Source organism: Nicotiana sylvestris, chromosome 6, assembly GCF_000393655.2.
Source record: "Nicotiana sylvestris chromosome 6, ASM39365v2, whole genome shotgun sequence".
Classification (NCBI taxonomy): Eukaryota; Viridiplantae; Streptophyta; class Magnoliopsida; order Solanales; family Solanaceae; genus Nicotiana; species Nicotiana sylvestris.
In genome coordinates, this window is record NC_091062.1 from 188,297,485 (window position 1) to 188,369,573 (window position 72,089).

Genomic DNA, 72,089 nt, shown 5'->3' on the forward strand with positions numbered 1-72,089 from the left:
TCCTAATTACATTCTGGTTACTCCAAATTACTATCTTCTACATATTCTTTTCATTATCAGTAACTCACGTTCTTCTAAATTCTAGTTTTGACTAAAATTTTATTTTTTGGTTAAACAGTATTAAGATGGAAAAACAGAGTCTAAGTCGTGGATTAAGCTTTCATCGAAAGGCAGATTCAGCCAAAGTTTTACCCATAACTGATGCAGTAAATACACAGAAATGTTAAGGAGCAAAGTCCAAGTGCAGAAAAGAAAGAAAAAGCTAAAGGGGATAAAATCAAGACAATTTCAAAGATGAAGGAGCTAATAAGATGGGTTGTTGCTGCTAAGTCTGAAAAGGGAAGAAAATACTTCGGCCGAAAGGTGAGATTTCTTCGTAGAATTTAACTTATATATACTGACAGTAATTTATTTGAGCCATTACTAGAGTTTTACTTATTTGATAATTACTTTTGACCGATTTTTAGGCGATCTAACAATATTCACGTTATTCACATGTATAGAAGTTAAAACTTTGATAGATAGCCCTCGTAACAAAAACCACTAATCATTTTTTTGTTAATTTGAAGCCCTAGGTTGAAATTCTTGAAGAAACTGGGGCTATTAGCTTAAGATTTAGTCTCCATTATTATTTTTATGAAAAATAAAATACTTCGTAGAATTATTTTCTTTTACTCAAATTATAATTGATCATACGAAATTAGTTTCTCAAAAATCTAAACGTCGTAGTACGTTGTCTTATATATTATGTCTAAGAAGAGAACCAACCATATAGTATCACTTTGACTTGTCCCCAATCAGGGAAGACCTTAAGTACTGAATTAATAAAATTACACCTATATTGCGGAAAAGAGTTGCTCTAGCTTTAGCGCACACCCTTTCTCCTATGAGGAAAGCGACTCTTTCTAATTCTTGTCTGGCCCTTCCTGGATCTGGATCACAATATACTGGCGACTTTATCCTTGAATTCATTATATTTCACATCCACCGATCCGTGGAAGAGACCAAAGAAGAGTAAGATAGATTTAGGACCGGCACACGGGTCTAGAATAGATTCCCCAACGGATCGTGACTTTTCAACAATTATTTCAAACATGTTGCCACGACCACATTCGGCTAATATGTAAATGAATTAGATTCCATCAGTTTTTCTTGGCTTAGACAGTAACAGACTTTACTCTACCCAACTACTATATGTTACTAGATTTTTTATGTTGTCACTATTAAATATGCCTTGACCAAGGATATGCCCTATAAAATCGCCCGAAACATCAAACAAAAAATAGGCCGCCTTTGAGGGTGATATATACGACGAAGGTAGGCAGCCCGATGCACAAAGTATTCCGTATTTATGCAGGGTTCGGGGAAGGACCGCCTCTCTAGGGTGTGATGTAGACAGTCTACCCTAATACAAGCATTAATAACTGCTTTTACAGCTCGAACTGATGACCTACAGGTCACACAAAAACAATTTTATCTGTTTTATATTTTCGAGTAACTAATTCCACTTATTATTATTTGTATTTATCTTTTACATAACCTGATAATATGCAGGTTTTGCAATTGTGCGATAGGTCAGTATTAAAGGCAGTACCAGATAATGATCAACTAAGTAATGACTCCCCAAAAATCAGCTTCAGATAGGATGTTGAAAGTTGCTCCACTATTTCCTCTGCAATTCCAGTCTCTTCTTTAACAAAAAATGAACATTATATCAATAAACCTCGTTTAAACTAAACTCTGGTTCATATAGAGGAGTGCCCTGCTGCAGCTAGAAAAGGGAATTGGATCATCACAGATTCTGAATGTAAGCGTCCTTAATCCATTCAGAATTTACATTTTTTAAAACTTTACACTATGAAATCATTCAAAATATAATTACATGTATCATGGGCGAAGCTACATGTTATAAAGAGTGGTCAACTGACCACCCTTCGTCGGAAAATTACACTGCTTATATAGGTAAAATATTAGATTTTAGAGGTATATAACATATATTGAATACTCTTTCTCGGAGAATTTTTTTCACTTCATTCAAGTTTGAACACCCTTGCGTAAATTCCTGACTTCGCCACTGTCATGTACCTATTTATAATTAAGTTGAAATTAGTAACCTGAAAAATAAGACCGTTAATCTTCTATACTAGGTTACATTTAGAAGTATCAAATGTACGTGTTAATCAAATTGAGGGTGGTCAAATCAACAACAGGTATGACTCAACTTGTCCAAAATTTTCTTGGGTCAAATAAAGGTCATAACCCAACCCGTTCAACATGATCTAATATTATCTATTTTTATTTATTTTTTAATTTATTTTTGAATTATCACTTTAAGTTCTTTTCAATTTACATAATTTCCGATCTCCAAATTTAATTTTGTACTTTTGGGTTTATGTTGCATGTTGACCTTTTGATCTAATAGTTTGAGTCATCCTGAGCTCAACCCGTTGAATTGAGCAACAATCATGTCACAACCTAACTCGTTTAAATTTGGACAAATCTACATATATATAAAAGAGGGAATGAAAAAACTGAGGTGACACAGTTCATAGATGAGCATTGCCATTTATCTTTTTTCCTATTTTTTCCAGCATTTTCCCTATTTTTTCCATTTATTGGTTTTATTATGATTGAATTAAAAACATTCATTTAAGATTGCTATTTATGTTTCTGAAAAGTCATGCTTTCGAAATCTGAAAGAGTGAAACTGTTGCACTACTAAATTAAAAAAAACGGTTGCAATTTCAAAAGACACCAACCTAGGTATCAGTAAGGTTACTACACATTATTTCACTATTTATTACACATTAATGCAGAATTTTCTTGAGGTTATTTAATTTGATGTTTATGGAAGACAAGAATTATGCTTTTCATATCCCAGACTCCTAAAATTTCCTTTGTCTTTCCTTACTTGTAAATCCATTTTTACGTAATGCAAATAATATACCTCTGAAAAGATTCAATTCTTCCAAGACTACTATTCTTGCCATAAATTTATCTCTCTAGGTAAAGTGGATGGCTTGATCAGAGGGTTATCTCCATTCTAACATTCTATTATAGTTCTCTTAGTGAAGGAAGAATCTATGGCTATATAAGGGAAGTGATGATAAAGTTGTGGAAAATGAAAAATGATCCAACCTTCTAAAGAATTTCATGCTATTTTTAATCATTAAAGTAAGCATTGTATTTGAAAGTGGTTCTGAAGTCGCTAGCTAGCCCAAGAATAGTTGGGGCATTCTACATGGGTATGTTTCGGTATTCCAAAATGATCATTATGTATTGTCATTTCATCACATGGGACATTGGTATATTTAACTCTACTTTTGGTATCTTTAATAATTTGAAGGGGGGAAAAACATGATTACTTTGATCTTAGTTAAAATAGGTGTTACTAACTTCTAATACTGGTGTCATCAATATATCTCATCGGCTTGACTGTAAAACAAGAACTTACAGATGAACTCACAGATCTAGGTATCCTAATCATTTGTGTTTTCTCTTTATCTTCAAAAACATCGAATTTGTTAATTATGCTTCGTTGTTTTTGTCCCTTTTCAGGTTTAATCAGTTTTTTGTATATAATCAGCATTCCATGTCACAATCTCTGTAAGCAAGGCAAATAACTCTTTCCATGTGGATTCTCAAGAAACTAACCAAAAATAGTTTTTATTCTCTTTTTTCCTACAATGAAGTTCAATCATGAGTATTTCATGGATTCGTTTTCAGCGATTTACCCAATGAGATAGCACAGTTAATTCGTTATTTTAGATGAAAAAGCCATAACAATAGAATATAAAGGGGAAAAGAAAGATATGGGTAGTTACTTTTGTTATCATAGAGACAAAGTTATAGATTTAGGTTGCTGAAATTGGAATAGGGGAAGAAAATAGTATAGAGATATATAAAGAAATATTAGAAACTCGAAAATTTAGTCCTACCAATAACATGATACATTTAATTGATTTTTTTACTTTTTCTATTTCTTTTGTTTTGGTTTCCTTTCCTTTTTAGTTTATTCTTTTATTTTTATTTGAGAGAAATTAAAGAGTTTATTACCTTGCTTCCGAACAAAATTCTAAAATAAAAACCCTTACAAGAAGAAGAAGAAGAAGAAGAACCAGATGTATCTTATGTTTATCTCCCCAAATTTTTACTATTCTTCTCTTTTTTATTATTTTTTTTTGTTTTTATTCTTCATGTTTACATATACTGATTTTAAATGGGCCGGGCTATTTCAACTTTCATATTTAACTTGGATTACAATTTGACGTGTTATTTCTGACAAAGATTTTTAAGTAAATATTTAAAAGAATCCAAAAAGATGATAGTTTCCTTAAATAGTGTTGCGACCAAAAACACTCACGCAAGTGCACGTGATCGTCAAGTAATAGAGTAGTGAGTAGAGTATCGTTCCCACAAAGACTTATGATTAACTGTTGACTAATTCAAACTCAATTAATTTGTCTATTCAAGAGGATTTTTTTTTTCACAAAGTAGAGATGTAATTGTTTTACTACCTAATTACCAAGCAATAATCTAACTAGAGCAATTAACCAAACAAATAACAATTCCAAGTAACAAACAGTAGAAGAGGATATTCCAGGGTCACAGGCTAATTAACAATCGTGTTATGTTCTTAGCTTAAAATGACTGATCGATTTACCTAGATTGTTGATTGACAGGGTTAATGTTACTCATAAGAATATGTCGAGTCCTTACTCGCCTATTCAAGTTAACTCAATGCTTATATGTCTATGGAATTAAGATTAACAAGAATGCATTTACAATTCCTGTATTTCAACCAAGCAAGGCAATTGGGTATATTTCTATCCCAATTGCTAATCCGTTCCCCGAGGCCCGGGTTCAAGAACTTGCTATATTTAATTCTATATGCAATCTAAAGTTCCCACTTTCGAGTTCAACTAAAGATTTGTAGATAGTATTTCACTGTTAGCTACTCAGCAAAATAATTAAAAGCAGAATTAATTAAACAACCCAAGATGATAAACCAACTTTGTCAAATTAAAATTCAAACAACAACATTCATGTTTCACCCATGATCCTAGAACAATGGATTTTAGCTACTCATACTAGTGTTCATCACAAATAGGTTCAATTTCATCCCAAATAGCAAAAACCAAGAGAAGAAAAGAAGAACTTGATGGTCAAATCTCCTCCTTGCCTCTTGCCTCTCTATTTCTTGCACTTGACTCTCCAAAACTTCCTTGGGCGAGCTTGACTTTATATAGGTTAAGTGGGTTTTCCTCCAGATTTCCAATTTTTCCCTTAAATAATCCTTCCCGAAATTTGGACTAGCGTGACCGCGCATCTGGACGCGCTAGTTGGCTGAGGATTCTGTCTTGGACGCGCTAAAAGTAGCACGGGCGTGCACCTGGGCGCGCATGTCCAGTTTCTGTTTTATCGTTTCTTTTCCTCGTCTTCAAGCGTACTCAGCTCCGAGGAGTCTTTCTTGCTCCAAAATGGTTCCAATCACACTTTTAAGGCATCACATAGGCTCCTCAACCTGAACTGTATACAATTCACAATTAGAGCCTATTTTTCATCAATTAACCATATTATGATATTGGAATATAATCAAGTGGAAGCATAAACAATTGCCAAAATTACCTAGATTTAGCCTATTATCAACACCCCACACTTAATTCATTGCTAGTCCTCGAGCAATCAAACTATGCATTCTAAAGGTTTCTCCACTCAACCATGTCCCCTAACGTTTTACACCTAGAAAAATTTACATACATTACGCCTAGCAGTGAACAATCCTAGCCTCAAAGGTCGACTCTCAAGTGCCATGCAATATTTATACTTCCTCAACATACTCTACACAGAAGTCAAGACTTGCTTTTCCGTCACGAATCATATGCCCTCACAATCACATCAACGCAAACTGAAACCAATCCACACATTCGAGTCATATACTCACATATATCAAAGAAATCACTCACCCTCACAAAAGAAGTCACATGCATGCAATTGGTACCATAAGTTTGCCCTTAATGTAAATCTCTACTAATGTAGGCTTGCTCGACCCAAAATCAATTAGGACTTTTTCATGGTTATAATGTGGGCTAAGGGATGGGTAGGATATATTTAGGAATAGTGACTAACCCTCCTAAGCACTTTAACACATCACAAGAGCAATTTTCGCGCAAATTCTTCAACCCACTTCACTTTCACAAACAATATCACCCTACAAATACTCCCTTCTTCTTTAAGAACTATATTAATTCATACCCACTAGCTGGAACAAGACACAATGTATTCATTTTTCTTCTTTTTTTTTTTTTGAGTTTATTCTTCTTTTTCTTTTCACTTTCCGCTAGTGGTGTATTATTCTACAAAACAAGTGCACCTTTCTTCCTTTTATTGGTTCCACTCAAAAGCCACCCCACACTTATTTCCTTCTTACTTCTTTTAGCACTCATCTCACAATTAAAGTGCTTTAAGAGGTAAAAGGATAAAAACAATGTCAATTAAGAACAAAGGGTATAGGCTTGTAATGCGGGTGCCAAACAAAAGTCTATAGGCTCAAAAGGGTTAACTAGGGACAAATTATATTTGTGATAAGAAATTAAGCTCAACAAGGTTAAAGAAAGCCTAAAATCATTTTTCAAACCGAGCATCACCTAAAATTTCGCTTCAACTCACATACTGGGCAAGTTCTAGACGCAAGTACAATACATGGACTACACAAAAACTCACCACACATGGCATATGAATCATTCAGATCAGCTCATCAAGGCGCTCTATTACGAGCATTCAATTCAGTAACAAACATACAGATTAAGGCATTTTTAGTGAGATTCAACAAATAAGACTAAGCGTTACACTCTAGGGTCTATTGTGTTCGGGTGTGTCAACGCTATGGGTTCTCTTTTGATTCTCTAGCTCGTAGCCCATTAACCTAATCTACAAATCAAAAAGAAAACAAAATAAAAAAAACTACCTATACCCGGTTCAAGCTAAACCCTTGGAAAAGAACCGTGGCCTAAAGAAAAACCAAGGGGGAGTTGCTACACTACCTAAGAAAAAAAATAAAAAAAATCTTTTTGGTGTTTTCTCTAAACTAACTTCCCTCAAGAAAATCGTCTAAAAGATCCGTCATCAGGAAGAGTCTACATATTTTCCAATTTTTTTTTCGACTCAGTCCCTCAAGAACCCCGCCGAAAGGGATCCATCATCGGGACGAGCCATTTATCTAAATTAAACAAACGACTCCTACTCAATCATCATCAAAACTATCAAGTCAAAATGAAACAAAACAAAACAAACAGTCAATCGATACAACTACATACAACATACACTGAAGAAATCCCCACCCCACACTTAAAAATGAAGACATGTCCATATGGCTTAAAATTTGAAAGAGCAGTGAGGTAAGGAACTTCCCTGAGGGTTCACTCCTGGTCGGAGACGGTTTCCGGGTTTACGTTGCACGCACGCCCTAGAGCTCGCAGCCAGCCCATGAATTTCTTTTCCGACTTCACTTGTCGGTCAGCTACCGCATCTACTCGAGTGCCCAAATCAGCCATGGAGGTACGCAAACCAGCCATCTCCGCCTCCATCGCAGTAAAACGGGATACCCGGGCAGCTCCTAAAGATGTTGCCATCCCAGATGGTCCTGTTGCTGCCACATTTTGCTCCTGAGTCTGCGGTGTTGTCCCCATGTGCACCTCAGCATCCTCTCCGTCATGAGAATCATCAGAGCTACTACTCGCAGACTAGCCACCTCTCGCCTCCTCCTCTACTACTTCCGGCTTCTTGCCCGTGGTCACTTTATCAGCGCGGAATTGGCCTTCCCTTTTTACCAACCCATCCACAGCTATATTTTCGGGCACTTGAGCATCCCTGCATAGTTGAGTAACTAAAGAAGGGAAAAAGAACCCATACCTTTTGACTTGGCTACGGACGAATATCTCGTCATGCATCACTTTGGCCACGTCGAAGTCGTGACCATTTACAAAGCACCAAATCAATGCAGTGCGGGGCCCATTGACCTCTGTAGTATTGTGAGACGGAATCAAGCGGTTGTTTATGAGGTACAACCAGCACTTCCCTTCAAAGGTGAGTGCTGAGGAGAGAAACTTCTCTCTATAGTCCATCCAGACCACTTCTTTCCTGGGTGCACAAATAGTCTCAAAGAATCGCGCCTATTTTTCGTTCGTTGGGTTGCGGCCGTATTCATAGAAGTCATCATAAATAGTTAGAGGTGGAGGTAGCTGGTAGGCCATCCGTATCGCCTCAACAGAAGCATTCACTGCCCTTCGACGCACCGTGACTACTCCATTATCATGCTCTGGCACATTCGCATAAAATTCCCGCACAACCGTTGCATTGCCCTCACCGGGCTCATTGATGAATGTGTGCAACCCTCGCCTCACCAACTCCTCGTACATGTGAGGACAGTGTCTCTGGAGCTGTCCGACGTTAATACCTCTCTCCGGAATTGGCTTTTTACAAGCCTTTTCCGCAAAGCGGGCCTGAGCATTGGCTGAAACAAATTTGGAACTAGATGAACCAGCCTGGCTACTTGATGAGGCTCCTGTGGCGCGTCGTTTCCTAGATGGAGTCATGATGCCTGCAAAACGGGAACACATTAGCCCAACCCAACAAAAATATTGTGACTTAATGTGGTTACTCAGACTTCACACGCATAAGTGGTCACAATTACATAATCATGCTCATTGGGACCTTTCCACAACCACCTTGTAGGCATTAGGCATTCACAACACCTTTTAAGCTTTTGAGAACAATAACCACCCACATACATTCACTAACAACATAAATCAAGTGGGATTTCACCCCACACTGATCCTCCACCAACACCAAAACACATTGCACCAATTTTTACACAAAATCTAAGTACAACTACTACAACATAAGCATAAGAATACAACAAACAAATCTGAAAAATAAAGAGAGAAAAAGAGAAGAAAGAAACTAGGGCTCATACCTATGGTGAAGGAGAATGGGGAAGATGCTAGTGAACTCGGGGGGAAGGAGTCATGAGATGGGGGAAGGGATTTGAGGCAGGGATTTTTTTGTTGGTGGGGTTTGATTGGAAGAATGGGGGAAGAGGATTTTTGATTTTGTGTGTGTTTGACTGGGGGTAGACGAAGGGGGGGTATTTTGTTTGAAGGGGTAAGAAGAGACGGGGAGGGGGTTAGTAGGGGGCAATTTAGTCTAAAGATTAAACAAATAAAAAAACTAAAAAAAATATTTACACAAAAACGCCGGATTTTTGACGGAACTAGCACGCCTAGGTGCGCGAGCGCGCTCATTTTAGCGCGGCCAACACAGAAACGTTGAGCAACTAGCGCGCCCAGGTGCGCATTCAGTAGCGCGGTCGCACTAGTAGCGCACTCATTTTAGCGCGTCCAAGGCAGAAACTTTGCAATTTAGCCCACCCAGTAGAGCGTCCAGTAGCGCGGGCGCGCATCTGGGTGTTTTTTTTCTTCAACTTTTCACCTGTTCTTACCTCGTTCATTTGCCTTAGCACCTACCCTTTGTCACCTGCATTGGTTAGCTCGTCCTAAAACACAAAATTAACACTACTACTATCGTTGGGTTGCCTCCCAACCAGCGCCTTATTTAACATCGTGGCACGACGGTTACAACAATTCAATAGGTTGCCTCCCATCTAGCGCCTGATTTAACGTCACGGCACGACTCAACACGTTCTCAAGCATCTGTCAAGTCCACCGAGGTCTTGTGACGTGCAAAGTCACCACCCCAGTAATGTTTTATCCTTTGACCATTCACCAAGAAAGTACCAGTTGAACTCATATCCCGCAATTCCACAGCTCCATGAGGCTTCACACTTACCACAACGAAAGGGCCTGACCAACGAGATTTAAGCTTTCCGGGAAAAAGCTTCAACCTCGAATTGAACAAAAGAACTTCTTGCCCTGGCTCGAACTCTCGATGTTGAATGTGCTTGTCATGCCACCTCTTAGTCTTCACTTTATACAATTTGGCATTCTCATATGCGTGCAAACGAAACTCATCAAGCTCGTTGAGTTGCAGCAACCTCTTCTCGCCAGCCAAGTCCCCATCCATATTCAGCTTTTTAATTGCCCAATAGGCCTTATGTTGAAGTTCGACAGGCAAGTGACATGCCTTCCCATAAACTAACTTATACGGAGAAGCACCTATGGGAGTTCTGTATGCAGTTCGATATGCCCACAATGCGTCATCTAACTTCCCTGCCCAGTCTTTTCTATTTGCACTCGCTATTTTCTCAAGAATCTGCTTCACCTCTCTGTTTGATACTTCCACTTGACCACTCGTCTGGGGGTGATAGGAAGTGGAAACATTGTGTTTGACTTCGTACTTTGCAAGAACATTATTCAGCAGTTTGTTGTAGAAATGCATTCCTCCATCACTGATCAACACTCTGGGAGTTCCAAAGCGTATGAAGATGTGCTTCTTAACAAAGCTTACCACCACCTTTGCATCATTAGTGGGAAGAGCAATGGCCTCCACCCACTTAGACACATAATCGACTGCCACCAAGATGTACCTATGACCATTGGAGTATAACGGTCCCATAAAGTCAATTTCCCACACATCAAAAAGCTCCACTACCAGAATGTTTTGCAGCGGCATCTCGTGCTTCTTTGTGATCGTTCCGGTTCTTTGGCACCTGTCACACATTTTAACAAAGGCGTGTGCATCCCTAAACAATTTTGGCCAATAGAAACCTGATTGTAGCACTTTCTGGGCGGTCCTGTCTCCATCATGATGACCTCCGTATGGCGAGGCATGACAGCTATGAAGTATGGCATTCATCTCCTCCTCAAGAACACATCTCCGCACCAACTGATCTGCACAGAGCCTATATAAGAATGGATCATCCCACATGTAAAGCCTCACATCATGTAAGAACCTTCTTCTATTATCGGGTGTCAATTCTGGTGGTGTCACCCCGCTTGCAATAAAGTTCACATAATCTGCATACCACGGGGCTGTGCTTGAGGTGATTGCCAATAATTGCTCATCAGGGAATGTTTCTTTAATTGCACCCCCTTCAGCTACATGATTTCGATTTTCTAATCTGGACAAGTGATCAGCCACTTGATTCTCTGTTCCTTTGCGATCTCGAATCTCTAAATCAAACTCCTGCAAGAGTAGGACCCACCAAATCAGTCTCGGCTTGGTGTCCTTCTTCTCAAACAGGTATCTGATAGCTGAATGATCTGTGTAGACGATGACTTTAGTCCCCGCAAGATATGACCTTAACTTGTCAAACGCCCACACCACTGCAAGCAACTCTTTTTCAGTGACTGTGTAGTTTATCTGAGCTGGATTCAGAGTTTTGCTCACATAGTAGATGGAGTGGAAGATTTTATTTCTCCTTTGCCCCAAGACAGAACCAACAGCCAAGTCGCTCGCATCGCACATCAACTCAAATGGCTGCTCCCAATTCGGAGCAATTATGATTGGTGCAGTCACCAAGCTTCCCTTCATCTCCTCGAATGCCATCAGAAAGGCATCATCAAATTGAAGGCGACATCTTTCTCAAGCAACCTGCACAAGGGAGAGGAAATTTTCGAGAAATCTTTAATGAAATGACGATAAAAACCTACATGGCCCAAGAAACTGCGAATGCCTTTGACAGATATCGGCGGAGGCAATTTTTCAATCACTTCCACCTTTGCCTTGTCCACCTGCAAACCATCTTTGGACACCTTGTTCCCCAAAACTATACCTTCACGTACCATGAAATGACACTTTTCCCAGTTTAGCACCAAGTTAGTTTCTTCACACCTAGCAAGTACTTTATCAAGGTTCATCAAGCAGTTATCAAAAGAACATCCAAACACAGAAAAATCGTCAATGAACACTTCCACAAACCTCTCAACCATGCCAGTAAAAATGGCCATCATACACCTTTGAAAAGTCGCAGGTGCATTACAAAGACCAAAGGGCATTCTCTTGAACGCATACGTGCCACAAGGACACGTAAAAGTGGTCTTCTATTGGTCCTCTAGGGCTATAGCAATCTGATTATACCCCGAGTAACCATCTAAGAAGCAATAGTACTCCTGACCAGCTAATCTATCAAGCATTTGGTCAATAAAGGGGAGGGAAAAGTGGTCCTTCCGGGTGGCACTGTTCAATTTTCTATAGTCAATGCAAATTCTCCACCCGGTGACAGTTCTTGTAGGGATTAAATCATTATTCTCATTAACTACTACAGTCATCCCCCCTTTCTTGGGTACACATTGGACGGGGCTTACCCATTTGCTGTCTGAGATAGGAAATACAATACATGCATCAAGCCACTTAATCACTTCTTTTCTTACCACCTCTTTCATGATTGGATTGAGTCAGCGTTGTTGCTCTACACTGGGCTTGTGTCCGTCCTCCATGAGGATTTTGTGCATGCAAAAGGCTGGGCTAATGCCCTTAATGTCAGACATCGTCCACCCAAGTGCTTGCTTGTGCTCACATAGCACTCTCAACAGCTTTTCTTCCTGCAATTTAGACAAGTCAGAAGAAACAATAATGGGTAAAGTGTCAGAGTCACCCAAATAAGCATATTGCAGGTGAGGTGGGAGAGGTTTAAGCTCCAATTTTGGGGCTTTCTCAATTGACGGCTTTGGAGGAGGTCCCTTTGGCCTATTCAAAGGCTCAAAGGGGTGTATCCCTTTCATGTACACACAAGATATATCAAGGATGTGCATCATCTCCTCAACCTCCTCATCAGCCCCCAGGCTATCAAGCAACATAAGTGCTTTCTCCAGAGAATCGTCTAGATATACACTCGGAGATTGAATTTGCTCATCAGCCTCAACAACAGATATCATTGAGAGCTCCTCATAGTGGCGGGGAAGTTGGATTGCTTTGTAGACATTAAAAACTACTTCCTCATCATCTACCCTCAAAATCATCTTTCCCTCTCTCACTTTGATAATTGCATCACCAGTATCTAAGAGAGGTCGCCCTAATATGATTGGAACCAGTTCATCAACCTCATAATCGAGGATAATGAAATCAGCAGGGAATATGAACTTCCCAATCTGCAGCAACACATCTTCAATCACCCCTTCAGGGTGTGCTATCGATCTATCAGCCAGCTGCAACATCACAGTAGTGGGCCTTGGAGCTCCCAGGCCCAATTGCTTGAACAAAGACAGGGGCATCAGATTTATGCTCGCCCCTAAATCGCAAAGAGCATGGCCCACATCAATATTACCAATGTGCACAGGAATCATGAAACTGCCAGGATCCTTAAGCTTTTGAGGGAGCTTATTTTGGACCCTTGAAGTGCACTCCTCAGTAAGTGCCACTGTCTCAAATTCAGTTAATATTATCTTGTGAGCCACTATATCTTTTATGTACTTAGCATACATTGGAATTTCACGAAGCACATCAACAAGTGGGATATTCAATTGAACCTGGCTCAACATAGAGAGAAATTTTGTGAACATGCGATCATCATTCTTTTTCTGCAATCTCTGGGAGAAAGGTGGTGGTGGCCTTGGGGACTCCACTGGCTCTGGAATTTCAACATCATTCTTTGGCTCGTGAGTCACTTTAGGGATCAACTCTCCCTCAGGTATGGGTTTGTCTCTCTTTTTCTTTGGCACTTCCTCTAGCTCCCTCCCATTTCTAAGTGTAACTGCATTCACTTGAGGGTTCTTTTCTGTATCACTAGGGAGAGCGCCTGCAGGTCTAGTGTTTTGATTTGTTGCTAACTGCCCCATTTGCCTTTCAAGATTTCTGAAATCGGTCCTGAGTTGCTGATTGTCAATCAACAACTTCTTTAGCAAATCATTGGTACTTTCTTCCATTTGTTGGGGTGGTCTCTGAGGTTGATTGAAACTCCCTTGGGGTCTATGTTGATTCTGATTCTACTGATTTCCACCCCATGAGAAGTTGGGATGATTCCTCCAATTTGGATTGTAAGAATTCCCATATTGTGCATGCTGATTCGGTGGACCTCTATTCTGTTGCCCCACATAATAGATGGATTCCGGATTCGTGGGGCACATATCACTCATATGACTGTCGCCACAGAATTCGCAGCAAATAGTCATTTGTTGTACATGTTGCATTGTCTGTGGCTGCTGCATTGTTATCCTAGTCATCTGATTGGCCAGCTTTGCAATATCGGCTCTTATGGTTGACACGTCGTCGAGCTCAAGTAACCCAGCTGATTTTTGCTTAACTGCCTTTCGTGAATCACCCTCACCTTGCCAGTTATTATCATTAGCAGTGAAGTTATTCAGCAAGATTTGGATTTCACTGTACGGTCTGGCCATGCAACTACCCCCAAACTGAATCAAGATTCATCTTTGAAGCATTATCAACCCATCTACAAAAGTGTGACCCAATACCTCATCCGTCTGGCAATGATGAGGACAGTCTCTAAGCATCTTCTTGTACCTTTCCCATGCTTGACGAAGTGTCTCGCCAGCTCGTTGTTCGAACCCAAGAATTTGACTCCTCAATACCTTTGTTTTCTTAGTGGGGAAAAACTTGATTAAGAATTTCCTTGCCAGATCATCCTAGGTGCGGATTGAATTAGTTGGCTCCTTATTCAACCACTCCTTAGCTTCCCCAATCAGTGAAAAGGGGAAAAGTGTCAGCCTGACATAGTCCTTAGAAACATTCGGATAATTGTAAGTATCTGTAATTTCCAAGAAATTCTGAATGTGCCTCTGCGGGTCTTCATGAGGTAAGCCCAAGAATAGCCCTGTGGACTATATCAGCTGCACCATGTATTGTTTTAGCTCAAAGTGCCCAGTGATATCAGGCTTCACAATAGCCTGAGTCATATTAGCCAGACTGGGCCTTGCGGCTTCGATCACCGCGCGTTCCTCATTACCTGCCATCTCAATTGGCTGTAGTTGAACTATGATGTCCAACTCTCTTTCAATTCTAGTTCTAGCGTCCACCTCCCTCCTCAATCTGTGAAGTGTTCGTTCAATTTCGGGATCAAGAGGAAGGAGATTGTTTGCGCTTCTACTTCTTCGCATTCAAGAAAAGAAAACCTGTATTGGCACGAACAAAGTGAACTGAAAATTAAAACTTGAATAAATAAATAATAAAAGCTCAACTCAGTCAAGTAACTAATTTCTAAGTCCCCGGCAACAACGCCAAAAACTTGTTGCGACCAAAAACACTCACGCAAGTGCACGTGATCGTCAAGTAATAGAGTAGTGAGAGAGTATCGTTCCCACGAAGACTTATGATTAACTGTTGACTAATTCAAACTCAATTAGTTTGTCTATTCAAGAGGGTTTTTTTAAAAAAAAGTAGAGATGTAATTGTTTTACTACCTAATTATCAAGCAATAATCTAACTAGAGCAATTAACCAAACAAATAACAATTCCGAGTAACAAACAGTAGGAGAGGATATTCCAGGGTCACGGGCTAATTAACAATCGTGTTATGTTCTTAGCTTAAAATGACTGATCCATTTACCTAGATTGTTGATTGACAGGGTTAATGTTACTCATAAGAATCTGTCGAATCCTTACTCGCCTATTCAAGTTAACTCAATGCCTATATGTCTATGGAATTAAGATTAACAAGAATGCATTTACAATTCCTGTATTTCAACCAAGCAAGGCAATTGGGTATATGTTTATCCCAATTGCTAATCCGTTCCCCGAGGCCCGGGTTCAAGAACTTGCTCTATTTAATTCTATATGCAATCTAAAGTTCCCACTTTCGAGTTCAACTAAAGATTCGTAGATAGTATTTTACTGTTAGCTACTCAACAAAATAATTAAAAGCAGATATAAATAAACAACCCAAGATGATAAACTAACTTTGTCAAATTAAACTTCAAACAACAACATTCATGTTTCACCCATGACCCTAGAACAATGGATTTTAGCTACTCATACTAGTGTTCATCACAAATAGGTTCAATTTCATCCCAAATAGCAAAAACCAAGAGAAGAAAAGAAGAACTTGATGGTCAAATCTCCTCCTTGCCTCTTGACTCTCTATTTCTTGCACTCGACTCTCCAAAACTTCCTTGGTCGAGCTTGACTTTATATAGGTTAAGTGGGTTTTCCTCCAGATTTCTAATTTTGCTCCTAAATAATTCTTCCCAAAATTTGGACTAGCGCGACCGCACACCTGGACGCGCATCTGGCCGCGCTAGTTGGCTGAGGATTCTGTCTTGGACACGCTAAAAGTAGCGCGGGCGCGCACTTGGGCGCGCATGTCCAGTTTTCTGTTTCATCGTTTCTTTTTCTCGTCTTCAAGCATACTCAGCTCCGAGGAGTCTTTCTTGCTCCAAAATGGTTCCAATCACACTTTTAAGGCATCACATAGGCTCATCAACCTGAAATGTATACAATTCACAATTAGAGCCTATTTTTCATCAATTAACCATATTATGATATTGGAATATAATCAAGTGGAAACATAAACAATCGCCAAATTACCTAGATTTAGCCTATTATCAAATAGTTTTTGCTCGGTAAAGATTGAGTTTTTTTATTAAAAATTATACTGTATATATTAATATTTATCATATTTACCGCGCAAAGCGCGGATAGTTACACTAGTATCAATATAAAGCAGGGCCCTTCGAAAGTGATGTGGCATCTCTTATTGATGAGGAAAGTATTTATCTATTTTCTTAGAATTTTAGGGATTTTTTTTCTCTTTTCACACAATAAACTCAATTAATAAATCTAAAAGATTAATTTCCTGAAACGGTGCATTAATTTTCTTATTTTACACCTCTTACATCTCCTCTCTTTCCTCATTATTATGTATCACTACAACTTTTTGTTGAAACATTTCTTTTTTTCCCGCTAGCGTCTTTTCAACCTCCTTCTTTGTTTCGATTTCCTTCCTTGAAACACATGCATTTACTTTCTTCCTTGACTCACTTCTATGACTGCTTTTAATTATAAAGTATCTTTATTCCTTTCTTCCCAGCCTCCAAATACACTTATAATATTTCTCTGTAGTAACATCTTTTTCCTACAGGCTTCTCACCTCTTCCCTAAATTTTACAATTGGCATAAAGTTAAATTTATGCACAGTCTCAAATTACTTATGCATTCTATGCCGTTCAAACTCTGTTTTACTTCAAATTTGAAAAACGAGAAGGAACATCAATAGACAGTAAAATCATCAAACAAACAATGGAAACAGAGAAAGTAGATAGTATCGTCGAAGGAGTGAGTTTAGTAGAAAAAGAAAGAAGAGGATTAAGAAGCATGACTTTTGATGGAGTAAAAAGATGTTGTGTCTTTTGAAGGATGAGACAGAGCAAAGCCTGCTAACTCATATAATGATACTAGGTTTCAGATAATCATTTGAATCATGCAAGATGTATTATTATGAGAGACTTGACACAGAAGGGTGAAGTTTTTGTTAAGATCATTCATTATGAATAGGATGAAATTAGATAAGAAGAAGGGGAGATGGAGATGCGCCGAACTCCGAAATGTATATTGAATGAATGCGTGTATTTGTATAGAATATTGCAACAGATTTATTATTTTGTTATAAAGGCAAATTTGGAGAATATTTATCTTAGCTATGGAGGAAGTAGCATGTTAGGGGGAGAGAAAGAAGAAAAGAAATGAAAGAGATGATAAATGAAAGGGAAAAAGAAAAGAACGAGAAATGAAAGGGAAAAAGATTAGAAGAAAGTAGTATGTACATTTATTTTTCCATTTTTACCTAATCTTAAACTTTTTGATTTTGTATCTTCTTCTTCTTTTTTCATCTTTTAAATTTTTTCCTTTTTCTTAATTTGTTTTGTGGATTTATTTTCCATTTCTCTTTTCTTTATCATAAATATAAGAAAATTTCAAAAAGGAAAAGAAGATGTAGAGCGTAGATTTTACATATATATTCCTATGGCCAAAGAACACGTGTGTATATATATATATATATATATATATATATATATATATATATATATATATATATATATATATTTCCATATTAGCTTTGTCTTTTTACCTCGCCGTATTTGAAGAATCCTGCTTATGATTTCTTACTTGTGAAGATTAAGGATCAGAAAACCATGTTTAATTTAGGTTAGAAAACCGATACGTATTTTTTTAAAACCACCTAGATATAAGATAAATATAAAAGAAATGAACTTTCTTGAAAGTTTTTTCTCTTCCTTTTTTAAGAAAATCAAAGAAATGCTAGAATTAGTTAAATTGCCGTTTGACTCAAAAAGCATAAAGCTTTTCAGAAAGAAATACATAACAAAGATAACTATTCCCCAACTTGAAATGTAGAAACACTGAGTGAAGTTGAACACTAGAATTGCCTTGATCATATATCTTATATCATTGCATTGTCTTTAAATCCTCCATACATACATACATACATACATATATATATATATATATATATATATATATATATATATATATATATATATATATATATATATATATATATATATGTAAACAGTGAATAAAGTAAAAAAATATAATTTCCTTTTTTTATTTTAGTAATGAAGAAGTAAAAGAAATTTTCACAATTTTACTAATTATGAATGACGAAAAAGTTAAATCATATACTATGTGTTTTTAATACTAATTATTGTTTCTTTTACCACAAAAAGATTTGTTACGAAATGGTTGTATATGTGAAGTTATTAAGCATATATAGTTGTAGTTTTAATATCATTCTTTTTGTTACCTTCAAATTATTTTTTGTGAAACTGAGCTAACCGTTAAAAATATAAATATGTTCTACATATTCAACTTATAGAATTAAAATTATCAAGGAAATTTTTAAAGCTCATTTATTTATTTTTATGACCGCGCAGAGCGCGACAAATTCACTAGTTACTAATAAATGGATTGCTTTTGTCATTTGTAATAGGTTAACTGAGAGTATAAAAAGTTCAACATGTTTTTTTTTTTTTTTTCAGCTAGATTTATTAATTAACTAATTAATCTGACGATGTCTGTTTTTTTAACAGTTGTGGTGTTAGAGCTAGAGCTTTGAAGAAGATTGGTCATGGGTGGTCTCTAATACTAAAAACGCACGTTATGCCACGTGGATTGCAGTAATTATTCATGAATTTTGATACTCCCTGGTTTTAATGGCTTATAAAATTTAGTACAGTTTAATGTAAACTTATCTGTATAACGCACATGACATTCATCTTATTTCAATTTTATCTTCTAACCAATGTTTCCCCTCATAAATGTTTCCTGGACCAATTCCAAACTATTTCTCCTCCATTCATTGTATTAATTTAACATATTACATAACAAGTAAGGTGAAGCAGAATTATGTACTATTTTTTTTTTAATGAGAAACAAATTCTATATATACTTGAATTCTCAATGTAGTTGTTACATAGTTGATTCTCATCCTATAATTGAATCTTCTCGCTGTTTAAAAGAACTTTTAATATGAAATTAATACTTCGTAACGCAAACAGTAAGTAGGCAATCCATTAGTCTTAACTTAGTAATTTGTAATGAAAGACCTTAATGACACAATCATTTATAACCCTCTAAAGGAAATGGGTTATGATTCATAAGCAGCATTTCCCCATAAATCAAACTACTCTTTTTAGAGCTTAACTTATATACATAGTTCCTAAAGATATACAGATAGTGTATTATAACATAATTTAGCAAGTTATCTATTATTAGTTTCACTTTTTATTAATGGTTACATATAAATATTTATAACATTGAAATTCACTCAACCATTGTGTATAGAGGCGGATCTACCCTTAGAGTAGGGAGGTCATCAACCCCTGGTAACTTCAGAAGATATGTATGTACATATGTGAATATATCTTGAATAATATGTATATCTTTTAATTGGTACCTTAAAACTCAGAGGTCAGACAACTGTATTTGTCGATTTGGGCGGCACAACTTGACTTTGTAGTATGCTGCCTGGGTTCGATTTGCAGCCCAGCATCCAGGGGAGGATCCAACTTAATATGTGTGGATTCCCCTGAACCCAATAACTTTTGCACATACCCTGTATATGTATTAAAAATCTACAAAATATTAATAATCATTTAATTGTGAACTGATGTTTGGCTATAATTCTATATTTTGCATTACTTATCTTATATTTTGGGGCTTTAATGCTATACTATATTAAATTTGTGCTTAATTGAGCTTATTTTATGTGTAGGTACATTGAAGACGAAATTGGGAGCAAAATAGAGATTTTATGTGTATTTTATGCACTACAAGAATGACTCATGATTATTTGATGATGAGAATAATTTTGATGTCATGATTGGCTCGTAGTTATTTGTCGTGATTATTTGATGATGGAGTGATGATTAATATTTGAAAAGCAAAGAAAGGAAAGCAAAGTTAGGCAAAGCCTCAAAAGATAGCAAAATGAAAAGAAAAAAAACAAAGCAGTAAAGAAGAATTCAGCGAAGCGAGCCGTGTTGCTCGCTATAGACATGGGCGTATCTATGCCTTGGGCCTTGGGATATGGGCTTACGTGAACCCATATTCCTCTTAATAAATTATATATAATAATGTTATATTTTTTTAAAATTACTTAAATATATGTGTGTGCATTCATAGTCAAAGACTTTTATTGTACAATAATTATTCGGTGCACCTCTACGAGTAAAATTGGCGGTTTAAATCTCACTTCAAACGGTCTTATTTACGGCACGGAGTATAGATACATATGTGAAAATCACTAATTAAAAGAATATAATTTTGAACCTATAATTTCAAAAGTGTAGTGAGTTCATGGTAAGAAACTAAAGTTAAACACGTGATTCTATATCCGCCTCTTCACAATAGTGCACATATCCTCTTGAAATCATGGATCCGCCTCTAGTTATAGAGCATGCAACGCGAGGGAATTTTTGCGCGTTAGAGTTGGCGATGCGAGGTACTTAGCTCACGACAGAGCTGGCGACACACGGGTTAAAGCGAGGTGGAGCGCGCTATAGAGGTCGCGAGGCACAATCTGTAGCGAGGGGATTCCGGATTTTAAAATCATATTTCGTCTCATATTTGGTTTTGGACTTGGTTATTTCGTTTGGGTCTTTTCCCTATTCATATAAATAGTCATTAAACACCATTTTTGGAAGAGTTTTGCGACCGGAGGCAAGAACATCACGTGTACCAACTTTTGGAGGAGAAAATCATAGAGTTCTTCATTCCTTTATCTTTTCTTTATAATTTGTTTATGCAAAATATTTGGAAACTTGTTACTACAAACAAAAGTGGCTAAGCACTCTGTTCTAGAGTTGTGGTTGACATGATTATTAACGTTTATAATTACATCTTGGTTAATTCAGATTATCGTCTTGTGGTTGTTTCTTTAATTCTAGTTTAAATTTGTGAGTTGTTATAGCTACCAATTCACCATACTATCTATGCTATACTTGGGAAAGCCGTATTTAAATTAGAGTGGAATTAAAGAGAGCTTGTTTTTGAACCCGTGGCTCGAGGGAAGATTTTGCGGTTAGGATAAGAATATACCTAACAATCTTGCTTAATGTTTACCCTGAAAATGGTAACAACAATTAAATTTGTAAATGGGATTCTAAGTCTTCCTAAATTACGTTCGACTTGATTCCGAAAGGATATGTAGGCAGCCTCTCTTTGGGGTTCAGTCACACCAAAATAAAAATCCAAATTCCCCCAAAAAGTGAAATTGGGGCAGATGTTATAATGGTTCGGTGATGGTTCGCCTGAAAGGTTCCAAAGTTGTAATTCAGTCCAAACTCTTTTTACCCCAAATCATGTTCAAGTCCTTCCGATCAATCAGTAAAGATGTCCAAAATTAGAGGATACAACTACTTGGATCCGATGCAATCAAATAAGAGAGTCTTATTGGTGAAAACTCACACGGGCACCGTGAGGCGACAGTAAGCAAAGAAATAAAATGAGAGAGTCTTATTGGTGAAAATCCACATGGGCACCGTGAGGCGACAGTAAGCAAAGAAATCAAAATGAAAGAGTCTTGTTAGTGAAAACTCGTAAAGAGCATTATAAGGCGATGGTGAGTAGAGAAATGAGAGAGGTCAGCTCGTGAAAACCCGCAAAGGTGCCCCTGATCGAAAAGAGGATTCTCATAGTCATCGGCATAGACAGAGTCCTGGCTAGGTTTCTCGACTTTGAGGCAAAAGTTGTGATGAATTTCTGAGAGTCGGGCGGTTTACACAGATCAGGCATCTAGTCCAAAAGGCATGCATGTTCATTGAAGTCCGCATGTACTCCAGATAAGTCCTTCTTTCCTTTCCCCGAAAGGGACATTTCTTGTTTTAAACTCATTCTCCATTCCATTGTTTGTTTTATTTGAATCTCTTTCGGTTTAACACTGTTCTAAAACTAAGACAAAGAAAGGATGGTAAGACCGATTTACAGGGTTCTCATTTGATACAAGCTAATATGCAAAAAGGCGCCCAGCCTCGTCAGGAGGCATAAGCCGGCCTCGACTGGCCATGGCGGCCGATGCTTTGAAATCAAAACTCTTGGAAGAAGAAAATCAAATTGAAGTGCCTATAAAGGCAAATGAAGTTGAAAAGGTTGAGTCCCATGTGGCCAACCATCTCGGCAAAAGTTTGGAAATCCAAGGTCTCTAGAAAATAATACAGAGCAGTCAAGCATCTCGGTGCCACGCTGACAGAATCGGTTTTTTGACGGCAGTGGCCACGAATCAAACTACTCAGGGCATCAAGGCCACAAACCAACCACCACTTTGAAAACTCACAAATTTTTCTTTGTTTGAAGTAGGAACAAAGCATGCAGAATGGTGATTCTAAAAGAACGAATGTCACCAAACGTAAGCTCCTTAAAATCTCCATTTTTCTTTTACTTTCGACATACATCACTATTGTTCACACCTCCTATTTTTACGTAGCTTAACCCAGGTAGAACCTTTTCGCCTAGGGGGATCCAGCTCATATTTTCGGGTAGAAGTACTCTTCGCTCGGGTTGTTTTACATAGCTTAACCCAGGTAGAACCTTTTTAGCCTAAGGGGATCCAGCTTATAGTTTCGGGTAGAAGTACTCTTCGCTCAAGTTGTTTTTACGTAGCTTAACCCAGGTAGAAACTTTTTGCTTAGGGGGATCCAACTCATATTTCCAGGTAGAAGTACTCTTCGCTCAGGTTGTTTTACATTAGCTTAACCCAGGTAGAACCTTTTTCGCCTAGGGGGATCCAACTCATAGTTCCGGGTAGAAGTACTCTTCGCTCAGGTTGTTTTTACATAGCTTAACATAGGTAGAACCTTTTTGCCTAGGGTAATCCAGCTCATATTTCCGGGTAGAAGTACTCTTCGCTCAGGTTGTTTTTATGTAGCTTAACCCAGGTAGAACCTTTTCGCCTAGGAGAATCCAGCTCATATTTTCGGGTAGAAGTACTCTTCGCTCAGGTTATTTTACATAGCTTAACCCAGGTAGAACATTTTCGCCTAGGGGGATTCAACATTTTTGTCAGTAATACAGGGTGCCAACCCTGGTTACATTTTCTTTTTCAGTAATACATGGCACTAACCCCTGGTTACATTTCCTTACCAATATGGGGTACGCCAATCCCTAGCTTTATTTTCCAATATAAGGTACATCAATTCTTAGTTGAGATACCATTTAGACAATCAGGATACACCATTTCCAAATAATCGTGTTTTCCTAGGGTACACCAATCTCGACACTTTCATGATTTTAATAAAGTAATTTAGAAAATTATTACAATAACTCACGAAATTTTCCTAGTAAAAATTGGGGCAGAAAAATTCCGTTCGTTTGTTTGTTTTGGTGTCTGAGCAGGTTTTGCCTCGAGGCAAAAAGTTAGAGATGACCAAGAGAAGTGTCAATCCAGCATTAAAAAAAGTGAATCCAAAATGCAACAACAGATGAAAAGATTTGGATTACTCAAGACATGACTGAAGTCACGATGCATTGTATTTTCCCGTTTTGATAAGAAGAATGTGTAGAAGAGTCAATCAAGACACAAGATCAAGTTTTTGAAGACATTGATAGGATCTTGTAGTTCATTTTTTTATGTAACTTTTTATATCTTTGATGTAATAAACAAGACTGCGGACCGGAGCCTCGACGAAACCTTGCTTGACTCCTCTACTCGGCATTTCATTCTTTTCCTTGAATTACACACGACTTGATTTCCTTATAACCCGGGATATGTAGGTCGTCCAAACCAGGACTCGGTTGCACTCTTTGTCTTTTATTTCTCCAATTTTAAATAATAATATGGCCAAAAATTAGTCATATCACTCATCTTTTCTTTGCCTGAAAACTCTTCATGTTTTCAAGCAAAAAGGGGCATATTGTGAGCATCTAATTTTTGACCATGCCTGAAATTTTTTAACTCCTTCACATCATTTAGCACGAACCTTACCGCTAACACAATTATTCCTTCACAACTCACACTTCCACTCTATCTTACTAATACAAACACACACAACAAAAAAGTCAAAAAAAGGAGGAGGAAAGTAGGGGACAATAAACGGAAAATGGGGAGTGAAAAGAGGATGAGGGCATCATCTTGCACCCTAAAAAAATCAGTTGTAAAGCTCATGAAGAACTAGTCACTTTCGACCAAACAATGTCAAAAAAAGCAGCCATCACACTCCATTTTTTCCGCCATAAAAACGGCCATATAAAACTCCTCTTAAAAAAAAGGGACAGCCCAAACTTCGACCCTAGAGGCCAAGAAAATCAGCAGCGACCATATCTCCCCAAACCCCATTAAACTACCTAAAATCCGCACAAAAACACAGCAAAAAATCCAGCCAAAAGGGAGCAGCAAAACTAGATCTAAAACCTCCAAACTCTGGCCCGAAATTACCCCCAAAACAGCTCCAAACACGAGCTAAAAAATACCTCCAAACCCAGCTCGAATACAGCCCCCCAAAAGTCTTAAATGCAGCTAAAAAATGCTGCCAGGCACAGTTGCTAACAGCGACAACAACAACCCCGAAAATCAGTTCCAAACCAGCCCCAAACCGTCCTAAAATCACCTGAAATGTTCAGTCCGTCAAGGTCGCCGAGATCGGGTTCGAGTTTTCCGTCAAGATTCCTATCGTGAGTCGCTCCTTGACCCAATTCTTGTCACCATTTTCGCCGATGATTTTAGCCATTTTAGTGTAAGGTTGTTTGGATTGTTCTTTAAATATTGGGAAGCTTCATAAGGTCCGTTTCTTTTTCTTTGTTTCAATGATACTTTATTGTTGTCTTCCAATCATATCTTTTGAGTTGTAATTCCTTATTGGCTTTATCTAGTATGAATTTTAATCATAATGCTTTGTGTTTAGTCGGCTTCGATGATTAATTGGCGTTTCAACTCTCATGATCAGTTGGTTTGATTGTTGAACATTTAAGATATATGTGTATTTCTAGTCTTCTGAATTTTGAAAATATGTGTAGTAAATGTTATTTCATTTGCTAAATTTGAGGTAAAATATTAGAATATATATATATGGAAAAATGGCCATGTCAAAGTACTCTGTAAATCGTTTGCTTTTGGAAAAAAATGTTATCTGATTAAGCATCTGACTTTGAAGTAAATCATTACTAGTTTAAAGTAGTCCAATCCACAAAAAGTTTAACTTCACTGGTTTTGTAATGTGTACAATAACTTTGGCATAGGAGTCTTAAAATTAGAAAAGCTCATTAAAGGTTCATTTCCTTCTCTTAATGCATTTCTTGCTCATGAATGGATTAGTATCATTTTCCCCCCTTAATTAATAGATCTTTAATTGTTCTGTTTTATTGAATATTGGAGTTGTTTTCTTTCTTGGTAAGGAATAAGAATAGGTCATGAGTGGTGTTAAGTGAGAAAAATATATAACTCTTAAGCCTCACAATAATCTTAAATTAGTGTTAGAAAAATAATTCATGTGCTAGTTTTTTTTTGGTGTGCTTTAAATAATTAAATATCATGGTTTTGTGTATGGTCTCAGTGGCATAGTTGTGATACGTAACAAAATAAGTACGCGTATGTGTGACTTAATTCAATATAACTTTCATAATTTTAATCAAGCAGTAAAAGTGGACATAAGTAAAAGATGAGAAATCAAATATATCACAGTTTATCCAAAATTAATTTAAGCCAAATGTAGTCAATAAAGCGACCGTGCTAGAACCACAGGACTTGGGGAATGCCTTACACCTTCTCCCCGGTCAACAGAATTCTTTATCCGGACTTTGTTTTCGTAGACCAATAATAAAAGAGTCAAACCTTCTTTTGACTAGGGATTAAGGTGACTTGGAATACCAACAAATCAATTCCAAGTGGCGACTCTGAATAACAAAAATAATCCCTATTTCAAAATTGTCACTTTAATTGGAAAAACTCTTTAACCCACAAATCCATAGCATAATTACTACATTATCTTTTGGAGGGGTAAAAAAGGGATGTGACACTCGTTGTTTCATTCGGAGGTGGAGGCATGAGTTTTGATACTGCGTCATATGTAGCGAACATTTCCCTTGATGCGCGTTGTTCCCCATAGACGATTTTGACCTCGTCCTTTGTCGGGAATTTTATTGCCCGGTGGAGGGTGGATGGTACTGCTCTCATGCAGTGTATCCAAGGTCGTCCAAATAAGGCGTTATACCTCATATCTCCTTCGATGACATGGAATTTGGTGTCTTGGGTTGTGCCGGCCATGGTAACCGGAAGGACGATTTCTCCTTTTGTTGTTTCGCTCGCCATATTGAATCCATTGAGGACACGGGTGGCGGACACGATTTGTTCGAGCAGCCCGAGTCATTCTATCACCCTCGACCTGATGATATTGGTCGAGCTACCTGGATCCACGAGTACACGTGTTATCTGAAAAGAATTTACAAGAAAGGAGATTATCAGGGCATCGTTGTGGGGTTGAGACAGGGCCTCGATGTCCTCTGCGTTGAACGTGAGGGCATCTTCGGGGATATATCCCCGAGTCCGTTTTTCTCTGGTGATGGATATTTTTGTCCGTCTCATTACGGGTTCCTGCGGGGCATCGGTGCCCCCGTGATCATATGGATGACGTGTTGTGGCTCGTTTGCCTCATTTTTCTTGGTCGCCTCCCTCTCTTGGAATTGATTTTTGGCCCGATCGCTGAGGAATTCCCAGAGGTGCCCTTTGTTGAGCAGTCGAGCCACTTCCTCCTGTAGCTGATGGCAATCATCGGTCCTGTGACCTGCGTGTTGTGGAACTCGGATACTAAGTTGTAATTTCTCTGCGAAGGGTCTGACTATATTGGTTTGGGCCATTTGGCGTCTCTGATCTTGCTGATGGCGAACACGATGTCTGAAACGTCGACGCAGAAGTTGTATTCCGATAAGTGGGGCGTGTTTGTTGGCGCTATGATTCAATCAAACCTGGTTCTATTGGCGAGCCCTCGAGGGTCCTGTCCTCGATCCATCCTTCAATCGTTGCGAGGTAGGTTGCGCCTTGGGGCGTTTCTTCTGTCTTCGTGGTAAGGTTGGTACCTTTCTTTGTTTGGTTTTGACTCTTTTACCAGGAGTCTGTTTGGATACACTGAGCCCGAAGGGGCTCCCAATTGGTTGTCCTCGGCCCTAATCTTCGATTGGTACCGGTTGTGGACGCCGACCTGGTCACGACCCTTTTTATCATTGGCTGCAATCATCTTCTCACCTGACTCGATCCTTTTGGTGAGGTCCTCGAGCATCTTCACTATGGCGGGGTCAGTTACTGACCCGTTATTGCTTGATCTTTCGGGTACTTTCTCGGCGGGGGGAGCTACCTCCGATACTGATGTGCTGGGAGTTCTCGGATGGCTTTACAACTGAGCAATGGCCAACTGTTGTGCCTGCAACATTTCAAAAATAGCATGAAGACTAACTTCCTATTCTTCCCGGGCCGGGGTGTTTTGGGCTTCATGTCAGTCACTATGTCGTATGCTCTTGTTGGTGTGAGAAGTTTCATCGGCCTGCTGTGCATCCTGTGAGTCTGCGTCCACTAGAATCGGTCTGGGTGCGTTATCTGGATTCTGTAGTGGTGCTCCGGCGACCGGGATAGCCACGCCATTTTTCTCATGATTCTCGAGGTTGTCGTTCTCGACTCCGTTTACCGAGCTCGACATTTTGACCTAAAATCAAAGGATCTTGGACAAGAAAAGTGTGAAATATAATGTGCGCTTGTGCAATGAAACTATCAAGAATATAATCACTATTATTTTTAGCCCCACGATGGGCACCAAACTGTTTACCGTGAAAATGGTAACAACAATTAAATTTGTAAATGGAATTCTAAAAATACGTGATCTATTCCCGAGCTAGTTGTTAGAGCAGTTGATGCTAATAATATGGAGTTTAAAGTTTAAATACAAGCTAAAACGGGATGATAATCGAACCACAGGGCCTGCTTCCCGGATGTGTGTCTGGTCGATGAGGAACCTCGGGGCCGATGTCAGGGTCGAGTTCGAGTTATCGGGGATAGTCGGGGATGGGAGAACAGTTGAAGATATAGTTGAACAAGGCTCTTTATGGTCACTAGTAGGGTATATGATCAAGAACAAGTAAGAAAGCGATAGATATTGAGGTGACTTCGGGTCAATATCACGTGACAACCAAAGAATAGACAAGAAGATAGCAAAGCTAAATGATTTCGAGCTAGTGAGAACAAGCGAATTAGAGAGGAGAAGGAGAGAGAAGATATTATTGCCCTTTTGTAGAATAGTTGGAGCTCTGCCTTTACAGGGTATTAGTGACTCCCCTTTTATAGAAAATGGGGGGAGTCCAATCTTAGTGCAAGATACACTGCGTGATGCAAGAAATAGGATGGGACAACCGGCTAACTCCGCGATGTTTGTGTGGGCCGATATCGAGCTGCTTGAATAATTCTGATCGACCCCGGGTGCATTCCTTGAGAGATACTTGCATTCGCTGAGGCTTTGGCCGACATTATCCTTGGCGGAGTGCCTCCCGATCTTGAAGGAAGTGATCGGCCCGAGATCCTGGGCTCCCGAGATCACCCTTCGAAGTATTCAGTTGAGAAATTGGTCTCCCAGATTTCACCGTGTACACTTAATTAAATATCGTATTATATTCATTCATGATAGACTCAATACCATAGAAATATAGGGTTGATATATTGTGGGCAAGCGATTAGTGTTGTGGAACCATGCTATTCATATAAACGATCCGGTTAATTAGCAACTATAGATAATCTGGATTAACGAGTGTGATTATTGAACTTAATAGGATTGATAAACCAACCACAATCCTGGAATTTTCATCTCCTCTGAAGTAAATTCTCGTCATATGCATTTGCATTGGTGATAAATTAGTTGTTATTTGTTTAATTTCCGCAATAGTAGATTAATAGAAAAATATCACTCTTAAATATCTTGGACAATTAATTGATTTTAGTTAGCTTAATTAACAATCAATCTAAGTCTATGGGAGTTTGACTTCCAACTTTCGAGTCACTTTATTACGTACCGGCCACGTATACTTGCGTGTACTTGGGGAATCAACATGAACCCAATTACTTATCGTATATTTACTTGAGATCGCTGCAGAAATTCATAAATTTCAAATCATGGATCCGCATCTCCCAGCATTTACTTAAAATTTTATTCGACAATGATACTTCGCCACTTTCAAATCCTAGGTCTGCCTCTTATATTGCATATAGCTCTTATTTTAGATGGTGAATTCCCATGATAGATATTTTTGGATATTTTCATTGAGATATTGGTTAATAGTGGTTGATTCATAAATGAGACAAAAAGTGACGGACTAATCAGATAACACGGCCCACAGGACTATGTCATCATAGTGAACTCCAAAACAGTTGTCTTAAATTTTCTCGTCTTTATATTTCTCTTCTGTTACTATCCAACAAAAATAACGAAACAAACTTCTCCCCACACATTCTCCATTTCTTCCCTTCCTTTTCCTCCATTTCTTACACTTCCCTTCATATTCTGTCGGCATAATCCTAAATATTTCACCCAAAAAAATCTCTTTTTAAAAACCCCTCTACCAAAACACTTTTCGTTGAAGAAAATATGGATTCAAAAAATGATAACATTCAAGAAATGGGATAATCTTTGTTCAGATATTACAGAAAAAAAATCCTTTCTTACCTCCCAATTCGTTCTATAGTTATTGCTTCCTCTGTATGCAAAAACTGGAATTCAATAATCACCTCTTCTTCTTTCACAACCAGAATCTCAGCTACAAAAAAATCATGGCTTTTTCTCTGTGGCCAAAACAATATTTTTATCAAAAATAACCAACCTTTTGCTTTTGACCCTGATGCAAATAAATGGATTACACTTCCTACTTCAACCCTTTTATCCCAAGATTTCTTTATTGGTTCAAATGGTTTTTTCTTTGCTACTTCTCAAAATTTCAGCTTTAAGCCAACTCTCAATGGCTCTTGGGTTCAAACTAGTCCTTTAAAATTCTCTAGGTGTAATCCTCTTGTTGATGTTTATTACAAAAATGGGTTAAATCATGAACCAAGATTTATTGTTGTAGGTGGTGTTAGATTTGTTGGTGGATTAGTTGAAATTGAGGACCGTTTGGCTGTGGAAATTTATAATCCAAATTTGGATTTTTGGGAACTTTGTCCACCTTTACCAGCTGATTTTAGGTCAGGTAATTCATCACAATGGTCATGTTCATCTTTATTGAAAGGGAAATTCTATGTTTTTGGGATATATTCTTGTTTTATTACATGTTTTGATTTGGACAAATGTTTGTGGAGCGAGGTTCAGACACTTAGACCACCTGGAATTTTGTTTTCATTCTTGGTTTCATGTCAAGATTGTTTAGTTTTAGGTGGATTATGCAATTCACCTAATGGACCAAATTTTATACTTTGGAAAGTTGATGAGAAAACAATGGAGTTTAGTGAAATTGCTATAATGCCTCAAGAATTGATGTATTATTTGTTTGATAGTGAAGAGGATGACAAATATGCTAGTTTAAAATGTGTGGGATTAGGGAATATTATTTATGTGTATAATGAAGAACATCACAAGAATTACAATGCTTGTGTTTGTGAATTTGGAAATGAGTTTGGGAAGTGTAGTTGGAGGAAAGTGCCTAATTTGCCAGCAAGTGCTAGTAAATTTCATAGAGTGATTAGCTTTTGTTCAAATGTTTCCCTTGATAACATTCTTCAGGGTGCAAGAATTTAAGTTTGACAAATAGCATATATTTGGTGGAATAGTCGATGTGCAATACAAATTGATTGGGTGGAAAAACTCCCGAACATTGTTGTTACGAAGAAATAATAAGTTTCACAATGTTCTTATGGGTGCAAAGGAAATTCTTGATCTGGGGCATATTGTTCACTGAGTTTGAGTTTGGTGTAAATGATAAAGTTGCCCCATGTGACTAGGGGTTCAACGAGTTTAAATCGTGAAAACAGTCTCTTGCAGAAATGCAGAGTAAGACTGCGTAAAATAGACTCTTGTGGTTCGGCACAGAGGCGGATGTAGTGTATAACTTACGAGTTCAACTGAACCCACAACTTTCGACGCGAAGTCAAAATTTGTATGTAAAAATTCACTAAAATTGCAAAAATAGTAGATATGAACCCATAACTTTAAAAATATAATGAGTTCAATATTAAAAACATTAAAATTGAACCCATATGATTTAAATCTGGGGGAAGTGCACGGTTGACCACTAATAACACATGTATTTACTTTTAAGCCACCGTTTAAAATGTCTTTAGTCTTTAGCCACTGCTTTAATAAACTTTAACTGCCCTGACAAAAATACCCTTCTGCTCATGTCCTTAACTTTTGTACTTAACTTCAGGACTACATGTCCTTAACTTTTGAACATGGAACTCTAAGTTCAGGACTTCAGGACTACATGTCCTTAACTTTTGAACATGTAACTCTAAGTTCAGGACTACATGTCCTTAACTTTTGAACTTGGAACTCTAGGTTCAGGACTTCAAGGCTACATGCCCTTAACTTTTGAACTTGGAACTTAAACTTCAAGACCAAGCGTCCTTAACTTTTGAACTTGTAAGTCAAAGTTAAGGACCTATTGTCCTTAACTTTTGAACTTGTAACTTTAAGTTAAGGACTGCTTGTCCTTAACTTTTGAACGTGTAACTATAAGTTAAGGATTGTTTGTCCTTAACTTTTGAACTTGGAAATCAAAGTTAAGGACCTATTGTCCTTAACTTTTGAACTTGTAACTGTAAGTTAATGATCGTCTGTCCTTAACTTTTGAATTTGTAACTATAAGTTAAGGATTGTCTGTCCTTAACTTTAGAACTTATAACTGTAATGCATGTCCTTAACTTTTAAACTTGTGTCCTTAACTATTGAACTTAACTTTAGGACTTCAAGACTACATTTCCTTAACTTTTGAACTGGAAACTCTAAATTCAGGACCATGTCCTTAACTTTTGAATTTAACATTAGGACTTCAGGACTACATGTCCTTAACTTCTGGGAAGGAATTGCATTTCCTGTTTACTCATCACTCTTTTTCTTATTTTCACAACTTTTAGATCTAAAAATAAATTCAAGGAGCTAAGAGCAAATAAACCCTATTACATTAGACTCGCTAGAAAGAAAAATAATCAGCATACCGATTTTGCCACAAGAGAAATGGCAGAAGCATAATAGCTTCAACGTCAACCAAATTTTAAACAAAAAAGTAGAGACGGATCTAAAATTTTCATGATAACTCCCATAAAACGACATACCGAAAAAAGTCCACTGAGGTCCATTTCTAACATGTTTCGACATAGTAGCGATTTGTACCAAGAGAACACCAGAGAATACGAAGTCTTTTTGTTTTGAATGCATCGGTGTATTTCCGTTTGGGGAGGAAAGGGTAACACAGTCTTTTCATATTAATTTTAATAGACTAGTGGCTACTATTGCTAAGCATTAAAAATGCTGGATAAAAAGTAAATACCAGCTTAAACAGTGGCTACCCCACGCCATTTCTACTTTAAATCCTGGATCCGCCTCTGATTCGGCACTTCCTCGAACTTTGCGCATAGGGCGAGCTCAGTTTTTTCATGCATAATAGTAATATATACTCGATGTACTTTTTCTTGTTTTCAGAATTATAATGCAATTATAGATAATCTTTTGGTTATGTTTGGTAGTGCTGCTTTTGTGGTAAATATGTTGTGCTCGTTGATGAATGTTCTCAATTAAAGACTTCAGATATTCATTAATCCAATCTATTTCGTTTTTCGTTATATTCAATTTTGAAAAGGGATAAAGGTCAAGTTCGCCGCTGAAATTACGTAACATTGGTTAACGATGCCATAATATCTTTGCGGTTAGCAAACATATCATATTTGCTCTTATTTTTCGACTCAACAAACGGTATCCTTGTTTGTTCACCGTTGTCCATATAAACTGGCACGTGTGATTTAGCAGACACATGAAAAATAAATAAGAAATTTAAGTGGCTGTGATCAGTGGCGAAGCTATGAATTTTATCTAAAGTAATCAAACATGAAATAAGCAAAAAAAGTCTCTAATAAAGGGTGTTCAATATATGTTATATACGATTAAAATATAATATTTTACCTATATGTATAATATAACTTTTCGACGAAGGGTGATCACCTCTATGTACCTTCGCCCCTGGTTGTGATCATAATATAAGTGTGATCTATGCGTACTGAGCCATTCCTGGAACGAGCCACATGCAAAGAAATTAAATCTGAAGCTCTGACCAGAAACTCAATATTCTGTAATAATATGCATAGGTTCCTATAGTTTGAGCGAGATTGTCATAATGCAGAAAGTGGGTTACATGTGAAATTACTAGTGATTTGGTCAGTTCTGAAAGAAAATGAGAAGGGTTAAAAGTGAAATAATGGGAAAATGAATCGGGCAAGTTCAGTGAGAATAGAAAGAAAAGGAATTTTCACATCGTATAACCATCTTCTAAAAATAAGAACCGACAAATACATACTTCTAATATATTAATATGCAATATATGTGTGTTTAAGAAAGAAGATAAGATTTTTGAACTTATGTTGTAAAATGAGATAGCATATATTTTTTATGGCTATAAAAATATTGCATAAAGGTAAATTGTTTCCAAATATGTGATGATAGGTTATAATTAAGTATTTTAGTCGCTTATTACACTCTAATATATTGCACTTTAATTGAGTTTGAGCTTTAATCGCTAGTGTTTTGCACTAATTGTATATTTTATGCTTTGCAGGAGTGATTCCGAGCTATGTAGATATTATGGAATGAATTCAAGTGATTTGGAGCTTTGAAGTCTAAGTAAAAGCCCAAGGAATCAAGCCGAAATCGTGTTTGGGGATCAACGGATGATAGTTAAGAACGAAACGAAGAATTGAGCGGGCATACGGCGCATTGTCTAGTCAAATGCACATAAATTTTATCTCAGAACTCCGTTTGGGCTACACAATATTGTTTAACCAAAAAGTGAAATTTCGGTCAAAGCTTTAATTTAGAAGAACTCGGGTTACTGATAATCAAAAATGAGTAAAAGGAAATGACTTTGCTAACAATCAGATAAGTAGAAGAAAACAAAGTAAACCAATATATTCAGATAATATTTCGTGTCCTTACAAATGATTAGTTTTCTCCTTTTTATAGTTATCTCAAAAATATACGTTTTGCCTTTGTCATAATAAGGCCATTATAGACAATTAAGGAAATTAAATGCTACATTACATAATCATTGTAACTTAATACAGATTCTCTAACATTTCCAGTATTCAATGCTTATTAAATACTGTATCTGTACTCTATTGTGTTGTCAGATTCATTCTCCTTGATTTTTGGATTTAAATAGATACGAGTGTTGAGTCTTTTGAATAACTGTTCGTGCCTTTACTTGTGTGTCTGCTCGTATCTGTTGCAACTCGTGCCTCTTTGCCAATCAGTATTCTTTGACCAGCCTACGTGTCATGACACGTCATCTTTCATCACTTTAATATGTAAACCCAATTTTTCCTAACACAGATAGTCCCCCCACTTGCCGTTTATTCAACAATTGAATATTTGGGAAGTGAATTTCATTAAAGCGGGAATATTTGCCGCCATAAATGCTATGATAGAATCGACGCTTCAATTGTCACTTCCATTTAATGCCTATTACACGTGGCACCTTTTTATTGGTTCTGCGACTTTGCAGCGCTTTTTTAAGGTTCTTTTACAGCTTCACTAACCACGAAGCGACAGTTCTTATTATGATCTTTCCATCATTGCACATTTTCCTTTGACGGTTGCTTCTTAATATAAATATAGTTTTCACCTTTGTCCTTCCCACATAAAGTTCTCTGAATATTTAATTCTTGAATTTTTGTTTGCTTCTTCCTCGTACTATCATGTCTTCATTAAACCCTAACCCTAGAAGGGTCCCCATAGTTGATAACTTCCCTAATGCCCCCAGAAGGAGTAGAAAAGGAGGTAGACTTCATAATTTAGGGTCTTCATCCATACGTGGTTCTTCTCTTCCTTCGTCTAGTTCCAGTCCTTCTTTTAGAACCAGAGGCTCTTTTTCACAAAGGTCCTCTTCTAAAGGAAAGGAACCCTTTGAACCTGTTCGTGAACCTACAGTGGATGAAATAGTTCCTGCTGAACTAACTTTCTATAATGATAGAGAGTCCCTAAGAAACCAAGTGTCTTCTTTAGATCGTGCTGATATCTATCCAACTCAGATCATAGAGGGTCTGATTTCTTTAGTTCGTAATGACTGTCATTGGAGTTATGACTTTCCTATCATAATTCCCAGTGCGAATCAAAGAATCACCTCCTATTTAGTTGGATTTTCCTTTGTTTATACGCACCCTTTCACATTAGGATTCAAACCTGCTATTGATCCTGTTATTCTCGAATTCTGTCATTTTTTCTACGTTTGCTTAAGTCAAATTGGCCCTATAGCATGGAGGGTTGTTGCCTGTTTGAGGCACTTGACTAACATGGCAGGTGTACCTTTCACTTTTGCCCATTTTATTCACTTGTACTCTCCCAGACTTTTCCGCCAAGGTATTTTTACCTTAGTAGCTAGGAGCAAAAGAGTTCTGGTTAGCCAGAAGATGACAGAGACCGTGGTTGGTATGACAGGTTTGTTGCTGCCTCCACTGTTGGTTTAGTAGGTGATGAAAATGTTCCCTTCCCCAAGAAGTGGAATTTTGCACGTGAGTTTTCTTTTTAATAATTTTCTCGTACCTTTTTCCTCAATTTTGATGATCATTATTCTAATTTTCCTTTTCTTTTTCAGCTACCATGGGAATTATTGAGGAAATCCCCAATTTCCATGGTTGGGTAGGAAAGTTATTAAATACAGCACAAATGGAGGGTAGATCTTGGAAAAATCTTTCCCACCGATTTGGTTGGAAAGTGAAAACTCATGGTAAGAGTTTTTTTTATTTAACGTTTTATTGTCATTTCCAGAACTTAATTTAATCCCTCGTTTTATCAGGATTTTCTGTTCGAGGGATTAGTGCTGAGGCGGTCGTAGCTTCCCATATCTTTTTGGAAAGGGCCCAGGAGATAATCTTGGGTTATTCATCGAAAAGGAAAGTTGCTAGTGACCAAGACTCTGAAGAAGAGGAAGATGGGGGTTCCTTGGTAAAAAGGTCACGAGCTCGTAGGCGAATCATTTCTGATGATGAAGCATCTCCCCCTCGTTCTGTTCCTCTTACTGAGTCTGTTGAAGCCCCGGTGACGATCCCTAATGATGATGTTCTCGCTGCTGCTCATGATTCAGTTGAGCAACTTTTTAACCGCGGGTTTGGTGGTGAAGATTTTGGTCTGGTTTCTGATGAAGCACCTCTTTCTTCCTTTTCTACTCCCGTTCCTATGATTCCTCCTTTGCCAGTCGTGGCTGTTACTATTCCTCCCCAGGTTATTATGACTGTTTCCACAGTTTCTCCCTTGACTACCCCTTCTTCAACTGTTCCTTTCACAGAAGTTGGTTCCTTAAGTAGGAGTGGTGCTATGAGGCAAGTTACCATTGAAGTCCCCGTTAAATGTAACCTTTTAAGGAAATCAGGTCAAACTGACGTGTGGCTAAAGCCTTTAATTGGTCCAGCTGAAAGAGCTAAGCTAGATATCCATAGTTCTTTGACCTTGATGAATGATATAGTGCATGCTTATTTAAAGGTATTCCTTTTTCAAACTTTTACTTTGTCATTTTTCTATCTTGAGTGTTCTCATTTTTTTTTTTGTCTTACCCCCTTTTTTAGGCTAATCTAATTGGCACGGAGATGATGAAAAGAGTTACCCTCTCAGAGCAGTTAGTGCGTGATTACCAAATGGAGGCAGATAATTGGAGGGAACAATGTAAAAGTCTTCATATCGACGTGGAAACACTAGAAGAAAGGAAAAGTACCTTAGAGCAGTAGGTACAGGCTTTGACTTCAGAGTTGGCAGTTGAAAAGGCTTCTTCAAATCAAGCAGATAAGGAAAAGACTCGTCTTGAAACCTCTTTTTCCGAGCAGTTTTCTAAGGCAAGTGAAGAGATGAGAGAGTTGAGGGTTCTCTTGGGTGAAAAAGAAGCCTATGCTGGTGAACTTGTGCATAATTTGACCCAAACTCAAGAAAACCTCCGGGTATCTTCTAATAAGGTTTGTTCTTTAGAAAATTCCCACGCTTCTCTTCAAGCTTCTTATGAATCTGCCTTAGCTGAAAATGAAAAGATAAGAAATGAAATTGCTGATTAGGAAAGAGATTATGAGATCCTTGAAGATAAAACTGCCATTGAAGTGAGTTGGGCGTTTTTAAATTCTCCCCATGATACCCTCGTTGAAGTTAGCCAGGAGAATTTTAACTTGGAACCTGAGTTAGCCAATATTAAAGAGACTATTGAGAAGACTCAGCAGAACCAAGATTTTCTTCTCCCGTGACTGAAGCTTCTGAAAATTTTGAAGTTGATACGGGTATCCCCACTCCTTCAAGTCAAGTTGAGCCTGCTGTTGTTGATGTCCCTGCTTCTGTTCCTTCAACTTATCAGTGAAAAGTTTATGTTATTTGAATTCCTTTGATGTTTTTTTATTCTTTTTCGTTGGTATGTGATTGTGACCCTTGGTCTTTTTAAAGGTTTGTTGAAAATGTTAAGTCCCCAGATCTTTTATGGGTCACTTTGTATAAACAACTTTTGGGTTTATGACTAAGTTCATACTTAGTCTAAACTTTTTAATTAAAAGTTTTCGTTGCTGTTTGAACTTCTATTTTGTTTATTCTTGCCTTTATTTTTAAGGACTTACTGAATAACTTGCATTTTATTTTTCAAAAATGCTTCTTAATTTCTTGAATACTTGAATTAACCATGAGTTTTATAAAAGAGGGCCCTTTTATATTCGACACTTAATGAAGAAGATGTCTCAACTTCATAATGGTGTTAATATACGATAAAAGAAATAAGAATACACATGTTTCTTGAAATAACTTTGACAAGTTTTTATTTGAACTTTGTCTAGTTTTGAATAACATTTTACATGTATTTGAATTACTTCTATAACTTTCTCGTAACTGTTTTTCTTATAACAGATTTCAAAAAAGAAAATGAACACAAGGTTTATTTAGAACCCGTTTCAGTACATTGCCTTTACCCTAACTATGATAAGGTTTTTCTTTGGCCTTAGCTCGTGACTTTGCTCTGCACTTGACTCATTCAGTGAGTGAACTTCTCAGGCTTGATCTTTGATAATTTTCCAATCTTCTTTGCCTTCTTTATACACATGCCTATGTACATTATATAGTCCCCCAAGTGTTTGAGCGTTGAAGTATGAAGCCTCGAGCACTTGATTGTTCCTTTCATTTGGCCCTTCCCTGAAAAGGAAAAACACACGGGACTCAGAGGTGTGATTATAGATGAAAACTGCTTAACTCGTCTGAATTTCTATCAGAATAGTTGTAACCCTAGACCGGGAATTTTAATTTATTCCACATGCCTTGCAGGTCGTGATTCATCATTTAGTACGGGCTAGCTTTTTGCCTATCATCTAAAATCGTTAGTAAAATTTTAACAATTCAAAAATTAAATTTTAAAATATGGATACCTGACCGTGGGTATTACTTAGAAATAGTCTCTCTTCAGGTAAACAACATTCCAATGTGAAGGTAGTATCTTGTCATCCATCGTCTCCAGCTCGTATGCTCATTTCCCTGCGATATCATGAATCATGTAGGGTCCTTCCTAAGATGGACTTAATTTTCCAGCATTGGCTGCCTTCGTAGATTGAAAAACCTTTTTGAGCACGAAGTCCCCAATCTTGAAGAATCTTAGGCGTACTTTTCGATTGTAGTATTGTTCTATTACCTGCTTATGTGTTGTCATTCTTATTAATGCAACTTCTCCTTTTCCTTCAAGTAGATCAAGATTTATGTGCATTTCTTCGTCATTAGACTCTTCAAACGCTTGTGTAAACCTTGTGCTTGGCTCTTCTATCTCAACTGGAATTAAAGTTTCAGCTCTATAAACCAAAGAAAATGGTGTTTCTCCCATACTTTTTTTGTTGTTGTGCGGTATGCCCATAAAACACCAGGTAACAATTCTGGCCAATTACCTTTGGATTCCTCCAAATGCTTCTTTAAATTGTTGATAACGACTTTGTTTGTTGACTCAGCTTGTCCATTACCCACCGGATGATAAGGTGTGGATGTAATCCTTTTAATCTGCCAACTTTAAAAGAACTCTGTGATTTGTGCGCCTATAAATTGAGGGCCATTATCACACACAATTTCCTTTGGCACACCGAATCGACATATGATATTTCGCCAAATGAAATCTCTAACTTCTTTTTTTTTGCACCTGTTTGAATGCTCATACTTCCACCCATTTAGTAAAATAGTCAGTGAGTATGAGCAAGACTTTTACCTATCCTTTTACTTGTGGTAGCAGACCCACGATATCCATCCCCCATTTCATAAAAGGCCACGGTGTAATGACCGAATGTAACAACTCTGCAGGTCTATGCATGTTATTACCGTACCTTTGGCATGTATCACATTTAGCCACGAAATTTTCCGCTTCTTCTTCCATTTTGGGCCAATAATAACCTGTCCTAATTATGGTTCTTACCAATGATCTTCCTTCGGCATGATTTTCACAATGCCCCTCGTGTATTTCGCTCATTACGTATTCTATCTGAGAAGGTCCGAGGCATCTTGCTAAGGGACCACCGAACATTTTTCGATAAAGATTGCCTTGCTTTAAACAATATCGAGCAGCCTTTTTTCGAAGCGCGTGAGCTTTTCTCTTGTCTTCAGGGATGGTACCATACTGCAAAAAAGCAACAATCTCGTTCCTCCAATCCCAGGTTAAGTTATAAAAATTTACCTCCTTGTTGTCTATATCGAGCACTGAATGAAACAAATGAACTACAGAAGCATTTTCATTGCTTGCCACGTCTGTCGCAGATGCGAGATTAGCTAGGGCATCTGCCTCGACATTTTCATCTCTTGGTATTTGCGTAACTTTCCAGGTTTGGAATTGCCTAATCAAATCTTGTACCTTCTCTAAGTACTGTTGCATCCGTTCTTCCCTGGCTGTATAAGTCCCCAGCATTTGATTAACTACGAGCTGCGAATCGCTTTTGACTATAATCTGATTAATGCCAACCTGCAATCACAGCGTCATACTCGGCCTCATTGTTAGTTATAGAATGACATTTAATGGTTTGTCGAATGGTTTCACCCGTATGTGGTACCAAAATAATTCCTAAGCATGCACCCTTCACATTAGACGAACTATCAGTAAATAAGTCCAAATTCCCGGATTAGATCCGTTGAACACTTGTAATTCTTTTTCTGCTTCTAATTGCATTCCTTGGCTAAAATCAGCCAAAAAATCTGCTAACACTTGAGGTTTTATCGCGGTTCTAGGTTGGTATGTGATGTCATATTCACTTAATTCTATAGCCCACTTGGCTAACCTACCTGATAACTCATGCTTATGTAATATATTGCATAATGGATAAGCAGTTACTACAACAATAGGATGACATTGAAAATAAGGTCTTAATTTTCTAGATGCCATGATTAATGCAAGTGCAAGCTTTTCTAATTGAGGATACCGCGTCTCCGCATCTAATAAAGATTTGCTGACATAATAGATCGGAGATTGTTTACCTTGGTCTTCACGGACTAAAATAGCACTTACCTCTACTTCTGAGACATCAAGGTAGATGAGCAGTCTTTCCCCAGTCTTTGGTTTTGCGAGCAATGGAGGATTTGACAGGTATGTCTTCAAATTTTTGAGTGCCTGCTGACATTCCTCAGTCCATTCGAACTGATATTGCTTTTTAAGAGCTGAAAAGAACTTAAAGCACTTTTCTGATGATTTAGAAATGAATCTCCCCAAGGCTGCAATTCTTCCTGTCAACCTCTGCACTTCTTTTTTACTTGTAAGCATGTCAGGACTTTCTTCAATGGCCTTAATCTGTGCGGGATTCACTTCAATACCACGATTAGAAATAAAAAACCCCAAAAACTTACCAGATGCAACACCGAATGCACATTTCTCCGGATTTAATTTCATATTGAATTTTTGCAAGATTTGAAACGTATCAGACAAGTGCGATATATGATCCCCTGAATGTTGAGTTTTAACGAGCATGTCATCTATGTAGACCTCCATTGTTTTTCCTAAATGTTCTTGAAACATTTTGGTCACTAGTCTTTGATATGTTGCACCAGTATTTTTGAGACCAAAAGGCATTACTTTATAACACTAAGTCCCCCTGTCTGTTATAAATGAAGTTTTTTCTTCATCTATTGGATCCATTTTGATCTGGTTGTATCCTGAATATGCATCTAAAAGCTTAACAATTCATGTTCTACAGTAGCATCAATTAGTTGATCTATATGTTGTAATGGAAAAGAATCTTTAGGACAAGCTTTGTTAAGGTCTGTGTAATCTACACAAACTCGCCACTTACCATTATTCTTCGGTACCACAACAGTATTGGCAAACCAATTAGGATACATTACCTCACGGATAGACCCAATCTTTAATAACTTTGGAACCTCATCTTGAATCACCTGATTTTTTAAAGTTTCTTGCTTTCTCTTCTTTTGTTTGACAGGGGGATACGATGGGTCTTCATTTAATTTGTGAGTCATTACCTCCAGTGGTATTCCTGTCATATCAGAGTGGGACCAAGCAAAACAATTCACATTAGTTTTTAAAAATTCAATTAACTTACCTTTCATGTCTTGGCTTAGATTGGCCCCTACGTAGACTTTCCTTTCAGTCCATTGTGCAAATAATATTACAGCTTCCAGTTCTTCAATCGTTATTTTGATATTTTCATTTTCCTCTGGTACTTGAATGGCATTTGGCCTTGAGTCCACGTCTGTTCGTCCTTGTTCAGTTGAGGTTTGTGTTGTGGTACCCTCAACTGGATTTTGTAATTGCTATTTTTCTTCGTTTTCCGTACTTGAATCTGCTATAGAGTTGATGCTCCTGGATGTATGTTGATCCCCACGGATTTGACATATCCCCTATGGTGATGGAAATTTAATAACATGGTGCAAGGTTGACGGAATGACATCCATCTCGTGGATCCATGGTCTCCCAAGGATCATATTGTAATCCATCTCCATATCTACCACCTGAAACTTTGTATCTTTGACAATTCCTTCTATGAATGTAGTAAGTATTACCTCCCCTTTCGTCACTACGCTGGAATTATCAATTCTAGACAGAGTATGCGCCTTTGGTATTAATTTATCTTCGGCTTGCATCTCACGTAGTACCTTTAGCAGAATAATGTTTACGGAACTACCTAGATCAATCAAAACTCGTTTCATATTAGTATCATGTACAAGTAAAGATATTATCAGTGCATCGTTATATGGGGATAATACGACATCCGCATCTTTATCATTAAATGTAATGCTTTCTTCTTCTAAGACATGTCACACCCGCTTTCCGTGGGTAATTATGACTTTGGAAACTTTATTGGTTGTTGTGTACGTCATACCATTGATGTCTTCACCTTCGCTTATGACATTAACGGTCCTTTTGGGAGAAGGTGGTTTTGGGGGCTCCTGCCTATTCTTCATGTATGCTTGCTTACCTCTCTCACTGAATAATTCAGTGAGATACCCTTGCTTTAATAAATGATCAACTTCACCTTGTAGCAACCTACAGTCTGCCATTTTATGTTTGTGATCGTTGTCAAATTCGCACCAATGGTTAGGGTTGCGTGTGTTTGGATTTGATCTCATTTCTTTTGGCCACCGTAACTTATCACCCATACTTCTTAAAATATCTACGAGCTCAGAAGTGATTTCATTAAAATTATAACTGCCAATTCTTGCTTTCAAGTTTCTATCATCATCCCGTGACTCTCGCGCATTTTGATCATTCCCAAATCTTGATGACTAGCTCGACTCTCTATTCCTCGACCTATGATCGTACCTTGGATTGTCCTGTTTTGACCGTGAATCTTTTCCCACTGGACCCATATATGGTTCGTACCTGTTTTTATTGGACCTTTTTTCGGTTTTCGCCCGTCTCGAACTCACCTTTTCTTCTTTTTGAGATCGTGAGATAATATCCTCTTCTATCCTTAGCTTCGTGTTATACCTGTTGTAAACGTCATTCCACGTTGTTGCTGGGAATTCACGAAGACTTTCCTTAAGTCGCCTCGTGGCTTCGGAACTTTTTTCATTCAAATTACTAGTGAAGGCTATAGCTGCCCAATTGTTAGGTACGCGCGGTAACGTCATTCTTTCACGCTGGAACCTATCCACGAACTCTCTAAGCAATTCTGAGTCCCCTTGCTTGATTTTGAAAACATCTTCCATTCTTTTTTCGACTTTTTGAGTTCCCGAGTGTGCTTTGATAAATGAATCTGCAAGCTCAGCAAAAGAATTTATGGAATTTTCAGGTAAAAGAGAATATCATGTTAATGCATCCTTAATGAGTGTTTCACCAAAATTTTTGACCAGTAATGATTCAGTTTCCTGTTTGGTCAAGTCGTTGCCGTTTATGCCTGTTGTGAATGCAGTCACGTGGTCTCGTAGATCAGTTGTTCCATCATATTTTGGAATATCGGGCATTTTGAATTTCTTTGGAATTGGGAGGGGAGCAACACTTGGCTTCCAGGGTTGTTGTGAATATTTATCCATATCTATCCCTTTGATTACGGGCGGTACTCTAGGTATTTGCTCTATGCGGTCACTTTGCTCCTTGAGCTATTTCTGCAATGTTAGTACTAAATTTTGTAAATCAGAATTGACTAAGTTACCTGGTTCTCCATCTCGTGACTCAATGGGGATTCTACCACTACCTGAATTTGCAAGCCCAGAATGAGGGTTCTCCAAAGTGTTGTCATTTGGAGTGGGTGTTGTAGGTGCGACAGGTAACTGGCTAACAAAGGCCTCGAGAGCTTTGTTGACCTGTTAAGCGATTAGTTTTTGCAAAGCTTCAGACATCTTCATCATTTTCAAATTGAGCATTTCCATTTGCATGAGATCCATCAAGAGTGCCTTCTCGAGACCGCCAATGGGAGCTTTGTGGAGAAGGGACCAGGGTGTGATCATCCTGTGGGTTTCCCTGGAGTTGTTGGTTTCCTTGGTTTCCTTGGGTGTTGTCATTAATGTTTGACATAGTTGATGCAACAAAAAAGGTTAGGCTAAGAAAGAATAGATTATCAGAGTCCCGGTAAACAGAACTAATTTGTTTAACCAAAAAGTGGAATTTTGGTCAAACCTTTAATTTAGGAGAACTTGGGTTACTGATACGTCATCTTTCAATCACTTTAATATGTAAACTCAATTCCCAATACAAATATATCGTTGGAAAATTATTTAAAATAGCTACAACTTTCATATTTTACGTTTTCCAAAATTCCCACTACCGCGGCGCGTGGAGCAGCGCAGGGTGTACCGCGCCTGTGGAAAATTCCTGCAGAATGTCAGAATCAGCTCTCTGAACCTCCCCACAAGCACACCGCATGGCGCGTCGCCCCATGTGGCATGCCTGTGCAAATTTTACAGAGCCAGAGTCTTATTTCGCGTAGGAAAAGGTGTTTCGTCTGGGCCCGACACTATTTTGTATAAATACATGTAACAATGCTATTTTGAGGGGGACAGACTTTTGACAAACTCTAGACCTAGGGAGAGCACAGAGCTGCCATGGAGACCGGGGATTCGACCTAAGGAGGCAAGAACACACCAGGAGCAAGACGGAAAATTCTTCTATGAATTTTTCACTTCTTTCTTCCTATTTCTATCATTGGTTATGAATTCTAGTATTGTAGTTATGCATACTATTATGAAAAACTAATTTGTTATCTAGGGTTTTGATGGAACCTATTGGAGGATGATTTTCCTATTGCGTTAATATAGATTTGCTGTAGCTTTTTCTGTATTTGTTCAACTACGTTTATATTGTGGTTGGTTGAAGAGCTCTCAATCGATTGTGCCTGTTTAGTGTGTATTACTTGGGAGAGAGTGCATATTTAGGTAGTTATTGAACAATATCACTGCTAATGTATATGAGGGATCAATACAGACAGTTTAAAGGTGGGATTAGGGATAACGAAACCTTCGTGCGATCCGAATGAGCCGTACTTAATGCCAGCTAGCGCAATTGAGGAGAATATGTCTTGTAAATTGTGGTAGTTAATCGGGAGATAATTACAACACTCAGAGCGCTCATGATCAGTAGAGAAGACTTAGGCTAATTTATAGAAAACTTAACGGAAAGGATTCCGACAATAGAGAAAATCATAACTCTAGACCTCCTTAGTCTTGTCTCCAATCCTTATCCTTGTTAATTGATAGTTTTACCTTTTTTCTAGTAATTGTTAGTTAATTAGATAAAAATAAATAGTATAATCTTTATAATTAGGAAATTGTTTGGACTTGTATTTATTAGCAGTATTGAACAGTTGTAGCTAAGCCTTAGTTCTCTGTGGGATTCGACTTCGGACTTGTAAACTAGGGGTGGGCATCGGTCGGTTCGGTTCGGTTTTGAACATTATCGGTTTTGCCTATCGGTTATCGATTTACAAATATCATAACCCGATAACCAAACCGATAAGATATTGGTTATCGGTTATCGGTTAATCGATTATATATCGTTATCGGTTTACCCGATAACATAAAACAACTAAAAAATTTTGCAATATATAAAACAAAGAAATCAAACTGCCAGAGCGTGTAAACTGCCAACTTTTGTTGTTTCTTAACAAAAGCACGCTCCCACTTCTGTGCAGTATCTACTGATGTCTGGCGGAGAACTGGTGGTGAGTCTTGCGTCTTGACTCTTGGGGGCTGCGACGGAAACAAGAATGAGAACTGAGAGACAAACGACTGAAGACTGAAGAGTGAAGAGGGAATTAGGAAAATAAATAACCCTAGTATATACTTAAGGGTAAATTAGTAAATTACATCATTCTTATTGGGTTATTGGTTTTTACCCAATAACAAAAATGCAAACCGAGCCCGAACCGATAACCCAATAAAAAAAAAAATTTACCCGTTACCGAACGGTTAACCCAATAACCCAATACCGATAACCCAATAAAGAATTAACGGTCCGGGTTATCGGTTTTACCCGATATATGCCCACCCCTATTGTAAACCAGGTTATATTTGCAACGACCGCTTATTCCTTTTTATAAGGTATAATTGGGCGTGGTCAAATTTTAGCTCTGTTGCCGGAGAACTAATGATGTAACTATAGGTGTACATATTTCTAGGTTGCAAGTTTGAACTTTTGTTTTTGTTTTATTGTATTTGATTATTTTTTTAATTTTTATTTGTTGACTTGAGAGACATGACATCTTGGAATTATGAGAGTCTTGATGTTGGTAATTCTACTTTTAATACTCTTCATGCATATTGTGAAGGAAACCATCCATTGCAAAATTATCAAAATATTTCTGAGCGCGAGTTATGTGCACCAACTCAATCTTATATGTGGAATGTGTGTGATATGTGTGGTGTTCTAGATGGTCACTTTCATGGTTTTGCTTATATTTCTTATCTTCTCTCAACCCCTTACTATGATGGTTGTACTTTTTCTAGTGAAGTTAACAGGAACAAAGAACCCAGGGAAGCTAACCTGAAGGAGATCAAAAATATGTTAAAGTTGACCAAGGATATGTTAAAGTGTTTCATGGAACTATATGATAAGAAACCACTGCAGATATAAATGCAAGAGGCAACTATTCACAACTTGGAGGCTCAAGCAAATAAACTAATTGAACCTTGCAAAGCGCAACAAACTTACATTGTGGATAGTAGCCAAGATGAGCATGAATTGGCTACAAAAATTGCCATTATAATGGAGGAGTTGAGAGTAGAATATGACCAAACCAATCAACTAGAATTTGAGGATGTTGATATTGTAGAAGAGATACTAGAGTCAACCAAGGACATTGATGATACATATTTAGTTGACTCTATCATTAGTGTTGAGGATATAGACAATCTCAATGTTTATGTAGTTGAGCGCATTGGTCCACACTCTAAGAATTTTTCCGCATTGTGTTTGGATGATAATACAGAAATATAGTCATCCAAGCCACTTGAGGAGTCAAGGAATAAGGAACAAGATGCCTACATTCTGAAATTTTTCTTGCCAGAAAGTCGGGAATACACATCTCATCTAAAGGCCAAGAAGTACAGAATACCACATTGTTTTATTGGGCCAATCAGATTCGTTCCACCACCTTAGGAGCATGATCATAGAACAGAATCAAAACTTGGGGTCCAATTCATAAGTTCAAAGTAGAGGCAAAAAGTGATTCGCGTCGTGTCGCAACGTTAAATCAAGCGCTTGTTGAGAGGCAACCCATCTTTACTGCTTTTTTTTTAATTGTATTATTTTTGTAGTATCGATTTTTGATTTTCCAGGAGCATGGAAAGCAAAGCTATTGGAAGGATTCAACATCAAACCAGATGGTTGAAACTAAGTGTGAGGTACCCGCACGAAGGACCAAGCATGGGAGAAGTCTGAGTACCCTATGAGCTGCTAGTGCTTCAGCCTTTGGCCTATCAAGGAGTTTCTTGTACCCTTTTATTATTTATGGTGTGCATTGGGGACAATACACAATTTTAAGTGTGGGGTGAGGAGATTGTTTAGGTGACTTTCTAGGCTACTTTAGCTGTGTTAGTTTAATTGAATAACATTTAAAAAAAATTGAACTTTTCCCGACGATGGATCTATTAGACAATTTTCTTGAGGGATTTAAGTTTAAAGAAAAAAAAGGGCAAAAAGATTTTTTTTGTAGGTAGTGTAGTAATTCTCTCTTGATTTTTCTTTTTGCCGCAGTTTTTTTCCAAGAGTTTTGTTTCTTTTTACTTTTTTTAGGAGTAGGAACAATGTGAGATGAATTGAATTGCAGCGATATTTCTTAACCTTGTTATGCCTTGAGAATAGTTAGTACTCTGGTTGTAACGCTTAGGCTCAATTTTTGACTCTAGTATAAGTACTTTAAACCTTAGATTCTTAACTTTGCTTAACTGCTTTGACTAGAGTGTCTTGATGAGTCAAATCTTGAGTGAGTTGTGTGCCCTCTGTGTGTAAGGTTTTTTCTTATTCTATGCATTGCATTTGATGTCTAGAACTTGCCCTATGTGTTTGCAAAGCGAAATAGTAGTTTTGTTCAGTCTTGGAAGTGATGTAGGCATTTCTTTGTTGAGCCATATATATATTTTACCTGCCTAATTGTTATGTATCGTAGTTGACCCATTTGAGCCTATAATCATGTTTCTTTGGCAACCACATTACAAGCCTTACCATTTGTTTTAATTAACCATCTATTTGAACCTTTCAACCTCTCATGAGAAATTGAATTGTTATGAACTTTGTAAAAGTGAAAGTGTGGGGTGGTTGGTTTGGCTTTTGAATGGAAGTAATGAAATAAGAAGAAAGGTACAATGTTTTGAAAAAGTAAGAGCCGCTTGAATTGAAAAAAAAAAGGAAAAAATAGTTGTATTGCTGTGACAAAGAAAGTATTCCTTGATAAGTGGTGACTCTTGATGTAATTGTACTTAAAGAAGTATGGGGTAATATACATGATGTGAAGGTGGAGTTTGTTTGACATAAGTATGGGGCTTGAATGTTCAAGTATATGTATTAAAGTGCTTAGGGAGGTGTAGTCACTCTTATATCTAAATGTATCCTACCCGTCTCGCAACCTACATTACAACCAAATAAAGTCCTACTTGATCCTAGACTGAATAAGCTCGATTAGTAGAGTAGTACACTCCGGTCAAGCCTATGGTGCATCTTTTGTGGCATATGAATGTTATTTCTGAGAGTGAGTGAATTCTTTCTATCTTGAGTTCCTAAGTGTTCTTAAATTTTATTGTGTGGAACTACTCTTTTTTTGTTGTGTGAGGGCACTTGATCCATGAAGGAAAGGTGATGTCAATGACCTCTATGTTAGAGTAAGTGGGTGAGTTGTGAATAATGCGCGGTACTTGTAAATCAAATCTTGAGGTGAAGATGTTACGCTTTTGTGCTTAGTCTATTTTTAAAAATTCTTGGTGTGATGAGTTAGGAGAATTATTTAAAAAGGTCGTGTCTATATAAAGTGTAGTTTGATTACTCGAGGACAAGCAATGGTTTAAGTGTGGGTGTTGATGATAGGCTATAATTATGTATTTTAGTCGCTTATTATACTCTAATGTACTACACTTTAATTGAGTTTGAGCTTTAATCGCTAGTGTTTTGCATTAATTGTGTATTTTATGCCTTGCAGGAGTGATTCCGAGCTATGTAGATATTATGAAATGAATTCAAGTGATTTGGAGCGTTGAATTCTGAGTAAAAGCACAAGGAATCAAGCCGGGATCGTGTTCGGGGATCAACGGATGATAGTTAAGAACGAAACGAAGAATCGAGCGAGCATACAACGCATTGTCTAGTTAAATGTACATACCTTTAAGCTCAAAATTTCATTTGGTCTCCACAATATATCGTTGGAAAGCTATTTAAAAGATCTACAACTTTCATGTTTTACGTTTTTCCGAATTCCCACAACCGCGGCGCGAGGTGCGTTGTGCTTGTGGAAAATTCCTGCAGCCTGTCAGAATCAACTCTCTAAACTTTCTCACAAGCACACCGCGTGGCGCGTCGTCCCATGCGATGCGCCTGTGCAAATTTTACATAGCCAAAGTCCTATTTCATGCAGGAAAAGGTGTTTCGTCTGGGCCCGACCTTATTTGGTATAAATACATATAAGAATGCTATTTTGAGAGAGGACATACTTTTGACACACTTTAGACCTATGGAGAGTATGGAGCCGCCGTGGAGGCCGGAGTTTCGACCTAAGGAGGCAAGAACACACTAGGAGCAAGGCGGAAAATTTTTCTAAGAGTTTTTTACTTCCTTCTTCCTATTTTCATTATTGGTTATGAATTCTGGTATTGTAGTTATGCATACTATGAATAGCTAATTTATTATCTAGGGTTTTGATGGAACCTATTGGAGAATGATTTTCCTGTTACATTAATATTGATTTCCTGTAGCTTTTTCTCTATTTGTTCAGCTACATTTATATTGTGGTTGGTTGAAGAGCTCACAATCAACTGTGCCTATTTAGTGTGTATTACTCGGGAGAGAGTGCATATGTAGGTAGTTGTTGAAGAACACTACTCCTAACATATATGAGGGATCAATACAGAGGGTTTAAAGGTAGAATTAGGGATAACGAAACCTTGGTGCAATCCGAATGAGCCATACTTAATGTCAACTAGCGTAATTCAGGAGAATATATCTAGTAAATTGTGGTAGTTATTCGAGAGAGAATTACAACACTCAAAGCGCTCGTGATCGGTAAAAAAACTTAGGTAAATTTATAGAAAACATAGCGAAAAGGATCCGACGATAGGGAAATCATAACTCTAGACCTCCTTAATCTTATCTCCAATCCTTATCCTTGTTAATTAATAGTTTTACTGCTTTCTAGTATTTGTTAGGTAATTAGATAAAATAAACATTATAATCTTTATAATTAGAAAATTATTTGGACTTGTGTTAATTAGCGATATTGAATAGTTGTAGCTAAGCCTTATTTCTATGTGGGATTCGACTCCGGAGTTGTAATCGAATTATATTTGCAACGACCGCTTAGTCCTTTTTATAAGGCATAGTTGTGCGTAATCAATATAGAAAGAGGTTATTTTTTTGTGCACGAACTAAAAAAAAATTGGTTCACATAAATTAAAACGGAGGAATAATATTATATATGTAATTGGTATATACTTCTTGTATATTTGACTAATGATTCTAATTATATTTGGCCGACCGGCCAAATATGTTAGAGCATAATTTATTTATAGCCCATCGATCCACACATATATCACTCGGTAGCCCAAAATACAATATACGTTCTATTGCCCAAAAGTAATTCTAGTGACTGGCCACAACATCAACAAGCTAAGAAGAAAGAGAGTTGAATTCATCGGTTATTCTAGTAGATTGTCCTTTTTCACTTTATCAGATTCCCAAGCAATGCCGATTAGTTTTAATTATTTTTTGGGTCTTTTCCAAATGAGCTATTTTGCGCGCACACACATATATATATATATAGTCCCTAATTTTCTGTTTTCTCCTCCAATGTTAATATTATTTTTCCTTCCGTTTTAATTTAAATGATACACTTTCCTTATTATTTTATTTAAAAAATATTCAAAAGTCTTTTTTTCTTCTTAAGTCAAACTACATTAATTAAATTGAAACGGAGCGAGTATCTATTATTGTCATTGTTATTATGATTATGGTATCTTTTGCCGCAGAGATGAGAACAATGCTAGTTCAAGCTGAGAAGAAAGAGAGTTGCGACTAGACCTAACACTACGTGGATCGACAAAGGGGAAAAGACCATGTTGTTGTCCCCTTTAACCTTGGTTGCAAAAACATGTTTCACTAACATTAAGGATACGCCTGTTTGGTTGCTGATCGATTCTTGAAGGTCCACTATTATGGAGATTATTTGGGTATTTTTGTGATTAGATTTGTGAAGAGTCAAAAAATAAAGAGATATGTTTAAGTTTGAACAATGTTTAAAGTCAATACTTAGCATAGAAGTATGGAAAATAGACCGTCACAATACAAAAAATATAATAAATAGATTGTTACTATACAAAATAGACTGTCACTATTCAAAATAGTCTGTCACTATATAAAAAATATACAAAATAGAATGTCACTATACAAAAAATATACTAAATAAACTATCACTATACAATATATATACAAAGTAGACTGTCACTATACAAAAAATATACAAAATAGACTATCACTATACAAAAAATATACAAAATAGACTGTCATTGTACAAAAAATATATAAAATAGATATTTTGGGCTATTAGATGTAATATGTTTCGGTCGAAGGGCCATTTCGTATATGTAGGAAAAAACATGAGCTATTAAAATTTTGAGGGGCTATAGAGAGTAGTTTTCTTAATATGTTCAAAGCCCAAAGAAAAAATAGAAAAATAGCACAGGTTTAGATGAAACAAGATGGACTTTACTCCCTAAGTGAAATCCAATTCACGAAATAATTGTAAAAATTATACGGGGCGCCTTATTTGGTCGCCCCCATTTAATCTATGCCCACTTTTTAAAAAAGTTTTTAACTTGTACCTATTTTCTAAACAACTTCAGGCCTCTTTCTCCTTTTCCTTCGTTTTCTTCTTTTCCTTCTTTTCTCGACAGAGCTGCTGTAATAGAAGTCTCAATATTTTGCGCGCGTCCCACAATAGGACTCAATCCTAAAACTAAGCTAGATATCTCATAATTTTATGTATGTTAAACTTCTTATAACACTTCTTATATTCCTACGAGATTATGTCAACCCACAATCCATAAGGGAGTCTAATGACAGTAATCCTAAGATTTTTTGTCTTCTTCTCCTTCGTTGCTGCAATTTAATTTTGTAAGAACTCCTAAGAATTCTAAAGTTCAGCAAATATAAACAAAAACTTCAGCTCCTAGAATGCTGAAATTTAACAAATACAAAACAAACTTCAGCTCCTAGAATGCTGAACTTCAGCAAATAGAAAACAAACTTCAACTCATAGAATGCTAAAGTTCAGCAATTACAAAATAAACTTCAGCTCCTAAAATGCTTCAGCAATTACAAAACAAACTTCAACTTCAGAAATTACAAAACAAAGACTTCAGCCAAACACATGTTGTAGTTTTATTAAACTGAAGTTTGTCATTGCACTATGAACTAAAGTTTGCATGATTGTCTTTGCTATTTCAGGTCCGTATATCTGAAGTTATGCGAAAAGTGGGTACGCTTGCAATTTTTTTTACAAAATAAATATAAGTTAAAAGGTAGCCCAAAAACCGAATATACACGCAAATGCCCCAAATAATTTGATCTATGAACAATAGAACTCAGCTTACAGATGTAATATTTCAGGATTCTCACGCACTTTCTAGAACTTCGAGACCCTGTAAAATTGGGCCTGACAGTAAATAAGCCCAAAAAAGGAAATCCAATTCAAAAATGTGATTCACGTAATTGCAAACAATTTTCGCTGCTGCCGCTGTTTCTCTTAAGGGTTTACAGTTTCCTCCCTCTCTGTTTCTCACAACAAAATACCAAAGGAAGGAAGAATTTTAGGGTTTGTTTCTCAATGGATAGATACCAAAAAGTAGCGAAACCGAAACCAGAAATACCGATAAACGAGAATGAAATTCGAATCACTTCACAGGGACTTGTTAGAAACTACATCAGCTATGCCACTAGTCTTCTTCAGGTATCATCTCACTCTCTTGGCTTTTAATTTTTTGCAGTTTTGACTGTGTTTTTCTGTATACCATAACTGTGCATGTATTTATGGGTTTCCATTAGTGGACAGAATGCAGTTTGCTTTCTCAGTTTTTTTGAAAAAAAAAGTATTTATCGGTTGGAATAGATACAGAGGATTCGTAGTGCTAACCTATTTAGGCAATTTGATTGATTGATTGGATTCATGGGTACTAATATTTTTAATGATAGAGCTACCTGCTCAAGGTTCTATTGGAAACAACCTATCTATCTCAACGAGATAGGGCTAAGGTGTGCGTACACACTACCCTCCCAAATCCCACTATGTGCGATTACACTGAGTTTGTTGTTGCAGTTTTTGTTGATAGAGGTACCTGCTAACTCCCAACATTACAAGTAACTCTGTCAAAAATCACCTAGTTTTTTTTTTTTTTTTTTTTTTTTTTTTTGCCTCCGTTGAGATTTGAACCTTAGACCTCACTGCTCTCCTCCCACTTCATTGACCACTAGGCTACAACCTTGGGTGATTTGGATTCGTGAGAAGTATTTTGCATTATGTTGCGGGTATATTAATAAATAAAACCATTGCAGTGTCGTATTGTCCTTCTTTGAGGTCTTATTATGGTTGGCTGATTGCTAGGATATTTATTTCTCGTGTATGCATCCTTGTAACGTGGTCAGTGAGGATTTGTATAGCCAACGCCAACTTGTATGGGACTGAGGTTCTTTCTGTATTTCTGGAGTTTGGATGAACTGGAGAATGATAACGGAACTAATGGTATGACAATGACGTAGTGTGGTTTATGTTTTCTGTTTCTAGGATTATGCTATAAACTACTAACTTGATGGAAATTGGCTGAGCCTCGAAATAGATAACAATTGGTACCGTTCTGATGGTTTTATTTGATAAAATGGAGTCCATACTACTCTATATTAATCGCTTTGAATATTAAGCCAGAACTGATTTGTAGGTGAGCTTAATCAATCTGCTTTTTGATGTAACATAAGATGAATGTTGATTCCCTGCGGTGCAGTAGATGAATGGTAAAAAAGAGAGAGTTTCTGTTTTATTAATATTCTTTGTAGATGCAGATTAGAATACTTGTGGTCTGTTATTGGCTCTGAGAATCTTTCTCGTGCGTATCCTAGCTTGAATTGCTTTTGTTTTTGCCCTAAATTCAAGCAAGAAGTACTTGTAGCTGTATTATTTTCTGCTAATTCATGATCCATCCCTAAGTTTGAGGTCTAAGCTGCTATGCACATTATTTCTTTCTCATGTTTTAGTGGGAGGTCTGATGGAAAATGTAGTTTTTTTTTGTTAGTAGTGGCTAATAGAAATTTCTAATGAGTAACGGCTATTCAGGAGAAGCGTGGAAAAGAGATTGTTTTGAAAGCAATGGGTCAGGCAATAAGCAAGACTGTAGCTATTGCAGAGATCATTAAGGTAGCTTGCCTGCTTTGTTTTTTTTTTTTTCCAGTGCACTTTCTGTATTGCCATATTCAGATGTAACTCAATGTTTTATTCTCTTTCAGAGAAGAATTCCTCGTCTGCATCAAGACACTGCTATTAGCTCAGTAAGCATCACTGATGTATGGGAGCCTATTGAAGAGGGCCTTTTGCCGTAAGTTTCAAGTCTTGCTAGCTTTCTCTAAATTCATTTGTTTTTCGTTGCATGTTGGTGTAAGGTGTGTAACTGCCTATCTTGTGGGATAATACTAAGATTTACCTTCTATTCTCCAATTAAGTGCAAATTGCATAGTTGTGGTTCTGATTCTTGAATGTTTGTTTTCTTTGTAAAAGTGTGGAGCAGACTCGGCATGTCTCAATGATTTCAATCACCTTGTCAACGAAGGAACTGAACAACAACTCTGCAGGGTAACTGCTATATTCATATATATTAGGATGTTCTTTCAGATTTTAACATTCTCACTCGAGGACAAGTTTAAGATACTTTATTTGTTATGCAGTATTGTGATCGTTGCTTTATCTTTTTGCGTCTTCCGGTTGAAATTGTTTCCTTGTAACCTCATTATTTTCTCTGTGGTAGCTTGTTTGTTATAACATCTTATGTAAGTTCATGCTCATAGGTATCAAGCACCTTCTGAGACTGAGCAGACTAATTATAACAACTACTACAACAACAACAACTATGCCCCACGGTATAATTACCAGCCTCAACAGCAGCAACCACCACCTAGACAAGCACGAGCAGTCTACAATGCTGGTAATGAAGGTAATGACCTGCAAACAGAATAATTGTGGAAAGTGATTCATGTGAAAGTTTGCGAGATCATCTGATATTACCATAACTCGATTTTAGATTCATATGGTCGAGGACGAGGCCGTGGTAGAGGGAGGGGACGTGGTTGGAGCAGAGGTGGATATCCAAATAATCAAGGCGGATATCCAAATAATCGAGGTGGATATCCAAATAATCGAGGTGGATATCCAAATAATCAAGGTGGATATCCAAATAATCAAGGTGGATATATAAATTATCAAGATGATTATACAAATTATCAAGGTATTCCTCCTTAGCTGAAGAATTCTATATGCTTCGTGCTCAACACTTCTTGAATTTATTTATACTTAATGTATGCCACATTTTTATTTTGATAGAAAATGGTGGGTACTCAAACTGGGGACGAGGTGGGGATCGTGGTGGCTGGGGATATCGTGGTAAGTATGCATAGCATGGATACCTCGTCTTGTTTTTGTCACCTTACTACCTTGTATCATGTTATATTAATGCATTTGGTGCTGAATATATATGTATGTTGTGCGGTATCAGGCTCTGGTTATGGAAGAGGCAGGGGTGGAGGTGGCAGAGGTTATGGTTATGGTCGTGGCCGTGGACGGATGGGCAACCGTCCAAGGGGTGGTAGCAACCACAACCAGGCATAGTTGTGGATTGGATCTCTAGTTTGCTATACCTAAAAACGCTTGCCTTGGCATATTTTCTTTCTGTCCAGTCTATATCTAAAAAAAATGAAATTATGGCTTGTTGTATCGATGAGTTGGTGCGCAGTGATTGTTTTGTTTTTCAGCATCATGTTATGTGGGCTAGGCATATATATCGTCAATGAAGCCAAGTTCAAGTAGTCAATATCTGAAAACTATCCGTTCAATTCACTGGTTACAGATGCTTTGCTGTATTTATTCAGTTAGAACATATTCTTTTGTTTATCTTAAAATGTCCTAATCATTTCTTTCTTTTCATATTTGATTTTCTATTTCTGTTTTGGTAATCTCTTTGAATATTTGGCCCTGAGATTTCAAGATGACGATTTCCCAAAAGACCATATCTCTAATAAGGCTAAATATGACGGGGGAGTGCATGGTTAGCCGCTAATAACACATGTATTTACTTTTAAGCCACTGTTTAAAATGTCTTTAGTCTTTAGCCATTGCTTTAATAAATTTTAACTGTCAGGATGAAAATACCCTTTTGTTCATGTCCTTAACTTTTGAACTTGACTTCAGGATCACATATCCTTAACTTTTGAACTCAACTTTAGGACTACATGTCCTTAACTTTTGAACTTGGAACTCTAAGTTCAGGACTATATGTCCTTAACTTTTGAACTTAACTTCAGGACTTGAGGACTACTTTTCCTTAACTTTTGAGCTTGTTAGTCTAAGTTCAGGACCTATTGTCCTTAACTTTTGGGCTTCTTATCCTAAGTTCAGGACCTATTGTCCTTAACTTTTGAGTTTGTTAGTCTAAGTTCAGGACCTATTGTCCTTAACTTTTGGGCTTCTTAGTCTAAGTTTAGGACCTATTGTCCTTAACTTTTGGGCTTCTTAGTCTAAGTTCAGGATCTATTGTCTTAACTTTTGAACTTGTAATTGTAAGTTCAGGATCTATTGTCCTTAACTTTTGAGCTTGTTAGTCTAAGTTCTGGACCAAGTGTCCGTAACTTTTGAAATATTAGTTTCCATGCCAATAATTCCAAGATCTTTGGTTAACACGCAGAGACGTAGATATCTGTAATTAGAGTCAAAAAAGTGAAAACTCAAATTGGTGAATTCTCGTTCAAATGCTAAACACTAAAGTCTTTAGCTGCGGCCTTTTCACTCCACAAAATCTTCCCTGACAGATTTCCTCCCCACTCCACCCTCATTTTTTTTTTCAATTTACAGATATATAGAGATGCTATAATTTCCAATTTCCTTATCTTTTTTTCTTTATTTATTCACAGCTTATTTAGGAGAAATTATGCTGGACTATGAATGGGGAACTGGCGAGGAAACCACCCAAGAAATTGACCAAAACGATCAATTTTTTGACCCTTTTGTCAACCCTCATGCCCATTTTTCACCTATAAGAAACCACCTCGACCAACAACAACAACAAATACAAAATCATCCATAAAAATGACATTTTGATAGAAAGCAAAGCATAATGAAAAAAAAGGGTAAAAATATCTCGTGGAAAGAAAACGAAATTGAAACTAGGATATCTCCCGGAAAGAAAACGAAAAATGAGTGGGTATCAAACTTGAGAGAGAAGCGAGGGTTTGGGAAGAAAAGCAATGAAAGAAAGGGTAAAAATATCTTTTCATATTAATTTTAATAGAGTAACGGCTATTTTTGCTCAACATTAGAATTGCTGGATAAAAAGTAAATACCACCTTAAATAGTGGCTACCCCACGCCATTTCTACTAAATATGACTCCTTATAATGTTTTAGTTCATTATTCGCTTGTCCTCGATAATATAGATTAATATTATAAACAAGTGCCCATCATCCATATTTCCCGCTTATTTTTTACAAAATTTGTTTTTTCATTCTCTACAAGGTTTTCTTATTTATAATGAAATTTTGGTAAAAGTAGCATGGTATAGCCAGTTTTCGGATTGGTCATTCAAAAATAGCCAGCGTTTACGAAGTCAATGAAAAATAGCCACTATTTTGCTGCAACAGAGACCGGTCCAGCATAATATACTGGAGTTCGGTGCACCTGTGTATGAACTCCAGCATATTATGCTGGACCGGTATACTTTGCTGACTCCAGTATAATATACTGGAGACTGGAGCACCGGTGCTCCAAACTCCAGTATATTATACTGGACAATTATACTTGCTGGAACTCCAGTATATTATGTTGGAGTTCTAGTGTACTTATGCTGGAACTCCATCATAATAGAGTTCCAGCATACTTATCCTGGAACTCCAGTATAATATGCTGGAGTTCAAGCATACTTATGCTGGAACTCCAGTATAATATACTGGCGTATTTTTCGGGTTTTGAACAGTGTTTTCGCTCAAATTTATCTTTACATGAAAAATGGCTAAATTTCGATTACTTTTGAAACTGGGCTAGTTTTGAACGACCAGTTGTAAATCTGGCTATTTTTGAATTTCTCCCGAAATTTTGCGTAAAACCATGTATTTCAACGTTTTAGATACCTAAATCCTTCTTTTTCAAGGTTTTAGGTACTCCCTCCATTCACTTTTATTTGGCATGTATACTAAAAATGAATTTTCATTTTTACTTGACACTTTATGCATATCAAGAGAAGACAAAAAAAAAAATTCTTGTTGTACCCACCGTATTTATTACTCATTTCAAATTATTTTCTCAAATTCAATAAAATATGCATCAATTAATATGGGTATCATGGTAAATTATGTACATTTATTGTTTTTAAGGGGCGTGAAAAATCAAAACGTGCCAAGTAAAAGTGAACGGGGGAGTAATTCCTTGCGAATGTCAAAAACTCTATAGCGTTGCAAAACCTTTTATTTTACTCTTCGGCTCAAGGCAAAAGGTTGACAACTGGGATTGCATATTGGTAGGGTCCATTAGAAATTCTTGATAGATGCAAATACCACATTGTGAAGCTTGAAAAATAAACACGTCGTAATAGCAGTTGCAACTTTGGAAGTGAAGCTAGCTATTCTATTTTAGTGTTTGCTAAGTAAATAGTTGTAGAAGATATGATACAATACAAATCAAGAGAGGGACCACAGTTAACATGCATGAAAACTCAAATCCACTCAATTTGTCCTCACTAACTTATGGAGACCTATGCTAACTCAAAACTACACTAACATTATACGGAGGTAACTGTAGTTTCTGTTAACAAGAAACAAGGTCAACAAAAACGCCGGATATTCCTCTACATTTGAAAAGAAAAAGAAGTTATCAAAATTGAAAAAAAAAAAAAAGAACCAAGAAGAGCACGCTTGACCGAACCCAATAGCTTTGATTCAAACCTTGTATTTATCTTTAAAAATCTATCGGACATGTATAAATTAATAATTTAGAATTCAGTAACTTAAAAAGATTAAATTTTCGAACCCATAAAATTGAAATCCTAGCTCGTCTCGGCTTCAAGGGTGCAATATGTACTATTTCCCTGGGTCTTTCAATTTCAGATATTTCAAAAGTTCAATTCACGTGAAGAGTCGTGTGACCTAATGAGCTCCCAAAGAGAAGCTTTCGGCAGTACAGCCAGTTTTCAGCATGACAAGCTATACATGCACTGTTCATCATACGTCCACATTCCACAAGAATAAAGTAAAATGTATCACCCAAAAAAAAAAGATAAGAATTACAAGGAACGGGCAGGCTACTGCTAGAAAAATTAAGAATTTTAGTTCAATAACCGGCATAATAAGAAAAAAGAGCCCCAACTAATGACATTTGAAGCCATGACATATTGAAAGAACTATGACCAGAATCAAGGCAATAATAATAGCCAGGACTATAAGCTTTACTTTCATGTTCTGCAACCACATCTTCCTCCTGACTTTTGTTCCTTGTGTCTTGAAATCTTGTGCCTGCGATATAATACTCTTTCAGAAACCCCTATAATTTTTGTTCAAATGACAGCAAACGAGTAAACAATAACACAGCATATACAAGTCCGATGACAAACAGGGAAAAAAGAGGAGTACAACTTAAGGTGTTATGATGCACCAACGATTCAGGGGTTCCAAATTTGGACATGCAGGAGCAGAATAACTCGTGTACCTACGATTTGCTACTAAAATTACACTTTAGACAAAGTGATTATTAGCATTACATAAAAAATGGTGGAACAACGAAAATGATTGCTCAACAGTGGATATCAAAAGCTACCGAGGAATCATAGCTGCATCATTACATATCAAATTCAGTAAGGAACTGGATATGTCTGGACCACTTCAAAATTTACTAAACTAGCTGGCATTCTGATTAAAAATAAAAAAGTATGATAACAGCTCGTATTCATTTAAACTGGCAATAGAGCTTTGTCATCAACACTTCAAGACTAACAATTTTTAGAATTAGGATATAGAATAGTCTTATCCACCAAAAGACAGAATTCCATTGGATTCAAACCTGTGAGCGAAGATTCTCAGTCTTATCCACCAGAAGTTCAATTTTCTCCCCGCGGTCCAGGACCTGCAAGGCCACAATTTTCATCAACAAACAGCAATACAGCTTCTTGAACTCTCACTTCTTTCTAGTTCCACATCAGGACATAAGGTCTTTTAAAAACAATATAATACAGAGGACTATTCTCTACCTTCTCAATGTTTTCCATCATCACACCTTTAACTTCTGAAACCTGGGCCTTCACCTTCGCAAGCTTACTGATTTCCTCTGGATGATCAATACAGTATTGCATCTGCTCCTTCATTTTGGGCCTGTAGTTATTACGGTGTTATGACATTTGCTTTCATACTTAAAAAAGGAGGGAACTAGAGAATGGGAAATACCCAAACTCCCTGTTCAAGCTGTTAGCAACAGCTGTAGCAGCTTTGCCTCCACCATATTTCTTGGTGAAATCATCCTTCACTCTCTCCAGAAATGCAATTGGGACCTGTCTGCCAACAGATTCCACAGCTACAACACAGTATGCTGGTTGTACAAAATAAAGCTCATCACCGTGACAATTGTCAAAAAACAAACAACAGCATGACAATGGTGCATTGCATATCAGATTGTCATGTAGCCATCATTGTTTTAAGTAATGAAGTAAATGCACACCAGTATCTTAAGAAAATAAATACTTTAAGAGAAACCTTCAAGAAATTAGTCTCATACTTTCACAAAGTTGCATCGGAATTTTTTATTTATATCCTCTTTTTTTATAAGTAGAATTTTTTCCTAATATCGTCGTTCAATAATACACATATCATACTATATTTTAAGTATGGAAATCAAAAGTTAAATGTGAAAGACTAAAATGACCCTATAATATTATTGGACTTTTATGCCCTTAAAAATTATATTAATAATTCCTTCAATATTAATAAAACATGTATGCTACAAAAATTAGTTTTGTAACATTAAATTTGACTTGAGATTGTCAAAGAATTTATTAAGGTACATGTATCTAATAATTCTTCACTTTACAAAATTAAGCTTTTTAACTTCCATAATTTTTTTGAGCTAACATTTACTGTTCTTATATTATCTTCTCTTTCTATTTTTCTTAGCTTAAACATTCAGATTATTATAATTTCCAAATGCAATCTTTTTCTTATAAATGCAACTATGATTCAAAGCGTTTTACCATCTATGTACAAAACGACATAAGTTTTTAATTTTATACTAATCATATGGGATACACGCGCAATGTGCGCGTCAAGCGACTAGTCGATGTGATAGCCAGATCGATGAAAATTCTTCAGATACTAGTGAAACAATAATCTGTCCAAATAACTTCTTTTTCATATCCATCCAGATTTTGAAAAAGTAAAACATCAGATTTTGTATAGTATGTTGAGATACATACTATTTAGCCTCCATAACAATCGATAATCCAACAAGCTAAATTTGTGCGTGTTATGCAAGATTTGCATTTTTGTCACCTTCCATGACTCACTTGAAAGAAGGGCACAAATTAGATAAGCAATAAAGCCTGGTTGCCTTCTCATAATTTTGAAATTAACTGGTGCTAACTGCTAAGTATCAGTTCACATTTCGAACAATTCTTGAAATGCGTACTCCGAACAATTATCTCATCTTAATGATGAAAGTAGATAAAGTCACGCATTAGATATTAACAAAATGACTCAAATGTTTTGTCATCTGTGCTAACTAAACAGTATACTCAATGGCAAATATCTGAAGATTCTAATAAAGGAGACCAAAATGACTGGTCCAAATTAACGAAAAGTAAGTGAAGAGAAATATATATTTTTAGCCGCTCTAAAAAATAATAGCTGATAAAATGTAGTATATTTTTTTGTATATATGTGTATTGTATACATAAAATATACATATTTTATACACTTTTTGGCTAGCAAAGGCACGAACGGCCAATTATGTATTTTGCCAAAAGTGAATTCAAGCAAAATTTTCATATCCTTGTCATGGCGATCAGCTTCCCTATTCGCAAATAGTTTATGAAATGAAAGAGATCCAAACAAAAATTCTGCATTATCTCAAACTCAAAGCCAGAAATTCATCATCTTTCGATATTTGACTAAGATCTAGAGGCTACTTATCCTAAACCAAAAACAGTCAACAAGAAAGTGAAAACGACTTGTTTTATATGAAAATGAAACTGATCATTATAAAATAGTCATCGGATCAAAGAAGCAGAGAATCATAGATAACGGATCAGAAAAATCACACACACACACACAAACATATATGTGTGTGTGTGTATATATATATATATATAGATATGGACCAGTCAAACCAATTGACTGACAGATCAAAACACACACAGAGAGAGATAGGGAAGGAAAAAACTCACTGAAGCCGTTATCAACGAGGTAGTTGAAAGTGTGACCATCACAATTGTAAGTGAACTTGTTATTTGAAGCAGGAAGTTTCTGGAGGCACTGCGATGCTATACTTGTGAAATTGCCGGTGAACTCTGTATACTCAGCCAAAATCACCGTTCCTCTCGCAACGAAACTGTAGATCAACGATTGTTGCCCCATAACAAAAACCCTAGCTTTTCGAATTGAACAGAGCAAAAACTGAAAAATGTATAGAGAGAGAGAAGATGCGGGGACGATAAATTAGATTTTGCGCAGACCCACACACAAATAGTGGAAATTTGTACAGCTATTTACAATATTCTTTTTCTTTCTTGTTAAGCTTGCTTTGTGGGCTTAATTTGGGGTTTATTAGTTGTTAAACTAACTTACTTACCCTTCTCTGCCCGTGGGAAATAACGTATGTGAGACCCACAATAATTCTTCGATGGTTTTTAAATTTTATTTCTCTTTCTAAGTGGTCGTTTGGATATAAGAATTGTGATATTTAAAAATTAGACTTGTGTTTGGATATGAATACAATTTGGAGTTGTTTTTAAAATTTTTTTGAGTAATTTGAAGTGAAAATATTGAAAAATAATTTTTTGGAGTTTTTCAAAATTTTGAAAAAGTTTGGAATTCAACTTCAAATGAAATATGAAATTTTCATAGCTAAACATTGATTCCGAAAAAAGTGATTTTTTTTCCGGAAAAAAGTGAGAATTTCTTATGGCCAAACGGGCCCTAAATTTGAAACGGAAAATCATATTTCATGTATTATATAGTAAGTATATCATAATTACACTTGTTAATTAAAATTCATATACCAATTAATTTTTATTAGAACATAAACAATGAAATAAAGGAGATATAAACAATGGTGAATTAGCAAAGAGTTATTTAAAGGACGTGTAACGGTGTAGTTACTTTAGAGCTCAATGCGAATAGTTAGTTGACTTTAAATTCATAATCTAGGAACAAACATTGGTTTTTAAATTTTAGTTACCAAAAAATATTATTTTTATTTTCTTTCTCACACGTCTTCTGCACAATTTCAATTTCTTTTTTTATTCTTAGTTGTCTACTTATTATGTTAAATCTACCGTCACCAATCAATCTCCCAAAAATGGCAAAAAATAATGTGAACTAGAGTCTTTCGGGTCCCCTTTTTTAACGGTTAATACTTACCCTAATATTTATATCAAATTAAACAATTTAATCTTAGTAGTTAATAATTAAAGTAAGATTACATATCACTTAATCATGGTTGAATACATGATAAATGTATTCGTGAAGGACGCATGTCTTATATTCATTAATTTGATATAAATACCAAGATAAGTATTTACCATTTTTATGAACTATAGTATCACACGTTTGTATCTTGTCAATTGTCATTATATATTGTCCATTTCGATTACCAAATATGTAAACTTGAATCGAATGTTTGAACTGAGGCTGAATGTAAAATTCTGTATTTCGAATGAGTTTTCTTTTTTCTGTTACAAAATAGTATATATATGTACCAGAAAAAAAGAGTTGGAAAGTTGATATGATCTGTAAGCCAAAATGCTGGTGCAACCAAAATGGAATTGAAGTGTCAACTTGTTGGATCTAAAGTAACTGCAGAACCAACAACATGACTTCATTTTTAAGCCACAAGATCTGCTAAATGAATCTTACAGTAAAAAAAATCTAATAAATGAAATGTTTATTGAATGTGTCAAGTTCTCTTGCTAATTAGGATATCATTTAATTATATTGTGGGAAAACCACCTTCAACTCTAGATATATCTTACTTTCCCTCTCCATTTACCGTATTAAAGCGGCGTGCAATATGACAAGTCATGAGACTATGAAGTTTAAATCATGAGCGGAGTCCAGGGGTTGCATATCGTCGAAAAATTATATTGTATTTGTAATGTTAATATTATTATTATTATTATTTATGTGTAATAGTAGATGTTGAATTTAATTGAGTTCTTCACGTGTATATTTTTTATATATTTTAAATCCTCTTAGTAAAGTTATGGCTCCGCCCCTACTTTGGACCTGAACCTAGCATGTACTAAAATCTTTAGGCTAACAACTTTCACCAATGAATACTAGGTCGACTTTCAAGTTCAAGACCACAAAGACAATGTTATTGGTGGCCCCAAGTAGATCGAACCATATTTTTCACTCCAAGCTAGATATGTACTATTTAAGTGTAAATTTATCGGCGTTGCACTTAGTGGTACAAAAAGTTAATGTTACGAGGCAATTAAATTGGAAAAAATCATTTGCAAAAAAACTAACCTTTTACTTTAAATTAGGTTTGCACTATCCAAAATATATATAATTATTTTTGATATTCTATTCAATGGTAAAAATTGAGATTATTAGGTGATGAGAATTTTTAAAATATCACATTAACCTTAAATGTTTCTTAAAATATTTCAAGAGTTACCATATACCTCTATTGGTGGGAGGTTGCATATTGCTAGTGAATGATGAAGATGGATGCAAGATGGCTCTACCAATATCATCACAAACAAACTTAAATAAAAATATAAGGTATTTTTTTTTCAAACCTCTTATAAAAGTTTTGCTTTTAAGTCATTAATTTAATTGACCCATCCATCGGCTAAAAAATTGGATGGATATACCTTTTATGAATGTTTTGCTACTATTATGTTTTATTTTCTACACAATATCAACTCGAGATATTATATTGGTCATGTTGGTATTGATCTGAATTATCTTCTTAGGCCAAATAATAAACGTTGCTAGGCTTATAGTTCGTTGCTTATCCAATTTCAACATTCCGCCACTAAACCCTTCAATATTTCCAGCAAGTCCAATCAAATTGCCTGTAATTCATTCTTGTCCAACTTCAACTCCAAAGTCCAATTCATTAAGCCCAATAAGATCATGCTAGTTGTCTTGGCCATTGATAATTCCAAGATTGTTACTACCATTAATACCATCAAGATTATCAAGACCTACACCATCATGATTGTTGACATCCAAATGGTTTGGCAAGAAAATTTCTTCAAAAATTGGTGGTATTTAGTATTTACTCATCTAAAAGGTGAAGAAAATCTGGACGTGTACTTGGTTCAGGAGGTTTTCTAATCATATATCAAGAGCAAGTGGAGGAGGAGCATGTGGAGGAGGAGGAACTTCATCCATTTTGGAAGAAAAGAGAATCCCAAGCTTTTCATGTGATAGTAGAAAACGTTGGCAACATGTAAAATTCAAATTGTGAGGTTTATATGGCATGCAAGGCCTTTATATAAGTAACATGTCTTTTGGAATATTTTAGAAATAGCAATATAAATAACTTTTCCGGCAGCTTTAATTTACAAGCCCATTAGCCTTTAAACCTTAAATTTTGAATATGAATAATTTTAATCAAATCTACACCATATTCCTGAAAAAAACTCTCATATTTCTCATATCATAACTAAATTTTTTTCTCTTTCATTATCTCACCATTCTTAATTACAACGGAAAAATATTTTCCTATATTTTGTACCTATATCTCCCATTATCACAAAAAAAGTAAAAAGTCTTCTTAAAATTGGATAACAATTGAACTTATAAGTGGTCTTAAGGATATGTGATTTTACTTGGCACAAATTGAGAAATTTGAGAACTAATATTAGAATTTAACTGTAAAATAAAGCAAATCAATGTAGTGAGCGGTATGACCCTCGAGCTAGATCGCCCTCGAACCAACTGAGTATACTAATGGAAAGTACGAAATGAACAACAGAGCTTAAGAGAGAAAATATAATGTATTGCTTTGTTATGCGTGAATATGATGCCTACAAAATGATTAGAAACCCCTTTATATAGTAGAGGAATTCTACTTATATTACAATTCTAAATACAGAAGGAAATCCCATGATTGACTAAATAACCGGTCTTGACTTGTGCCGAGATTTCCGCCACGATCTTGATCGGTCATTGATTCATGAGCTTAACAATCCATCACCTTGCCATGCTTCGATACAACGCGGGACCGAGCCTTGGTCTGCCACCCCGATTTCGATTAGCCATATAAAATTAGGAAATTCCGATTATGACTATATACAATATTATAATAGACACACAAAATATAGCAAGCTTATTTTACGTAAGTAAAATATACACATAGTATTTTACCATATTTGTTTAATGTAAAATACGTATAAATTGTTTATAATGTATATACTTTACATACATATCTTAATATTATTGATAAATTCAAATAATTTAAGAATTTCAAGCATAATTTTTAAAATAAAACAAATTTTATTTTGAGATTATAAAAATATATATATAGTTTATATTAAAGAAAAGTAAAGAATAATAATATTAAATAAAGTAAAAAGTTAATTAAAAGCCATATGAAAATGTAATAATACTATATATATGTATGATAACATAATAGCAAAATAAGGAAAATAATCAAATTAAAAACTAAATATCTATTGGGCTTACGTCCCCACCGCAAGGATTGCGTCACTCCAGATATAATGCCCACCTCTCACACTTTTTAAAAGGGGAAGAATCAAAATTACCTATAAAAATCAAACTAATTATCCTTGCCTACTCCTTTACTTTTCTACCCTTCAAATTAATTACCTTTACTACCCATTGTAGCTTTTGTGGTAATTGTCTCTTTTTTTCTCTTTTTTTTTCTCTGCTTCTTTTCTTCTTCTTTTTTTCTTTCTTTATCCTTTTCTTTTTTCTCATTTTTTCTTTTTCTCCCTTTCTGTTCATTTTTTCCCAAATCATATTATTGCTTATTTTCTTTTTCGCCATAATTTGATTCAATACTCAATTTTGGCTAGTTTTTTTTCTTTCTTTTCCTTTTTTTTCCTCTCCTTTTGTTCCTTTTTTTTATTTCTTGTTCTTTTTCTAATTTCCTTAAATCTTTTTTTCTTTTATTTCTTTTTTCTCCATAATCCAATTTCATTCACTCATTATTATTTTTTCTCCTTTTCTGTTAGGGATATAGTAGATATGCCCTAGATCCAATATCATATTTGATGATTTGAACATATTTTTGTGAACGTTATTTGATATAAAAATATATGACATTCTTTTATCATAGTTATTATCAATTGTTTGATTAATTTGATAAGGTCCTTGATTAAATTTTGGGATTTGTCATCGTGATTGAGATCATGATAATGAGAGCAAAGTCTCTTATAATTTAATCTAAATTTGTTCTTGATCGTAAGATTATTAATTTGGACATTAGTAATCCGGTTAGATCAATATTTATCTAATCGTCTTTATGGGATAAAGATTAGTTGATCTCATTAACTAAATTACATAGATAGATGATGCATATAGAGATATGATCATTGAACCGACTCATTTGATAATTCCTAATGGTTAGAATTACCATAAACTGTCAATAGGATATTCTCTTGAAGGATGTAATGTAAAAGTTTTCTTTGACCTGAGATCGTCATAGTAATTGACAAGCTATTTATTGTGCTTTGATACCAGACACCTATGGCCCTAGGGCGATAGTTGAAAGGATATTGGGTATGATTAAATGCTTGTAGAATTAGTGATTGATCAAGATGAAATCTGTCAACTCTTGGTAATGAGTTTAAGCTCCATGTTGTCATGAATTATAAACGACCAAATTAAGACCTTGGCCAGGGAAATTGAATGAAAAGAAGAAAAGGGTTTCTTAGGTCATTCAATGATCGATTATATTTGACATGAACACATAGTTGATCGCCTATTAGGATTTGACAGTTGAACCATATCCTAGGGTGATCCAGAGCTATAAGGACAGAAGGAATTACTACATTATTCTTCTACTGGTTCTTGAGAGTAAATTGTATACTTCATGCTATTCGGTCGTTAAGGAGTGTTGCTAGACGCCACTCTTGATTAGTATATTGATGTGGTCAATTTACTACCGGTTTAGTATTGAACCTATGGGGTCGCACACTAACGAGTGTTCCGATCTTTGCTAAAGGATTAATTACTTTATTATTTGTTAATTAAATTAAAGAATTTAATTAGTCAAATAAATTTAGTTAGTTAGTCCAAATGAAATATTATTATATTTTTTGCTAGCACAGAGGATATAATTAATATTGTGAACGAATTGAAGTTTTCTATTTGGAATAGAAAATTAATTTATATCTCCTGGTTGAAATATATATGTGATATATATAATTAATATTTATTTGAACAAAGTATACATAAAATATATTAATGAAAACTTATTTGGTAAATCCAATATAGAATTGGATTGAAACAAAAGTCCAAAAAGGACGTGAGACTAATTTAAACCCATTAAGAATGGGATTGACATTATAAAAATATACTAACTAATTCTCATAATCCAATTCAACTGGAATTGAATTGGAACGTCCTAGCTAATGGCGGCAGATGTTATCTCATTAGGAATGAGATACGTTTTTCCAATCGGAAAAATTTGAGAAGTTTATTTTGGAATAAATTTTTACCCTAAATAAATTATTAACTCAATCAAATAGGAAAAGGGTTTATAGGTGATGCTATATAAAGAGTGATGGAACAAAAATTTGCACAATTTTTTTCTTGAGAAGAAAACTCACTTTGTGAAAGTGAGAGTGCAATACAAAGCCAAGAGAGAAAATACAATTGCAAGAAAAGTGTTTTTTGTTCTTTTAACATTGAGTTGAGATTTTTGTGAAAAATTTCAACACAATATTTCGTTCAATTTGTTCGCGGGTTTCATTGATCAAAGAGTTGATAGCAAGGATCCGTCTCGGTGTGGATACGCATAGAGTCTTCGCACTATCGAAGAAATTTTGAAACGAGACTCTCTTCACCAGGTACGTCTTAGATCTGATCTATTGACATGTAAATAAATTTTAAACATAAAAGGTCTGCCTAGGATTGTTATCTCTGGTTCAGGGTTCAGAATTTAAGCTTAGATAAATTGTTGTATTTCATTGCATTTGATTTCCCTACATATTTCATGCTGAATGTGCTAAATGTTACCGCTTTGATATTATTTGAACTGTATATAAACTGCGCCGACACCCTTCTCTCTTCACCTCCGGGGATGTGCTTACTGGTTGAGACTCCCTATTCTGTTAGTGTCATACCTTCTTCCAAGGGGCTCATACATATTGTTAAAGGATTCCTTTACTCCACTAATAGAAATAAAGATTTCGTAAACTATAATGAGGGTAAATAGTTTAAAATAATTAGTGGAAATATCATTTAGATAAAAGTCCATGTCTTTATGATATATGCAAATATGTTCTTATATTATTGCCTTTTCTTTTCTATATTTTAGATTTCTCAATATGTCTGTTATATCACTGCGCGAAATACTTGAGACCAACAAGTTGGTAGGACCAAACTTTGATGACTGGTATAGAAATTTGAGAATTGTTCTCATGCATGAAAAGCTCATTGATGTGATTGATAAGCCTGCAAAGATAATCCCACCAGAGAATGATGTTCAAGGTACCAAGGTTTATCAGAAATACTTGGAAGAATGCCTTGCTATTAAACACATCATTCTCGCTTCTATGAGTTCTGAACTCCAGAGGAAACATCAGAATATGGATCCAACTGCAATCATTGAATATCTTAAGAAGATGATTGATACACAGTTGGACCCCTTGTCAATCATATGATCGTTCTTACTGAAGAACATGAGAAGTTGGGGTACAAGCTTGGTAAAGAGCTTTCTGAAGATTTGATCTTGCAGTCAGTATATAATGCTGAATGTTTTCACTGTAAGAAGAAATGACATTGGAAGAGAAACTGCAAGGAGTATCTTGCAACACTAAAGGACAAGAAACAAGGTGAGACATTAATGAAAAATGTTTTCAAGGTTTCTTTAGCTACTACTAATTCTTCACTGTGAGTATTAGATACTGGCAGTGGTTATAACATCTGTAATATGTTGCAAGGGTTCAAGGTAAGTAGGAGGATAAAGAAAGGAGAAGTTAATCTACAAGTTGGAAATGGTGCAAAAGTTGCGGCCGTAGCTGTAGGATCAATTTCTTTAATAATACCTACAGGCAAAGTACTTATGTTGTATGATTGTTATTATGTTCCTAAATTTGTTTCGAACATAATTTCAGCCTCTATGTTAGACAAACGTGGTTTTCGCATAAATATAAGCAATGGTATTTGCTCTATTTATTATAGTGATAATTTATATGTGAATGGCTATCTCCAACATGACGTTTATGTCTTACCTAATGTGAATGCTAATTCGATTATGCATGTTTCAAGTCTTAAGAGGAAAAGAGATGATCAAGTAAATCATGCATACCTTTGGCATTGTAGGCTTGGTCATATTGGAGAGAAAAGAATTAACAAGTTGTACAAGGAAGGGTACCTTGACAAATATGATTTTGAATCATATCCAACTTGTGAATCTTGTCTCAAAGGAAAAATGACCAAATCTCCATTTACTGGAAGTGGAGAAAGAGCTTCTGAATTATTGGGACTAATTCATACAGATGTTTGTGGGCCCATGAAAATTCAAGCTAGAGGTGGATATTCTTACTTCATCACCTTCACTGATGATATGTCAAGATATGGATTTGTGTATCTTATGAAACACAAGTCTGAATCTTTTGAAATTTCAAAAGGTTCCATAGTGAAGTTGAGAAGCAGACTGGTAAAAGTATCAAAGTACTAAGGTTTGATAGAGGTGGAGAATATCTTAGTGAAAAGTTTACCAGATATCTCAAAGAGAATGGG

The 72,089-nt window shown here is 36.3% G+C and overlaps 5 protein-coding genes across 5 annotated transcripts; 2 read left to right on the forward strand and 3 right to left on the reverse strand.

Moving 5' to 3' along the window:
* Positions 1 to 12,353: 12,353 nt before the first annotated feature.
* On the reverse strand, positions 12,354 to 13,820 carry LOC104235694 (uncharacterized). The gene has a single exon (XM_009789502.2). It carries the CDS (start codon positions 13,818 to 13,820, stop codon positions 12,354 to 12,356), a length of 1,467 nt encoding a protein of 488 aa, XP_009787804.2.
* A 16,194-nt stretch (positions 13,821 to 30,014) lies between these two features.
* Positions 30,015 to 31,532, forward strand: LOC104235695 (F-box/kelch-repeat protein At3g24760; the record flags this gene model as incomplete). Its single annotated transcript, XM_009789503.2, has 1 exon — positions 30,015 to 31,532. A coding segment is annotated over one exon (1,101 nt), but the record flags the coding sequence as incomplete, so codon positions are not given.
* A 7,564-nt stretch (positions 31,533 to 39,096) lies between these two features.
* LOC138871835 (uncharacterized) lies at positions 39,097 to 39,405 on the reverse strand. The gene has a single exon (XM_070149742.1). The coding sequence runs from the start codon at positions 39,403 to 39,405 to the stop codon at positions 39,097 to 39,099; it is 309 nt and encodes a 102-aa protein (XP_070005843.1).
* A 13,996-nt stretch (positions 39,406 to 53,401) lies between these two features.
* On the forward strand, positions 53,402 to 56,878 carry LOC104235692 (uncharacterized). The gene is made up of 8 exons (XM_009789500.2): positions 53,402 to 53,647; positions 55,022 to 55,102; positions 55,192 to 55,280; positions 55,460 to 55,534; positions 55,747 to 55,892; positions 55,980 to 56,183; positions 56,279 to 56,338; positions 56,451 to 56,878. The coding sequence occupies exons 1-8, from the start codon at positions 53,525 to 53,527 to the stop codon at positions 56,561 to 56,563; spliced, it is 891 nt and encodes a 296-aa protein (XP_009787802.1). The 5' UTR covers positions 53,402 to 53,524; the 3' UTR covers positions 56,564 to 56,878.
* A 3,201-nt stretch (positions 56,879 to 60,079) lies between these two features.
* LOC104235693 (vesicle-associated membrane protein 721) lies at positions 60,080 to 63,717 on the reverse strand. Its single transcript, XM_009789501.2, has 5 exons — positions 63,365 to 63,717; positions 61,374 to 61,515; positions 61,181 to 61,301; positions 60,994 to 61,056; positions 60,080 to 60,449 (listed from the first exon to the last, which is right to left on the reverse strand). Exons 1-5 carry the CDS (start codon positions 63,552 to 63,554, stop codon positions 60,303 to 60,305), a joined length of 663 nt encoding a protein of 220 aa, XP_009787803.1. The 5' UTR covers positions 63,555 to 63,717; the 3' UTR covers positions 60,080 to 60,302.
* Between the last annotated feature and the right edge of the window lie 8,372 nt (positions 63,718 to 72,089).

Coding starts and splice junctions, on each gene's coding strand:
- LOC104235693 (XM_009789501.2), bottom strand. CDS start 63,554: ATGGGGCAACAATCGTTGATCTACAGTTTCGTTGCGAGAGGAACGGTG. Junction 61,057..61,180: donor TGATGGAAAACATTGAGAAG/GTAGAGAATAGT, acceptor GTGGCCTTGCAG/GTCCTGGACCGCGGGGAGAA. Junction 60,450..60,993: donor CTGAGAATCTTCGCTCACAG/GTTTGAATCCAA, acceptor ATTATATCGCAG/GCACAAGATTTCAAGACACA.
- LOC104235694 (XM_009789502.2), bottom strand. CDS start 13,820: ATGGAAGAAAGTACCAATGATTTGCTAAAGAAGTTGTTGATTGACAAT.
- LOC138871835 (XM_070149742.1), bottom strand. CDS start 39,405: ATGGGAGAAACACCATTTTCTTTGGTTTATAGAGCTGAAACTTTAATT.
- LOC104235692 (XM_009789500.2), top strand. CDS start 53,525: ATGGATAGATACCAAAAAGTAGCGAAACCGAAACCAGAAATACCGATA. Junction 56,184..56,278: donor TGATTATACAAATTATCAAG/GTATTCCTCCTT, acceptor TTATTTTGATAG/AAAATGGTGGGTACTCAAAC. Junction 56,339..56,450: donor TGGTGGCTGGGGATATCGTG/GTAAGTATGCAT, acceptor GTGCGGTATCAG/GCTCTGGTTATGGAAGAGGC.